This window comes from Dermacentor variabilis, chromosome 8 (genome assembly GCF_050947875.1).
Source record: "Dermacentor variabilis isolate Ectoservices chromosome 8, ASM5094787v1, whole genome shotgun sequence".
Classification (NCBI taxonomy): domain Eukaryota; kingdom Metazoa; phylum Arthropoda; class Arachnida; order Ixodida; family Ixodidae; genus Dermacentor; species Dermacentor variabilis.
The window spans coordinates 22,076,956-22,149,044 of record NC_134575.1 but is presented as its reverse complement, the minus strand read 5'-3'; the positions used below and the strand labels follow the sequence as shown (position 1 = coordinate 22,149,044).

General features: G+C 44.5%; 3 protein-coding genes across 3 annotated transcripts; 1 reads left to right on the top strand and 2 right to left on the bottom strand.

The window, feature by feature from the left end:
• Positions 1-29,631: 29,631 nt before the first annotated feature.
• Positions 29,632-38,226, bottom strand: LOC142589803 (4-pyridoxate dehydrogenase-like). Its single transcript, XM_075701382.1, has 2 exons — positions 38,015-38,226; positions 29,632-29,801 (listed from the first exon to the last, which is right to left on the bottom strand). Exons 1-2 carry the CDS (start codon positions 38,224-38,226, stop codon positions 29,645-29,647), a joined length of 369 nt encoding a protein of 122 aa, XP_075557497.1. The 3' UTR covers positions 29,632-29,644.
• Positions 38,227-41,779: 3,553 nt separating this feature from the next.
• Positions 41,780-44,885, bottom strand: LOC142591314 (uncharacterized). Its single transcript, XM_075703641.1, has 5 exons — positions 44,817-44,885; positions 42,952-43,096; positions 42,732-42,883; positions 41,835-42,012; positions 41,780-41,787 (listed from the first exon to the last, which is right to left on the bottom strand). The coding sequence occupies exons 1-5, from the start codon at positions 44,883-44,885 to the stop codon at positions 41,780-41,782; spliced, it is 552 nt and encodes a 183-aa protein (XP_075559756.1).
• Positions 44,886-66,831: 21,946 nt separating this feature from the next.
• Positions 66,832-67,389, top strand: LOC142591313 (putative nicotine oxidoreductase). Its single transcript, XM_075703640.1, has one exon. The coding sequence runs from the start codon at positions 66,832-66,834 to the stop codon at positions 67,387-67,389; it is 558 nt and encodes a 185-aa protein (XP_075559755.1).
• Positions 67,390-72,089: the final 4,700 nt, after the last annotated feature.

Genomic DNA, 72,089 nt, shown 5'->3' with positions numbered 1-72,089 from the left:
GAACCCAGCGGCGCGCGTGCTCTTAACACTTACAAAATAACACCTAGTCTGCAAAGTTGACCATAAACAGCTTTAAACATAAAACCGCATAGCGGAAAGCTGGGCAAAGAAAGCTAACGCTTGAAAAATTCCGTAACAGTCATTTTATAATCTTTCGATGTTGATCTAATTAGCATTGAAGAAATGTCTCTAAGGGACACACTATATCGATGCCGATCCCGTCATTAACAAGCTGTTGTGGTCATTCGGAGAATTTCGTTGCTTCAGGTGAGCATGATCCTCGACGCGCTACCAATAGCACATGTGAGGGTTCCGTCTTTCCGCCTCGGCAACTCATACGGCTTTCTAAGTTCTCTTGTTGCAACTGCAAAGGACTCTCTTTGACCCCTTCCTGCGAAGTCGTCAGTGACTTAATAGAAGGGGCAACATCCATCTATTGTTTGGGGTGTTGGTTGGCCACGCACCTTTAGACGCCAATAGGAAAGCTCCACTCAACTCCGGTTCCCACCCACGAACTGCGTCCTCCCGCACGCTCAGTAGAATTGGAGCCCAGCATCGCTAACTTCAATAAAGTATGACGCGATTGCATAGCGGGCTTTTTCATACCGAAAGGCGTGATTTTCTGTTGATAGATTAAACAGCGCGTATTGTCTCGTTTAGAAGCAAATTGTTTCAATGTCACACGACTCACGCTTCATCTGTCTCAGACTGGAGCAGCTAATGGGTTTATGCCGTATGTCTAGGCGTGCGTCTATGATTTGACGGGTTATAGGGAGAAAGTCATATGGTCTATTATAGTATATTGGGAATAAAACTGGATTGCTGTCCCGATAGAAGCGGGTTCGGAACTATAATAATCGTCACGTATTGTTTTCTTAAAAATCATGCTAAAGCCGCTAGTTAGCGGTTACCATACAATAGCACAGCTAAGGTAGGATAAGAGGGCTAGTCGTATCCAAAATTATATCTATATCGCAGCAAATCCATTCTTTGCTTACGTGCGTGACAGCTGTCATTTCTTTAAGAAGACAGGTGTGTATTTATTAGCATTAATATGTGCCCACTGCGCGAAGAGTGATCAATATGCGTTTTATCTTATCGCTGCATAGAAAATACTATATGTAGTTATTGCCTCCCCGTTACTCCTATTTGTAATACTTTTTCACCTATATTTGGAGGTGGCAAAATATGAGTAACAAAACAGTAGAGCTCTGAAACATCCCCAGCGTAATTTTCCTCACAAATGTTCAGCACATCGTTTCATAAATCGGTATACACAGAGCCCTACGAATATTAGAAATCAGTGGCAACGAATGTCTGCAACTGCGGAAAATATTCAGAATCGGTAACAGTGGTAGCAACTTTATGGTAAACTAACAGGCATCTTATTCGAAGGTAGCTCTGCCACCTTAAAGTTGTGATGCAGAATTTCATTGTAGAATAACCTGTCTTTTTTTCGTTCTCCACGGTTTATAAGGATAGGTGTGCATAGTGTGCGAAATATATGCATGCGTAGGCGGAAAGCAGCCGCTACAAGTTTTCCGATATGGTTCTTTCTTTGGGCAACCTCTGTACCAACATTTGTAGTTAGCTTAACTAACCAGTGAAAAGGGGACCAAGCGCCTTGCAAGGAATCTTACAGTGTTTTCTCACTCTAGATTAGAAAGTACATTGGGGGCGCGCCAACAGAAAACTTGTAACGTTTCACTTCGGGAACGCGGGTGACACAGAAGTTATAGCACACACGGTGGTATTGGCCCTTGGCGCGCCTAGGCGCATACCGTATCCACATTGCAGTCTGTATTGAACACGGTTCGTGCGGCCACGCCATACAAAGCAGCCACCGGAGTAGAACGCCCCCTTGTAGATATTCGCTCACTATCTAAATTACATAGCATGGTGTCAGCGCACACAGGCAAACATTAACCTATCAAACTCGATGACCGTGGACAGTCGCTGTCAAAGCGCTGGCGTGAGGAATCGCGCCAGCAGCAGCGGGCGAAGTTACCTTTGTGCTTGACCTTTGTGCTTCCAAAGCTATGAGCTATCGGAACACATAGACTGTGCCCCCAAACAGATCAATTTACGGACAAATCCCGTGCACACGCATCGTGGGACAGTAAGGTGGTACCGCTGGCAAGGCAGGACCATTCAGTACTGCATGGAGGCACGGCGGTAAGGGGAGCATTCTCGCATTCTTTCTTCGAGACAGCAAACTCTAGGAGACTCTGTCGTTGAGACGCTGCACGTCTGGTCGCAGCGTCTGCGACCAGAAGCCGTGGAAGGCACGGCGTTGGGTGGCGAACGCGTTTGCTGAGGAAGTGGCGCTGGAAGTACCGGTTGACTTCCGGGTAAAGGTAAGGCATGGTGCTCCCATAACAGACTGTAATATGCTGCCGGAAACAACCACTTCTCCATGCATCTTCAACGTATTGTTGAAGTGTAAGCGGTCTTTGATTAGTCATTAATTTTTTTCTGGATCCATTAAACGGAACATTTCAGCAGCGCGGTTTCAGGCATATGCGGGTCAGACTTTGTGTTCAGAGCGTTAGCTTAAAGAGTATGGAGGTTGCTTAACAATTTTTATCCTCAAATTTGGCCTTGTAATTGCCCTTATACTAATTAAGTCTGCAAACGAAATGGGCAGTCTAATTGGAGCCAGCCCTGAGGCCGAGGCGCCTTCTACGTTCGCTTGCCTTGCGGCTTCAAACACCGCCAATTTCACGACGCAGCAAGTTAGGCTAGCGCGTTAGATAAAGTTTAGAACTTCTTCGACGATGCGATCTGCCATGTGCTGCAATAACAATACTCGACCTTCTGAGAGATTATAAACAACGCCTCACGCAAACAAGTTTCACTGTGTGTTCCGGGCAGTACGCAGACAAACAGCAGTGGTGCACGCAAGGTAACGTTTAACGTCAACTTACTATTCTTGTAATGGATTAAACCTTGAAGATATTAAAGATTCGCCGTCAACATCATCACTAATTATTGCCAACCAAAACACACAAAGCTTCGCTTACATCTATTCTCACATCGTGTGGGATCCCCACAAATTTTTCTACATAAGCATTATGCAAGAAGTTTTCATAAGTATAGCAACTTTTTCGTGCAACAAAGCTCGTTTAATTCGGTCCAGTGGATGCGATACATTTTTTTCCCTGCTCACACATATTTGTTTCAGAAGCAACGCTTCTTGTTAAGGCATAAAATACCAAAAATTGACAGACGCTTAGGTATCATTACATGATTTGAATGCAAAAGCCTAATGACTTCTCTAATTAATTGGTTACGTCCATGATTCGCGACGGCATACACTGTCACTTGTCCTTCACAACTCTTTGATCCACCTTGCTCTAATCTGTACCAACTATAAACCGCCTTAATATACCTTAATCAATCTTAATCCACATAAATCATCCTATCTTCAACCTGTACAAACTATAACGTACCGCAATCCATTTTTATACACTTTAATCAATTTTATTCCACTCTAATTCGCTTTATTCCGCTTTAACCCACGTTATTTCACTTTACTTCCCCTCAATGCACATTATATACACCTAATCAATACTAATTAACGTTATTATAGCATTTACTATCTTCTGTATTGCTACTGATGTCGTAGAAGAAGCTTATGACGTCACGCTGATTTTTGGTACCCCGCGTTGCGGAGCGCGCAGACTTTTCTGTACCATGGGACATATAACGCTTTCGTAGAAAAATTCTGCTTCTTTCACCCTTGAGAAGCATATCATGAAAACAAAAAATACCTGGCAGGTTGATTGCCATATTGCGACGCAGAAACGATGATCACATTGTTAAAGAAACGTATGCTCTTCAGAAGTTTACAATGGGTCCGAAAACTAGCCATTCGTAAATGTATGGCGCAGCTTAAGCCTGCGTTCCAAGTTCATATTGCCCTCTAACAGGGTTCAACAGCATTACTGAATAAAAGTCTTGCGTCACTGCCTTCATTGTGGTGCTATACAATGAACTACACGTGTCTGAAGAGCAGGCTTCGCAGCCTTATTTTGCAGGGCCCATCCACCTTTAACGAAAAATTCTTTTTTCTGTATTGAGAAATAATTTATTTCACAGCATTTGCACATAATGACAGGCTCTTTGGCCGCACACGTCCAAACGCACATCCGTTTAATTTCGGGAGCTCAAATCTCTCGCTTTTCTAGGACCATACCTACTTTAGAGATTTTGAGCCACTGACATATATGCGTTAACTATGCCTCATGCATAAAGAAAGACGAAACTTGCATTGACACCGCCTTCAAAAGCAGCGGCGAAAACTTTTCTGCACTTCCAATCAGATGGAATCTACAACCATCTAAGCTTTGTTTGCGAACATAAAAAGTCGAAACACGAGTAATAATAAACGAAAACGAAAACACACACAAACACACACTACCGCGCCGGCTCATCAAATTATACCGAGCCTTTTGTTAAGTGGAGTTGCTGACTGCTAGTAATTACGACGGAACGCCTTCAACACAACCTGCTTTCCGAGGCAGTATGCGTGTACGTACGTAGCGCAGTTCGAATTCGCTCTTTCCGCAACAAGGGTTTACTTTCTAATTACTCTGCAGCCGCGGATTCGCTAAGGCAAGTTTTTTCACTGTTTATTTTTTCTCTGTCCCGCACGGCCAGCGCCCCGCTGCTGCGGATGGATGTTACAAGCGTCTCCTTTGGAACGAGTCGGTGAGTTGCGCCACCAAACTGGCATCTGCGATGGCGCGGATGAGAGCGATATCTGGTGGTGCTGTAAAAGAACCCAGCAGCTCGCGTGGCGTGCGTGCTCTTAACACTTACAACATAACACCTAGAGAGCAAGAGTAGCCATAAACAGCCAGAAACATGAAACAACGTAGTGGAAGGTTGGGGAAAAAACAGCTATCCAGGAAAAAATCTTGGGAAAGTCTTTTGCTAAACTGCCGACGTTGATCTGATTAGCGTACAAGAAATGTAGCGACATACCTCATTGTTGAAGATCCTTTCACTAAGAACCTGTTATTGTCATTCTGAAAATTTGGTTGCTTCATGTGACGGCGAACCTACATGCGCTACAAATAGCGCTTGTGAGGGCTCTGTCTTTCCGCCTCAGAGACTCTTAAGACCTCCTCAGTTTTCTTGTCCTAACTCCAGGAAAATCTCTGGGGTCGCTTTCATATGAAGTCGTGATTGACTTTATGGCAGGGCCAACTTGGAACTACTGTATGCGGTGTTGGTTGACCACGTACCGTTAGACTCCGAAAGGAAAGCTCCACTAAACTCCGGCTCCCACCCACGGTCTGTGTCCTGTCGCCTGCTCAGTAGAATTGGAGCTGAGCTTCGTCAACTTCGAATGAGCCATGGTGTGAAGGAAGAGCACTGTATTTCAGCCGGAAATGCGTTTTTTTTGCCAGATTAAAATTGCGTATTGTCGCTTTGTAAGTAAATTGTTTCATTCTGCCGCCACTCAAGTTTCATCGGTCTCATATAGTTCGCTTGCACTACTAAAGCAGCTGACCGGGTTATGCGGCATGTCTAGGCGTGCGTCTATGATTGTCATGAGTCACCGGCATGACCTGTATGATAACATGAAGAAGACGAAGACGCCGGTTGATGAAACGGAGAAGGGACCCGCAGGTGAGAAGCACGTGATACGCGTGAAACCAAGAGAAAGGAAGAAATGATGGAAAAGGAGACGCAGGTGTAGATGAGCGGGCATGGCTGACGTGTTCGAGAAGCAAGACAGTGGCATCCCCAGCTGTGCTCTGGAGACGGGAGGCAGCAGCTTCGAGCATCACGGACCGGAGAGGGGACATTCGTGAGTTGGCCAGCGACAACTCCAGCTCCTGAGCATCGACTGCGTCGCCATGGCTGTGTTCCGAAGCCCCGGTTTGACGCCACGCAGCAGTAACCGGTTGCTGTCCAGTGCGACGAAGGCAATTGCCTGGCCACGTCAGTGGCACAATGGTCGACTGGCCCAGACCATGTCCTGTGCCACTCGGGTCTCTGCGGAAGACCACAACCTCACCGCTCTCTTCGGAAGTACGCCCATGCTGCGTCAGGAACCTCGCAGGCCGACGTCCTTGCACGCTGGGCCGGAGTCCGACACCACTGGCAACGGTCACAACGTTCGTTTGCTCATGACGTCGCACTGGTTAGTAGATCGGAAGAACAATATGTAGTTGAGGGCTTGTTTTTTTTTTCATGTGTATAGCTAGTCTTTGGAGTGTCTCGTGTGTGTATAGTGTGTCAGGGTAATTTGATGTTTTTTTATTTATTTATTTTTTGATTAATCTTCTCGAACCTATTTGAATTGTGTCTCTAACATTTTATGGAGCGCTGAAATTCGTGGCAATGATTTATTGGGTAATAAGGGAGAAAGTAATATAGTCTATTTCGTAGAAAACTGGACTGCTGCCTTAAGGGAAGCGGGCTCGAAACTGAACTAACCTTCAGCATTCTTTTTTTAAGATTCATGCGAAAGTTTCCAGGTAGCGGTTTCCATACAACCGTGGCGTTACGTAGCGTAATAACGCTAATTGTATAAAAAATCAAATCTGTATCTCAGGAAAGCGATTCGTTCCTTACTTGCGTGAAAGCCATAATTCGCTTTAGAACTGGCACGCATTTATCAGTAATATTACCGTTGCATAGAATATACTATACTTAGTTACAGTCTGCCGTTACTCCTATTTGTTAAAATATTTTTCAACTATATTTGCAGCTGTCAACCTATAAATAGCAACATAGTAGAGTTCTGCAACATCGCCAACGTAATTTTTATCAGAAATGTTCTACACATCGTGTCGTAAGTCTCTATAAAGACAGCCCTACGAGGTTTATAAATAATGTCCACAACTGCAACGTGCTAAATATTCAGAGTCGGAAACAATCGTAGCAACTTAATGGGAAACTAACAAGCATTCATGTTCTAGGGTACCACTGTCGCCTTTAAGTTGTGATGCAGAATTGCATTGTAGATTGTGTTTTTCTTTTGTTTACATGGTCTATATTGATAGGTGGGCACAGTGTGCAAAATTTATGCGTAGGCGAAAAGCATGCCTTTCATGTTTTCCGATATGGTTCGTTCTTCGGGCAACCTCTGTACGGACATTTTTAGCTAAACAGACCGGTAATAATGTTACCAAGCTCCTTGCAAGGAACCTTTCAGTATTTTCTTACCTTAGGCTGGCAAGTAAATTGGGGGCACGCTAACGCAAAAACTCACAGTAACGTTTCACTGCGTTAACGCGGATGACACACAGGCGTATGGGTGCTTCTGCGCACACGACACTATCGACTCTCGATGGGCGTGGACGCTTACACGGTCCACATTTAAGATCGTGTTGAAGGCGGTTCGCGTGGTCCCCGCCATACATAGCAGCCGCCGGAGGAGAACGCCCGTTGTAGATATTTGCTCGCTATCTAAATTACCTAGCATGGTGTCAGCGCGAACAGGCAAACAAGAACACATCCCGCTCGGTTACTGCGGACAGTCTCTGTCAAAACGCTGGTGATAGATATCGCGGCAGCAGCGGCGGGCGAAGTGACCTTCGCGCTGTCTGTCGCTTCAACGCAAAGTGAGTGGTCAGAACACAGCGTGGCGCAAAATTAATAAGCTGTCGGTCCATCTAGACTGTGCGCCCAAAGCAGACCACTTTGCAGACAATGCCCGTGCAAACGCGCCGTGGGACAGAAGGGTGGTACCGCCGGCAAGGCAGTACCATTCAGTACTGCATGTTGGCATGGTGTTAAGGGGAGCGTTTTCGTAATTCTTCCCTCGTAACAGCTAGCTCTCGGAGTCGCTGTCGTCGAGACGCTGTGCGTCTGGTCGCAGCGTCTGCGATCAGAAGCCGTGGAAGGCACTGCACGGTGTGTCGAACGCGTTTCTTGAGGAAGTTGTGCTGGAAGTATCGGTTGGCTTCTGCGTATAGGTAAGGTAGAGTGCTAAGAGGGAGCACCTCCTATAACAGACTGCAATATGCTCTCGGAAATAACCACTTACCAATGCATTGTCAGCGTATTCTTGAAGAGTAAGCGTGGTTTGATTCTTTATTAATCTTTTCGTGATCCTATAATAGCAACATTTCAGCAGCGCTGTATCAGGCATATGTGAGTCAGACTTTGTGTTCAAAGTGTTAGTTTAAAGAGTGTGAAAGTTACTTAACAACTCCTATCGTCAAATTTCTACGCTGTCGTTGCCCTTAGTCCTCAATAAATCTGCAGACGAAATGTGGAAAAAAATTACAACCAGCCCGGAGTCCCAGGCGCCTTCTACGTTCGCTTGCTTGGCGGCTTCAAACAAACGCTACCCATTGCAAGACCTAGCAAGTTAGACTCGTGCGTAAAATGAAGTTTAAAACTGCTTCAATGTAACGTGCAGCATCAACTTCCGGTTTTCATAATAGACTAAACATTGAGAAATCGAACTTTCACCGTGAACATCACCAGTAAATATTGTCGATCAAATCCAACAGCATCGAAAGCTTCGCTTACATCTGTTGTGATAGTGTGTGGGATCTGCATATTTTTTTCGACATACGCGTTATGCAACAAATCTTCCTGAGATAGACTCGCATCTTCAACAAAAATCTGTGCTCCGGTAGGTAGAGGGTAACTATATTCATGCAACAAAGCTCTCTAAATTCGGTGCAGTGGATGCAAATGTATTTTCCCCATGTTCATAGACATTTAATTTAAAGGTAGGGCTGCTTCTTAATGCATAAAATAAAACATGACAGAAAACTAGGTATCCTTACGTGATTTAAAGGCAAAAGCGTAACGACTTCTCTAAATAATTGGCTACAGCCAATATACGTGACATCATACACTGTTATGTGTCCTTCACAACTCTAGCTTAACTAACCTTAATCTACTTTGCTTTAATTTGTACCTACTGTAAACCACCTTTATATACTTTTAGTAATCTTTATCCACGTTAATCCACCTAGCTACAATTTGTACCAACCTTAATGCACAGCAATCCACTTTAATACACCTTAAAATATTAGGTCACCCTAATCCGCTTTAACACATCTTAATTCATTTTACTTCACCTTAATGCACATTATTTACAAGTTATCACAATTAATTTCTGTTATTATAGGATTTACTACCTTCTTTATTACTGCTAACGTCATACAAGACGCTTACGACGTCACATTGATTTTTGGCGCCCCTCGTTGCGAACAACGCCGGATTTTCTGTACCATGCGTCATATAACGCTTTCGTATTAAAATTCTGCTTCTTTCACCCTTGAGAAGCTTATGAAAACCACAAAGACATGGCAGGTTCATTGCCATATCGCGACGCAGAAACAATGATCTCATTGTTAAAGAAACGTACGCACTTCTCAAATTTACAGTGTGTCCGAAAACTAGCCGTTCGTAAGTGTATGGCGCAGCTTAAGTCTGCGTTCCAAGTTCATAGAGCACTGACATTGAATTCAAAACCATTACGGAATAAAAGCCTTGCGTCACTGCCTTCGCTGTGGTGCTATACAATTAAGTTCACATGTCTCAAGGCTAGGCTTCGTATCATTATTCTGAAGGGTCAGTCCAGCTTTAACGAAAAAATTTCTTTGCTTTGTGTCGAGAAATAATGTATTGTGTCGAGAAATAATGGGCACACATGTCCACTCGCCCGTTCGAATAACTTGGGAAACCCAAATCTGTCGCTTTACTAGGACCATACATATTCTGGAGCTGTTGAACCGCTGACACTTATGCGTATTTTTGGCATCATGCATAAAAAAAGGCGGAACTTGCATTGGCACCGCCTTCGAAATTAGTGGCAAACTATTTGCAGCACATCCAACGAATTGGAATCTACATGCAGTAAAGCTTTGTGTGAGACCACACAAAGTCGGAACACCAATACACACGAACAAAAACAAACACACACAAACACACACTATTCGCCCCGGCGCGCACAAATTATACCGAGCCTCTTGTTAAGCGGAGTTGCTGACTACTAGCGATGAGCAAAACGTGAACAACGTGAATGCAGGAGCCAACGTCTCAACGAGTGCACTTGTCTTCTTCAAGGCGACGTACGCTTTCCTCGCCACAGTATATATAAGTGGGGTTCTTCTAAAAGGGAGAGGGTGTGAGGCGGCAGGGTGCGGAAACTGTTTCCGCTTATGTTCTGCTGAGTTTGCAAGGCTGCCTCCACAGGCGGCTACAAATGTCCTCCTGACGCCCTGTCCTCCCATACCGGAGGCGAGTGTTGTGTCGCCACTTACTGACGTGGTTATGTCGCGCAATATTGCCCTGCCCAGCACCTTAATCCAGATCCGCGAAAACTGCACTCGCGTGCCCACCTCAATTTCGGATTTTCGTCGCATGTGCTGCCACACGGTATCGCCATAGCACATGTCACTCCTTTGGAAGAATTTGAGGTTTCTTCTTTGACCTCTCAGTCCTTCCTCAGTACCAACGGACCCTTGTCACCCACTCCACCGTACTCGATGCCTGCTGTTATATATATATATATGTATATATATATATATATATATATATATATATATATATATATATATATATATATATATATATATATATATATGACGCCACTGCGCTAACAGTACTCTTTATGCGTGCTGTATATTTCATTGCGTAGCAAAGGCTCTATATACGGCTGTGCTACGTAATTTGAACCAAAGCTTCATGATATGCAAATGCCACGTAGCTTGACAGAGCAAACTTAATTTAGTTTGGTGTCGCTTAGAGATACTCAGACCGTTCTTTTTTCATTCCGCCTAATTTGATTCGTAGTTTTGGTTAATTATTCAACTTCTCAAATATTATAACTAAATAGAAAGCCTCAATGACAAAATTGCAGGCACATGAAAAACTTCAGATACAGGTTTCAGTTGCTCAATACGTGCTTCATAAAAGCGTTTTTCCGAACGTGAAAGAAGCCCGCAAATGTACGCGAAATTGTCTCGTGACTTGCAGCTGGAGGCACTTTGAGTGTATTTGCGTAGTTTCAGGTTGCGATGCGGAGGTGCATTGTAGAATTTCCTTTTTTGTTGTGTTTACATAGTATTTATTGATACGGTGTTTATACGCAATATATATGCGCTGGCGAAAAGCATGTGCTACAACTTTTAAGAAATGTTGTCTTTCTTTGTGCAAATCTGTGCCGATAATTGTAGTTAGCTTAACTGACGTTACCGGTATTAACGTTGCGAAGCACTTTGCTAGGAATCGTACAGTATTTTCTAGCATTAGGTTAGAACGTAGATTGGGGGCACGCAACCGCAAAATCTTAGTTTAGTCAATAATCCGCCTTTTGCGATGCATAGTGGCGCCATCGTGCGGTAACAACGAGAAACACTTTAGCAGGCGCCGCTGCGCGTCTCGACAGCCGCCCCCAAGCAAGTGGTCATCAATAAATCAACAGAATTCCCCGTGGTCATCATTAAATAACTCCTAACACAGCAGCTAACATTGAGAGTACGAACACGCGATAAAAAATTCTGTACTTCTAGGCACAGGTTGAAAAGTGAAGGGTACCTCGGTCGTAGTGCATGTTTCTTGAACTTCTTGTAATTCAAAACGCAAATGGGGACTGCTACGTAAATGATTTTTTTCTATGCTGCCGTATTCACGAGCATATAACGGTGGTAATGTCACAACAACAACAACAACAAAAAAGAAAACTTGTCCATGGTATGCTCTCCATCGTAACCAGTTTGTGCAGCGAGCATTAAAATACCTTCGGAAAATATGAATTGAAAATTTTTACTCGCCGAAAAAAATGAAGAGCAACCGCTAAATATACCGAAGCGAAATTTACGTGTGCATGTCACCTAGCATCAATCAGCTGATGAGCAACTGTCAGCAACTTGCCTTCAGTTGCTTACAGCACCGCAGAAAAATGCGCCGCGCAGAAGCGAAAAGATATTCACTAGACAGCAACCGCGGCAAATATTTCGTTTTATCTTGTAGCTGTTTTGATAAGGATAACGCTTGTTTCTTCATAACGACTCCAGAAGAAGTGTACTTACCTGTCGTCCTCTGGAAAACGGAAAAATGTCGCCCTCATTTTCGTCCTCGAGTTGCCACACCACCCAGCCGTGAAGCACGCCTTGTATCCTTTCCTAAGTTTTTCCGACGTTGCCAGAACGCTCGCGCGCACAGAAAAAAAAATTAAACTGCAGAGCACATGAAAGAAAGTACACGTGCATAGAAAGTGGCCGGAGCAGACAAACAGAATGACAGCCGAAGTGATAAGAGCGAAAGCGCCACCTGTGGTGCAACAAAAGTATCGTAGAAATAAGCATAAAGGGCGACGACAAAGCAAAGAGTCGTAAACACAGTTTACTTCTACACATAATTGCATCATTTTATTACTTTGTAGATTGAAAAGATAAAACGACATATGCAAAAGTTAGTGTTTTTTTTTTGTTTGGCTGCCAGGGTCATGGCGAAGCTTTTTTTTGCCAATACCGAAAATAGCCCCACTGTATACCAACGGGTTTACCCGAATGACCAGCTACGTCAGGCACTTACGGCTGGCGGCTTTGGGTCGAACATCAGCACTGCGCTGTGGCGTGTTTCGGTGCGTAAGCTCGGCTGCTCCCCTGACGCCACTGATAGCACGCCGATTTTATTCAAGCTGATGCCCCCTATTCAACAATGCTCCTCCGCTTCAGGTCGACTAAGGAAAGTTGATGTAGGCGCCGCCCCTCGACATTATAAGTTACTGCGCTCTATTGGCACTCTGTTGCACTAGAACATGGGAAGCGTAGCTTCTTCAATTGAGAAGAAGGAAGAAAGTATTTTTAGTCGAGGATTATTGGAGCATTTGGTGGTAACAGCTTGAAAGCACCAAAAGATAACACTTCGCACAAAGTAAAACACGTGAATGCATTGTCTAATGTGCACCCAATGTCGGATTTGCTCACAATCACTATGTGATCCGACTTGTGCAATGGGTTCAAATAAGCAGCCAGATGTCTAGGAAAACAGTACTACTTGCCACAAAAAGTACTGAACACTCTCCATGAAATTTGCCGTTGGTGCGATTAATAGAACACTGTACGGGCTGGGGTCCGGCCCGGGCTGTGGTTAGGCCAGTTAAGCAATTGCTGAATCGGGATCGGGCCGGGCTCGGCTGAGTAGGTTCGCTCTCATGGCGGGCGCAGTCCTCTGTCGGCACTGCATTAGGATTGGACATGTCATTTGCTACTCTGCAGAACTGAAAACTCTAGAACTTACAGCGCTATGAAAATTTTACGCCAGTGCTGTCTGCCGGTTACCGGTAAAGACCGTCAGGCAGGCCGCTACGCCACAGCAATAAGCTGTACAACTTAGTTTATATTAACGGCGCTCTTCAGTCACTGAGAGAATGTACCAGTGCTCACTCACAGCCACTATACGCTACACGTTTCAGTGCTTCTGGTGATATTTGTATAGCTTGGACACACTTAAATCAATAACCATTCTTTGCCAACTTTGCGCGTTTTCAACCTGTCTGTCTATCCTATGTATCTATCTATCCTATGTATCTATCTGGTGGCCCAAGTTGTCTACGAACTCGGCCCACTAGCAATGCACACGTCGTCATAGTGCAGTCGTTGTTGTAGTATCGTCGGCCTCACGGCTTCGTCGTTCTGTTCTCATCATGCCGTCGTCGTAAACTTTTTTCGGCCGACGCAGTTGCCTAAACTATCGAGTAACTTCTGCCGCGAGGTATGGGTTCGTGGCCATTTTTGACATTCCAGCTGGGTAATCCGACTCTCGTCTTGTCATCACCGTCACGTTATTGTCGTCATCAGTCATCATGCATTCGTTTTCATGCATACCATCGTCATGATGCCGTTGTAGTCATTCCATGGTCGAATTCCTGCTTTGTCATCTTATTTTGTCCATGTCGTCGTCGTCATGCCTTTTAGGCCGACCAGTAGGCCAAGTTGTCTAACAGCTCGGACCACATGCTATGTGTTCGTGGTCATGCAGCATTCCCAGTCATAGCATCGTCGTCATTTCTGTTTCATCATCAAGGTCTCGTCAGGCCGTCATCATCATGCCATTGTTATTATACAACCGTTACGAATTCGTTTTGATGGCTTCATCGTGATACAGTCGTAGACATTTTGTTGTCCTCCCTCCAGCTTCGTGATACGATTCTCGCGATGCCATCGCCGCCGTACCTTCGTCACACAGTCGTCGCACACCATCGTCATTATACTGCTTTCTTACCGTTGGCACGGCATCGTCATCCCTGCATTGTCGTCACATCGTGGTCGTAATGCATTCACTGCCAACTGGGCATAACTTTTAATGTCGTCGTAGTCCTTGCAACATTGCAATTTTTATTTCGACAGCCAGTTGTAGTCGTAACGTAGTCGTCGCGGCTTCATCGTCGTAGGGCTTTCAAGATTGAGTCGTCATATAGCTTTAGTGATACAGCCATCGTCATAATGTCGTCATAAACCAATTGAACTCGTAACGTGATCATTACCCTGTGCTTGTATCATCGTCATCATCCCAACATCATCATCTGATTTTCGTTATAATGCATCGTCATAGCGCCTGATATGATATGGGTAAAATTAATGCTTCACGGGGACTCTCCACATTGTTGTGATGTTTGTTCCACATGACCTGGCAATCCCTCGCGATCGTGCTTAACTCTTTGCTGTAAAATACACTAGCATGATTTTTCCGAACTCTTTGCTTGCGACATATGGTTTCGTGGTACATCTTGACATTATTCATCCGGTTGCCGCAAAATTTCTGAACAAGCGTATAAACCATGTGCGTGTCCAGGAATGTGCTGGTCTGGATAATGGGAGGGGTAATATTGCCCCATCAGACGAATATTTCTGGTATTAGTTAAAGAAGTGATAACTATGTAAATTTTTAGAGTGGAACTCTTTGGCGCCCGTCCCTAGGTTGAACGTCGGCGACTTGCGCGTGCCACACTGCCCGCGCATTCGTCGTCGTGCTCTTCCACAGCTGGCTCCGATGCCGTTCATCATGCAAACCTATCCTCATTTGGCGTGGTCCAAATGTGGATAGGTTTTTCTCACGCACATCACGAAATGCTGGAAACTAGCCTCAGAAAGCTCCGCTGTAAAAAAAAAAAGATTACGTGAATCCTGTGCACTAAGCACGCATAGCTTTCCGTGAGCTTCCACTGGTGGGCGGAGTTCGCTGTCATGGTAACTAACACTTAGGGTATACCGATGTGGTCGGCATTCAGTAGCTGACATAGATAACGATGTCCTATTGGTAGTGCTAAGACAGCAACTTCGGCCACAGTTCTGAGAACTGCGGCCGAATCTTTGGCACTTGTAGCAGCGGAGAAGTTTAAAGATGTACGGCCATACTTGGATTTTATTGTGACCTGCCGCAATTGTTTCTGGCAGCACACTGGAACCGAATTTGAAAATTAGGTGGTTAGTGTCAATTTCTTTCTCATCGAGCCTCATTTTGATTCGTTTAACGTTGATAACATTTTGTTCTTTCCATTCTTCTAGAAGTTCAGTCCCACAGAGCTCCATAAAATCATCATCAGAAATCACACCGCGGATGGTGTTCATGGTGCGATGTGGCGTCGCTAAAACAGGTATCATCCGGAAAGGCACTAGGTTGAGTAGCTTTTCATACTGTTTTTTCTCATAAAGTTCTAATAGATGGTCACCACTTGCCAGTCCAGTTGCTTCATAGCTGGGACCATTAGTTGGGATTAAACATTTAGAGACGAGTGAAGGCAATATCATTCTTGTTGCATTTCCTGGTATCTCAGAGTGGACTACTTGACGGCGGGGAAAGTTCTCTGTGTTTCGACGAAAACTTTAAACACTTCTTTGGTGCGCCCTCTTTTCTGAGGGCGATCAGGTAGTGGAGGGAAGGAAGCAGCCACAGGGAGATGTACAGTTTTCGGCAGCCACGCCAGCCACCCACCATGGAGCCCTACAAGGGTAATCTGCATGGCCTATCAAGAGAAGGACTGCAAACGCCAGTGGTACGTTACGACTATAACAAAATATGGCGTAACTTAGGTTGGCTACATACACTAGGTTAACCCTCGCTGTCTGTGAGATCGGAAGTAATACTGAAATGAGTAGGAGACAGGAAGGTAGGAAAGAGAGAGACAGGCAGAAGCAACTACCGATTTCCCCCGCATGGGTCAGTCTGTGGGTGCCCTCTTCATGAAGCCGAGGCCAAAGGAGTGTGTTGCCTCAACCGAGGGGCCTTAAAGGTCCTAACACTCGGCATCGGCTCAACCCCCAGGATCTGCTTTTACCCGGGCAAGGCTAAGCGACGCACGGAAAAACGCGGGTGGGTCCAACGCTCATTTGCTCAGGTATGTGTTGTCGCAACACACCAAGCGCTTGTTCACGCAGACGCCCCTGCGGGGCAGACTCACTCTCTGACGGAACAGTGACTGTGCTTTGCGATGGAGCCGTAGGAAGCACCTCGATCGAACTTGACGCATGGCCCAAATTAAAAATATACTCGCTTAAAAGAAATATCTAAATGAGATAAAAACGGAAATAGAACGCCAACAGGTAGGCTGGTCTAATGAGATCTCGTATATTTACAAAGAGTACCTCATCGCGAAACTACAGAGTGAAGATAGACCAGAAGCAAGTTTTTGTATTTTAGCATGTTATGCCAGAAAACTGTATTTGCACTTAAATAATTATAATTTCTTATACAAGCCCAGGAGAATCTGTTAAAGTTTTGACAATCAACAAAGCAATAGGACTTTTTAAAAGAAAGAGTGATTTGGAATATTTTTCAGTATCCACCACTTCCTAGGAGCTTTATCTGGCCGATGTTGTCGTTAGGCGCCATCACATACTGAATAAGAATTTTTATATGGTGAGTCGCCGAAGGTCTAAGGCATTCGGAACTTAAGCAAATTCTACATTCATTTTTTTTTGCAGAATCATGCTTCGCGTACTTGAGCGAACTTTGAAATCATGTGACATTACTGAAAAAAATTGGAAAAAGCATTTTGGGCATTCACGAATTCAATTAGAGCAATGTAGTCAAAAGCCATAACTTTTCAAAGCAAAATTCGAGGTGATTGAGCGACACGCCTTGGACACTTGGTGTGGAATAACCCTGTAGTGACGGTAAACAACCACCACTGGCGCAACAGAAGTCACAAGACTAACTGCTTATTGAGTTAACCAATGGTCAGAATGACAAGTAACACACAGCGTAATGATGTCGGCTTGCACGCGCGTTGAAAAGTTAAATCTGATCTACGGCTCAACGGTGTTGACTATTTATACATTACTCGTCAGATTCTGATGTTTAGCGCTGGTGGTCACATGCCCTCCAAAATGTTTCTCATTACTGTCTCATGCATGTACTCTAAATATAGAAAGTTGAATTACAACAAAGACAAACAATTGAATTTGTTGGAATGATTGAGAATGTTCTGATATTCGCAGCCGCGTGATGCGTTTAACGATACCTTACCATTTTTTAGCAGGTGAAACGCGCATTCCGAAAAAAGAAAAAGAGAAACAACTATGCATGTCAGGGCCATCCTCTTAAAAACCATCGCCCTGATGCTTTGAACACAACACGTGAGCGAATAACAAAAGCAGACGTAAAGAAAAATAACAAGCCACAAAGTCCCAAAGTTCATTAGCGCTGGCAAAATGGCCTAAGGCACGCAACCGGGACTATTTCACGGCGTAAGCGGCGTCGCTGTGATTGCATAATGCCGTCCGGCACGGCCTCATAGTCGAGTGCGCCAATACTCTGGAGGATCCTGTAGAGTTCTAAATAATGTCGTCGAGGCCCATAAGAAAACACAGTCGCCAGGCTGGTATCTCACATAGTGTCGTCGAAGGATGTAGCGTCATCAGTTCATACTCTGCTTGTTTTTGATGAGGAGGCGGCCGAGTAGTCAGGCTTGCTCCGAGCGACGAGCGCTCGAGCTGTCACACGACCTCTCCTTTGACGCCGGTCCATGATCAGTAATCACTGGAGATAGCACATGTTCGCTGTCTGAAGCGCTATTGATGCTATAGCGTTATGGAGCCCGTGTCGCCGAAAATCCCTCGTCGGCATCGACGTCCCACGCATGGCGCCGGACGTGGTTTCTGCGGAAATATTTTTGGACCACCTATATACAGGCCCTCCATGTGACGCAAGGAATTTACTGAACTAATTGAATTTCTCAACGTAAAATACGTGGAACCGCTGTAAACTGCAACTTACACAAACCCGACATGACACATCTCGGATTGTAATTTGACCACACGAGAAAACATAAATCTTTTAGGCGAAAACTGAAAGAAATCCCTTTTCCAGGGTTTCTACTATTCACATGCCGGCCGCGACGTCCGCCATTTGCGCGCACCGGCGCTTGGGTGTCTTGGGGGCCAAGGAGCGGCGCACCCGGTTCCTTGCAGTACCTCCAGCTGGCGTTAGCCTCCGTTCTATCGCGGCATATGCAGGAGACCGCGTTTCTACCACTAAGCCCGCCCTTCGTGCATAGCGTTCGCGGTCATCGTTTCTCGTTAAACATTACGGTTACATATGTTCCAGTTGCCGGGAAGCTTGAGAAGCAGTACAGGATCTTTTAATGCTATCGTGTTCCACTCTTATAGGCAAAGCTTAACCCCCTCCAAATTTTTTCACAACGAGGTTCCGTGGTCATCGAATGAGATGTGTTCATGTTTGCTTGTGTGCACGTGAAACCATACTTGCTAATTTTGTCAGCATGCCACGTTTACAAGTTTATACGGCCGATAAAACTACTATCCTTACTTCGTGTAGCTGCCCACTAATTTCAATAATAAATAATAAATCAATGCTTCACCCTTCAGGAGAAACTGTGATATTTTTCTGCCGCCTGTATTTTGTTCGCGCTGTTGCTTGTTTCTCCTTCTTGTGTTTGTGTTACAGTCGTTCAGTGCATCTTCCAACGCAAGTACGCCGTTATACGCTCATCAGAAGCAGCTACATCTGACATCACAACAACTAGCGTCTTAGCAGGCGTTCGAGCGTGCCGTATTAAGTGAAATGTCATCTGCTCTGACGCGACCACTTTCTGCCTCGTCCGGCCACGACCCAGATGGTTCCTGGAAAGCGAAACCCAAGCTGGCAGTAGAAAAGGTATAACAGTAAATTACTTAGGACACTCTGAGTTTTGCTGGAATATTTAATATATCTTAGATGTCCTGGACCTGCATATACAAAACAGATAAAAAGGCGAATATAGGATGGGAGTACTCATTTAGGAAACATTAGGAGATGACCCGTGGAGCCCCACACAAAAGTAACTCAGACACTAAACACCTCGTAGTTAAGTCTTGACTTTAACTTGGAAAAAAATTTCATTTTCCAAGTAGAGCAAGTCAGTCATCCCATTTACAATTCTGTCATGCAGAGTTTTCAAGATGTGTTTACTATGCTAATGCTGGCGCGAATGATGCCGCAAGTATTTCTTCGTGGGCCGAAAGGCCACAGTAGCAATGGTTCCTCATCACTGGCCGCATGACTGCGTCTAACTCGAGTGCAACGATAAAGCAGCAAGAACAATACTGACGTAATGACGTCGCCAGCGCCAGTAGATATCCCGTCTGAACGAAGTGAACTTTCCTAATTTCATTGATGCCGTGTACCTTTTTCACGCTTATATGCTATAAATGCAACGTTCAACCCTACATATATTCATGCTTCATACCCTGACGCGTCATTTTCAGTCAAGAGTATAACGATCGGATAGTTCAGCTGATTCTCAAAAGCTTTCATGTCAGCAGATATGCAATAAAAGGATACGTAGCATGAATCTCACGAGCAATGTATCAAAGAGAGCTTCTCTGTGTTCCTTAAAGAATTGTTCTTGGAGGAGCAATATACTCCAATAAATGAATGCATCAATATAGAAAAGTTTATTCGCTGCAAAAATGAATGTACATGTAGTATCATGTATAGAAAAGGGTGTTAAATGAGAGATTCCATTGCAAACCTCTTGATATAAGAAAAACACTAATACCAACAATTACTCGATTACAAGCAGCATACCTATCACAGGTAATACTGAAAATACCTGAAAAAAGTTTCCGAAAACATAGATGGTAGTTTTGTAGCCAAAATACAAACGGCAAAAGTTCACATATAACAGTACAATTACTACGCTTAAAATATTATCCAGCACAATTGTAGAAATAAAAATAGCGCTGACTTTATTGCGAAAAGAATGTTTTAAAGAATGTTTGGCGAGATGCTAATGATGCTAAAATTAAAAAGAGCGAAATTAATTCGTTGTTTTTCACTGTTACACCGAGGACATTTGAGCATACTTAGTATGAGCTCGGGGGGGGGGGGGGGTTGGGGTGGGGGGGGAGAAAAAGAATATAGCGAATCTCATAAAATTATTGCATTTTTTTCATGTTGCGATCAATAGAGCTATATTACAGCTGACACTTTATTACCTTAAAAAAGGAGAAGCTGGTATAAATAGAATTGCTACACTGAAACAACCTTGCTATCACGGCGTAAGTAGTCTGTGGTTCGTGCACTCAGAAGTCCTAGTCGTGATGCGGATGGTATGATTTTGAATGTGCTGAATGGGTAAAAAGTTACACTTGTATTGTTTCGCAAACAACAGTCGCATAGGTGATACGACGATGAATAAGGACAAAGAAAAATAATGAAAAAGAAGGGTATATTGGGAAGAAAAAGGCCATTTCTAATGAGTGCTCCGAGGCCAAATATATTCTTGCTTCGCAATTCATTTCTGTGGCTGTGAAACGTAACGCTGCTCTCTAATCGCACACCACGAATTTTCAATGATACCGTGATAGTATTCTAATGTGGCTCAAAAATCATAGATGCAGTGTAAGGTACATGTTTCTCTCATGGCCTGAAAACCTAAAATTAGCTTTAGCTGTGTTAATGATAAATTGATCAGTAGAACACCAGCGAACTCATTTAAAGCTCTATGTAGTTTCGTGGTTATGGAAGAAATGCAGGTATCCGATGCGCAAAAAGTCCTCTCAGTTAGAACTTAAACGTTGTAACTGCTTATATTTGTTTCGTTTCTCATTTGAAGTAACCCCCTCTCTTCTTTAATGCCTTTGGTCCTGAGGGGGAAATAAATAAATAAATAAATAAATAAATCAGCGTGTAAAATGTTTTGAGTGTCCATTTGCTGCTCAGGCCGGTCAAAAACATAGATTATGAAAAGGGGTGGACCTAATATGAAGCCCTGAGGCAGGCCACAAGTAATTGTTATTATGCCTAAAAGCAGTCCCAAAGCTAAGAATATGTTGCCGTATAATCAAATTATATTTACAATTTTTTTGTGGGATGGCCAGTAAAGCCTTGGCCTTCAAGTTTTTAAAGAAGGATAATGTTGTTAAGATTATGAAAAGCCAGACTATAAATAAAAAAATACAGAACCGAGAATCCCTACCTTCGTAGAAAAAAATCTGTCCATGAAAAATCGCCACGTTTATAGATCACCCAGAACGGAATCCGAATTGATAGTTGGTTAATACTTAAGCTTATCTTGAGAATCGTTTCAATGAACCATAAAAACTGATTTATATCTCTAGTAGTGAAGAAGTAACGCGGATGACATGGTAATTATATATAACGAAACTCTTACTCTTGTTAAGCAAATGCATTATTTTGGTTTCCTTGTAAACGCTAGAAAAAAATCGAAAATGATGCCTATAATATAGCTGAGTGTATCGCAGTTAACACGATACAATTATTTCAGATGCGCATTAGATAAATTATCAAATCGAACACCAGTCTTCTTAAGGTCACGCACTACATTGAGAACCCGACGTGGTGTCACAGGGAACCACTGAAAAGAGAAATGAACATGTTTTAATAAAGTACAAGGATACAATTTCATCAATTTCACCTCATGAAAAATATTACTACGAGTATTTGAATTATAAATCACATTAGTGCAGGTTTCTCCATTAAAATTATTTTAGAACAGGAACGTTGTGCGCATCACTGTTTAAAGAGAATCGAAGAACGCACTTTGTTCCCATGGTTGCTTGTAAACTTTTCAGATCTACGTTCGTAATTGTGCTGTTTTTTGCATTCTATAGCTGATACATTCCGAACATTGAAATAATTTTTGTACTGCAAAATTAGGGGAGTCTTAAAGGGCCGGCCTCTTGTTTCTTGTACATATTTCTCTATTTTTTCATGCTTCTTAATCATTCCTTTGTAACTGAAGTACTATAGCGCCAAACAGACGACACAAGAAGAAGAGACACGGACGAGCGCTTGTGTCGTCTGTTTGGCGCTATAGTACTTCAGTAATATGCACCAACTAGCCCAACAAAAAGTTCTGCTGGAATTCCTTTGTAATTGAAGAATATAGGGAGATTTGCATGGTTCTGCCCTTTGCGTGTCTTGTGATAACCAACACGGCATTTATATTCAATGTATAAATATGTCAACAGCTATTTCAGCATCACACAGAAATGTCGTGTCCGAGTGGTGTGTTTCTAAAGTACCTTCAACAAACTTTTCTATGGCAAAAATGCTTGTGGCGAAATATGTTTTATCAACTGGCGGCGAAGCATTGAAGGAAAGAAAGATATGACAATGGTCACTTGTAGTATTATCAATGACGCATTAGTCATTGATGATATGTTACATATGGCATGATCTATGAGTGTGTTCGCTCAGTAAGTTTTTGATGGTGTTAGTGACTGAATAAGCCAATGAAATCCGCATGCGCTAAACACCCAGTATACTTCGCAGTGAAATTATTGTATCTATGAATGAAATTGATAGTATCTTCGATTATTTAAATTCTCTTATTGGTAAAAATTTGCTTATATAGAGAACGAGGTCGGAGATTGCGGATGGATGCGAAGCACTATGATTATAGTGGCCGGTATATGCAACCACTAAATATGTTTGCTGTTTTATCACAAAAGCAACATCAATCAGATTCAAACCAAACGGCTTAACAAATAGGAACATCACGGCGGGTCTTATATTTACAGGATCAGGAAATGTATGAAGTAATGGCGCAATCTCCATGACGATCATATGAGACGTGACAGTACTCATCTTGATAACTTGCAAAAGCAAACATATTTCTATTTCCCTCATTCTGCCAAGTCTCAAAAACACATAAGCAAGAAAGTCGATGGCGCAATGCAAGATTGTTTGATTTATGTCCGCTGTTTAATGGCGCACAGTCAGTTATGGCCGGAGTGCCATGACATATGGTAATCAATTGTCATTCTTTTCTGTATAAAATGATTAAATTAGTTGCAAATGGCAGTTTTATAGTGACTGTAAAGACGCCTAAAAATGGGTCGCTGTGAAATGCATAAAAAATATGAACTTTAAGCTAATGTCACTGACCTATGCTGTGAGATATGAGCATAAAGGTTTGAGTATGAGCAAGTGACATAATAAAATGTAAACAAGCAATACAAGCTGCGCAGGGCTCTTGAAGTTAAGGGTTGAGGCACGTGCTGTAAAAATTTGTCACTGTTGCTGCAGCCTAGAAGGCGAGACTGCCACACATGCCCTAGCGAAATTACTTCTAGTAAGCAAACTTCTAAAAGCTAAAAACTGTTCTTAGCTTAAAAAGAGGTTTGCTACTAAGAAGCCATGCTGGATAGAGCGAAATATGCTGAAGATACGCAAAGTTAAAGTGCTTTGCGGTGAATTACGTATTTCCGCAGAAAGTTTGCGTGTTCAATTGAGGTGTGTCTCTTGCACAAACAGCACTACTAGATCAAATTTGTGTAGGAGTTCATTTAGGTCATACAGATTGTGGAGTAGACTTCTGGCGTTCCACCGTATAATTTGTGTAGCATTGTTTGAAGTGTTTTGTGTTGTGTGTTGAGAAAGGTAGATCAAGTTACCTCACGCCGTGATACAGGATTTTTCTTTATTCCCTGCGCGCTTTACGGAGCTGCGCCGTTCCTTCGGCGTTTGGGGGACAGGAGGAGTGCTGTTTGCATCCATCACCTCTTCAGAGGCGATGCATGTCTGCATGGGCAGTGGCCCTAGGACCGGTAGGCTCGGAGATCTCCTGGCCTTTCTTGGCTTGAGGCGGAGCAATGCCTGCCGCTCCAGCCTGTGTGCGGGAAGACGTGACCGCTATCACACTCCGGGTGACTCGGGCGGCCACCGAATGATGTGGCGCTGCCCCCCTGCGCGTCAAGTCAGAGTAGGATGGATTTGACGGATTGTAGGCAGAAGAATGCTTGCGCGCTTCTGGAAAGGAAATGTTTAGTTTCACCTTGAGTTCTATTATTTCTTTTTCACTTTTACAAGACTCGTATGATAGGGAATAGGCGAGGTGGTCTCCGTCACAGTTGGCATCGTGGGTTGCGGAAGTGCTGGTTTATGACGAATGGTGTATGTCGTTACATGCACATTTCGCACAAGTAGAGTGCCCTCGGCAGCTTTGCAACCCATGCCCAAAACGCTGGCACTTGAACCATCGAAAGAGATTTAGGATATACGGTCCTACTCGGAGCTCACATTATCCGACATGAATGGACTTAGGGAGGTTGCTTGTACGAAAGGTAATAATTACATTTTAGTTGGAATTTCCCTATCGTCGCGCTTTATCTTATTTCTTCGAACGTTTGCCACGCTCTGGCCTTTCCATCCATCCAACAGCTCGCTTTCACTAAGTTCAAGCAGGTCGTCATCATAGATGACACCACGCACAATGTTCATTGATCTATATGGGCCTACTGAGACAGAGATGTCCCCGAACGCCACGAGTTTCAACAGGTTGTTGTACTGAAGCTTGTCAGGTCCTTCCAGGAGAAGGTCACTACTTCCCGTCTACGTTACCTTGTAACCTGAGCCGATTGAATTTGTCAGGTATTTTGAAACAACAAATGGATATATTGTACGGACAGTCCTCGTTTCATGATGGCTACATATCACGTGGTACGTGGTAACTGTTTCTACGGGTTTCATTAAGTAGTTGAACGTTTTACTGGTGCACCCCCTGTTCAGGGAGCGATCTGGTAGTTGGTAAAAAGAACTTGCCATAGATATATGTGTAATTTTCGGCAGCAGCGCCAGCCAGCCACCACAAACCCAGCTGGGGGCCGCTGCAGTACCGTGAAAAGACGGGTCCTGCATGCGCCAGCTGTACGAACCTTCTGTAACCAAATCTCTTATAAGCAAGTTTGGCGATCCCACACCCTTGCTGCCTAGAAAAAGTGGAAGTAAAGGAAGCCAAGAGAAGGCATAAAAGATCGAAAGTAAAAGAAAGTGAAGATTAGAGAGGAGGTAGGAAAGGGCAACTACCGATTTCCCCCGGGTGGGCGAATCTGGGGGTGCCATCTACAGGAAGCGGAGGCCATAGAAATGTGTTGCCTCCGCCAAGGGGCCGTAAAGCTCCAAGCTACTGGCCGCTCAACCCTCGGGATCCCCTTTTCCCCGGACACGGCTAAGCCACGTACAGCTAAATGCAGGAGAGGTGAACACCCAAGTGTTCTGCTGCATGGTGTTGCAACACATCAAACGCCTGCTGACACAGACGCCCGGGGTGGAATGCAAGAAAACCATGAATTTCATCATAATTTTCCCGTAGACTACCTGCTTAGATTGAATAATGCAATTTTTACTTGAGAAAAATTATGAAATTATTTTCTGTATTGCAGCGTCATGTTGAATGGTCAGGATTCTGTTGATGGTGAAAATAATGATACAGGGAGTGTAGGGGGAGAGCTACATAGTGACTTCCACATCTGCATCAAAGTTTATGCGAAACAGTCTTGTATCAGTAGTCTTTCTAGCCTAAGTAACATAGTTTTCGGTGCCCAAGCACTGCTATTTCTTTTGTTTCTTCTGACAACAAGCACTAGAAATGACCCTTTTCTTCTCAATGGTCATATGTTATTGACGCACGTCGAGTGATTACTGTTGCAAAATATACCCCTCTCTGATATTCGAGGCTTTGCCTTACGTGTTTCCCAGACAAATTTATGCTTCAAGCTGCAGTTGTAAAACCGAGAAATCGTGCGCTTGTTGCCTGATTTAGTTACCATGGGGGAAACTATGTCTATATAGCTAGTAATAACAGAAAAATCAATTCCCTGTTCTACTAGTTTCCATACTTGAGAAGTCTACATCTTGTGTCAATGGAATTCCCTTTATTGCGACATTATTATGTCTGTAATATTGGTCCATTCTTTGGACCTTTCTGGTGAAGGCTTCATTTTGAATCATAAAATCTTCGTTTGATTGACCTTTTCCATCCAGTGGAGCCTTCACCAAATCGTGTACTCACTACTTAAGAACTCAATGCTCTCATTTATTGAAGCATGCTTTTGTTTTTACCTTGGAAATCACTATGAACCACAAAGTTTCACTTCCCGTGAGCAAGAGTTCGAGTGCTTTGCGAGACATCTGATATTAAGCAGCATTTGCCGTAGTTACAAAAATACAAAACAACAGCTAGAGGACACACTAGAAAACGCAACTGCAGAATACAGTACTTTCTATTCGCTTGTTTACTCGCGCTATTCTCCTTCAGTATAAAACACACTAAACTGCATTTGCAAGCAGAAGGTCAGCAAGAGCTCTTTTTGCTCCAACTGCTGCTTCAAAACAGATGCCACAGCAAAGTTGGCTACGTTCTACAGCTTTCCAGCCCTTCACTGAATGTTACGTATTGATGCTACGCCGATTTTGTCCGATGAGGTCCGCTACGTAGGGTCCAGACAAGGTGAAGCTCTCAGTTGTGCACGACCAGGCGAGAACGATGATATGCAATCAGAGCACTACGCAGTAGGCAGCTAGCTACAGGTACAATAAGAAAATCAGCAAAAGCTTTTTTTACCGCGACTGGTGCTTCAAAATATCAAAAGGATATTAGAAGAAACACACTGTTTCCACTAATAAAGTATTCTTTCAAATCTATTTGCAACTCTTTTGCGGTGTAGGTTGACACCACAAAAATAATAAAATTTGTTATATTATTATATTTATAGTACTTCTATAAAATATTCTTCAGTATGATACTGCAAAATATAAAGAAGTTCAAAATATTTCTTTTAATTGAAAGACGAAACCCCCGGCTTTGTACGTAAGTGTGACGTGAGTTACTGGAGATATCCTTCACCTTTCTCGCCGCTTTGCAGACTAAGGAAACAGAGATACGCTGGCAAATCTCTTGTACCCACCCGGTTTCAGGCTGTTAGGAATGAAGTTCGACTAAAACTAAAGCAGATCGAGATTTCTTCTACACCATCACGAGGTGATTGTTTGCTAAAATTGAATGTTAAAACAATTTGGGGTGTGATTTCATCTGGAAAACAACATCTCAATCCTTCGTAATAAATAATGTCTGCATTAATGATACCCATGTCATAACAACTGCTTTCAAATCGTATTTTCAGTCAGACTTATCAATAGACAACTTTGTAATCCTCATTTTCCGTTCACACTCATATAACTTACAATTATTCACTTAAGTGCATACTTGCCAGGTCGCTCAAACATGGTTTTAGATTTAGATTCTAAAAAACCTTGCGGTTCTGATAACACTCATGATTCCTGTCTCATACGTATGCGTTATTGTGTAACAGGTCTCTTACAGGGATATTTGACATATGCTGACAAGCAAGAACCATTCCTTCAGTATGGAAAGTTGCGGAAGTCATTCCTTTGCAGAAGTCTGGGAGTTGACAAGGCGTATCCAACTACAGACCGATTTCCTTGGCCTCTACTTACATAAGCTTTTAGAAAATCTCATCTACAAACACACAATTAATTTTCTTGAGGCCAACATTATTTTCGCATTTCTGCAGTGGCCTCAGCATCAATACGCAAAAATCTGAATTTGCTTACATTTGCCATGCCCTAGTCCAAGGCCGTCAAATTGATGCCTGATTTGTAGAATTTTCCTAAGCCTTTGATACAGTTTTGCATTCCAAGTTTTGCGTAATATAAATAATAGTTTAAATAACCCTAGCTCATTGACGTAGATCTTTTCGTTTCTCTCAGATTGGTCGCAACACGGCTCTTTGAATTCCGCCGAATCATCTACGGCGGCCGTTTCCTCTGGTGTTCCGCAGGATTGCGTTATTGGCTCTCTTCTCTTCCTCCTGTATGGAAGTGATGTGCCTGGTAATGTGCTATCCACTAAAATACGTCTTTACTCCGATGACTGCGTTATCTATCACATCATTACCAGACAATAATATCTCATTGTTCTGAACAGAGTATTTTCCAACATTTTTACCTGGTGCAGCAAGTGGCAGATGAATATTATTTCCGCAAATCTGTCTGTATGTCCTTCTTTACTCGTGCTACACAAGTGTGCCAAGTTTATTTTATCAGTGGATTTCCAGCGAAAAAAATGTCTGAATAGAAGTATCTTCGTATCCTCTGCACAAATAATAAATCATGGCCGAAACAAGCCGAAGCAACCTGTCCTAAGGCAGTACGACGTCTAGGTTACCTAAAGCGCTGACTACACTTGTTAAATATAAAACTATTGCCGGCCATCTTGGAATACGGCTTTGCCATTTCTAATCCACATTTGAAATCCGACACCTAAAAAACTGGAATCTGTAAAAAAAACCACTTGATTTATATACCAGCGTTACAAGGAGTTCCCCCTTCTTCTATAATTCTCTCTTTGAACCTGTTTTCCCTAATGGAGCGACGTCACGTAGAAAGCCTTACACCCTTTTACATGACTATTAACTCTTATATTGCTCATTTTCGGAATGCATTAGGTTGGTTAAGCGTCTATTACTACGAATTTTCATCTAAAAATTGCACCTGTGTACGCCGGGACTGTCAAATTAAAATGCAGTTTTTTAGCCGAGTCATCGAAATGTATAATCAGGTACCTCCTAACACCCACCATTAGAAATTTGACATTTACCAAGTTCGTTATGGCAATGAGTGGTTGAATACCTTGTGATTCTTACGACCATGTGCTGTGTAGAGTGTATGCGCGTGTGTGCATGTGTGTGTGTGTGCGTGTGTGCGTGTGTGTGTGTGTGTGTGTGTGTGTGTGTGTGTGCGCGTGCATATATGTATGTATGTATGTATGTATGTATGTATGTATGTATGTATGTATGTATGTATGTATGTATGTATGTATGTATGTATGTATGTATGTATGTATGTATGTATGTATGTATGTATGTATTAGGGTTCTGCTTTTTCCTTTTTCAAATTGCACTTGTCTTTTCCTTTTTCCAAGGTGTGTTTGATTTGCTTGTACTCCACTCCTGCGATAACCCTCTTCCGATTTCAGTATGTACAAATCAATAAACATTAGATAAATATACAGAAATTTAGTTTCTTTCACCACACCCCAGGGGTGGTCCAGGGCCCTTTTGAGATTGTAGTGGTACAGCATGAGGTTCAAGTGCTCTTTTTTGCGCACCTGATAAACTAAGTGCGAATTGCCGGGCAGTTAAAAGATGACCTTGTTAAAGGCCTGTGAATCGCGGCATATTTTGGGAGGTGAAACGTCTTGATACGTTTGCTTCCAATAAAATGATTGTCGTGTAAGAGTTGCATTGGTCTTAGCAGCGCCATTCTCCATTCTCACGAAAATAAAAAAAGTATATATTTTAGAAGTAGCAGAAAAATTCGTAGAAAAACATTTATTTCCCTGGAAAGATATGCGCCTGTGCGATGTAATCATTGAGTAGGCGCGTTAACATCTTGTGTCCTCGGCTTGACTCTTTGCGTCCTGCAATATCATAGCCGACGCTTTAGCGGCGATCATCATGACGGCGGCATTCGTATTTCCAGTGACGATGGAAGGCATCACGGATGCGTCTACGACTCGTACTCCACTGACCTGTTTCACTCTGAAAAACACGCAAACGCAACTAGTATGAATATGTCATGCACAAATCACCTGCAACGCGATTCACATTGTTTGATATATGACAATCAGGACTAGCTGCTGTGTTAGATTACTGAATGGAATAAGATGCACGCCATCACCTTCATTTGGTACAAAATTTGTGGTCTATTAAAAGGACACTAGTCAAACATTTGCTGTTGTTCCTTTCTATTTTAATCACCTTTGCATTCTTTGTCCTAAGTGTTTCAAACGTCATCGGTGAGTAAATTTTATTTAGTTCTTTTCCCTCTACCTGTACATGCGAGTGGTGAAAATAAATAATAAAGAAAACGCAGGGAGATAAAGCAGACACAAATCTGGGTTCCTACTCTGCAATGGCGCAAGGAAAAAGAAAGTGAACGCAAATGAGCGGGAAATCGAGGAAGAATTCGAGCAAGTCATGGCGTCGTTCTGCTGTATCACGACAAGACATTAAAGTGATACTCATGTGTCGTATCCGAGAGGGGATCGGCCACATTTGAAGTGCTCGTAGTGCTTTCTTTCGGCTCACTTTTATGAATGAAGAGGCGTTAAACACGTTATTGATAAAGGGTCAGCTAAATATGCCTAAAACGGCAATACTTGGTCATCGTCATCCTCATTATCATTATCTGCATGGTTTATGTCCACTACAGGACGAAGGCCTCTCTTTGATATCTCCAATTACCCCGGTCACGCGTCAGCCAATTCCAAGTAGCGCCCGCGAATTTCCTAATTTCATCGCTCCACCTACACTTCTGCCCTACTCGACTGTGTTTCCCTTCTCTTGGCAATCATTCCATCACCCTAATGGTCCAACGGTTACCCAACCGGCACTTTAGATAATCTGCCCAGCTCCATTCTTTTTCTCTTGATGTCAATTAAAATATCGTCTATACCCGTTTCTTTTCTGATCCAAACCGCTCTCTTTCTGTCCCTTAACGTTATGCCCAGAAATATTCGTTCCATCGCTCTTTGCGTGGTCCATAATTTGTTCTCAAGCTTCTTCGTCATCCTCCATCTCTCTGCCCCATATGTCAGCACTGGTAAAATGCAGTGATTGTACACCTTCCTTTTCAATGATAATGGTAAGCTTGCAGTCTGGAGCTGACAATGTCGGCCGTACGCAATCCAACCCATTTTTATTATTGGTACCCCTTGGTCATTGTAAACGCCAAAATAAACAAAAATCGCACGAAAGCAGTCTAATTATGTGGAAGATCACAATTATTACCAAAAATACTGCAGTGGACCAAGTTATGGGTTTAGCTTGAACGGCTGAGAGGGAGAACTGCTAACTGCTATTTATTTGTCGTGTTTTCTTCATTTATATATTAGTGCTTGTCAGCTGGTGAGTTATAGCTTGTCGGGAGTGACAAAAACCTTGTTCACCAATTTTGTCTGGCAAGATTAGAGCAAGCAGTGCGTTCTCACAGCTGCCAAAGAGCCGCATCCTTACAACGTTCAGGTTATGCGTTTAAGTACATTTATTCTTCTGTTTGCTGTTTTTACGCTTGTTATCTTGTTGGTGGGAAGCTGTGCGTGTATAATGAACAGTTCTGAAGAATGATCATTTCATTGGTGATCTCAACAATTAGCAGTGCTTTATTACGGTAAAGATGGTTGTGCATCCTTAGTGTAGCTTTTAATTCGGCAACACCATCATTGCTAGAACTTACTGTTGCTTATCGCACTGAGAACGACCGGTCTTAGCTGTATTATTAAGATTTTTAGTGGCCCCACAAGTGAGCGTAACCAAGTATGTGGTGCAGCATTCTGGGGGGACTATAATTTTTTCAATCCTTAAGTAACGCTCCAATTTGTGTGATGGTGCAGGGCGAAAATCTTTATCCTCATTGATTGGATGTATGTCTACTAAGATCAACTGAAAAAGTACGTCGGACATACTCCCAAGAAAGTATATAAAAGGAGCCCGTTGAAGTACACTTCATGTTGGCGATATCGTCTTGCGTACCTTCAGACACTTCGTTGGGAATAAAGCTTAGCACATGGGTAGAACTGCGCTACAGCAGAGTCACCGTAAGTATTTTTTTGTGGAATACCGTGCCAACATACTGTTATTGAGTCAGTATCGCCATTCGCTTTCGGATAAGCATTACTGCTTGCGACTTGTGCCATCATTTAGTCCTCTCTTCATCACTTTCAAAGGCCACACGAGGGGCGTGTGTGCAGCGGTTCTCGAAACCGTCTTTGCCGGTAAATTTTACAGATTTTATGCGCCTTGCTTAGTCTAGCTGCAAGAATATTCTTATAAAAACATGAAACGTCGTCAAGCGTAAGTAAGCACTAGCCCTAGAGATGCATAACTAATTGCAGGATTGCACCGTAGTTCGGCACAGTGAGCTTCTGTAGAAGACAGTTCCCATTAATAGTGCCGATGTTTGCTCTCTGCCGCTGACGAACATCGTAGGCACTCTCAGCCTTATATATATATATATATATATATATATATATATATATATATATATATATATATATATATATGTATATATATGTCTTTTAGTTCCCAGGCTAGCAGTTCTCAAGAAATTTTTGCAGTTCACAAGGCCATAAAAGCCTCAGCAGAAGAGCACGCGGAAAGCCGTGACGATCGCGTCGTCTGCCAAGAGTCAAGACAAGTTTCACAGCTTTACCGCAGTGGCGCTGTTCGCAAGCGCGATGGTGGCGCCGTACAACGGCCGCCCCGTGCCAATACAATTGATCATTTCTTTTCTGCGTCCTCTGCGTAAAGGAAACTGGTGCTCGTGCATGTGCTCTGGACGCACCCTTGCTACATAATGTGAAAACTATTGTATTGGCTGGTGTTCAGTTTTTCCTATTTATTTGGTATTGTCGGCTGTTTCTTGACCGATCAACCGCTGTAGGTATGCACCATACCATGAAAATCATAATCACCGTTAACACGCTGTGTTTATCTGAAAGAGTCTATTAGCGTCGGCAAACTATGCACCACTTGCTTTTTCGCCAAGCTCCAATGCTAATCATCATCATAACTATTGCGCGGGAACGATCTTAAAATGTTAGATGGCTGTGGCACGATAGAGTTACCCCTGCAATTGTGGCCTAATGGAATACAAGTAAATATTTCTAATATGACAGCTCTAAAATGTTTCAAGGGGACAAGTTCATCCACCAACCTTACCCACGTGCCCTCTGTGGCTTTGGACTGTGTCCTGTGTACATCAAGCAAAGACGGGAGACCTTCAATGAACAGTTCTCGCAGAGTATGTGTGCTCATATCGGCGTAGCGCACTTGCAGTCTCGTCTTCCACATACTGTGAGGGCTGAGAACCATAATGAAATCCCACGGCATATGTCTATGTTAAAAAGTAAGAGGATACTTCCATATGGAATTATGAAGGTCCCCCTTGTTTTCCTTTTTTCCCGCTCCTAGCCAAACTCTGGATCCAAACAATCTATAGTAATGTGTTCCAGCATTTTGAGCGTTTTTTGCCGAGAATGCAGTAGGTTGTACATCGGACAAAGAAACGCTTTTTCTTTAACAACGTTATGACTGGTCATTTGCTGCCGTGCAATAAAACAGGAAAGACTTGACAGCTGATTTTACTAAAATACTTCTAACACTTTTAAAAACGTATTTTTCCTATACCTTCAGAGTATATATTCCTGCACATTGCGATTCACATAATAATACCTATCAGGTATTTATAACATCTCTTCCCAGCTACATCACTGAAGTAGTTCAAACGAAAACAAACTTCTGATATGCGGAAAGCAGATACTTGATAGGTCCCCACTTCCGATGACTTGAAGATACGACAAATTGTTGCAAAATACGCCCTATGCGCGCTTGTAATATAGTGTGCAAAAGATGAATCCCTGGATTCCTGAGAAATAGAAGAGTTGACAGCAGCTGTCGTAATACTAGGTTCGCTAATCGAAACTATTCACATTTTACTGGTATAAAGACATTTCTACGACCGCTACGTTCCTATTCTGAATCGTAAATAATTACTCGATGACCCAAAGAATTTCTTCTACATTTGTTCGCAGCATACACAAAGGCTTGAAGAGTGTAATAGAACGTTTACATACCAATTACAATCAGCCTCTCCTTATCCCTTTCATAGTTTACGAAAAGGCATTCGATTCAGCAAAGATACCTGCAGTCATTGATGCATTGCGAAGTCAAGGAGTGATACGGCGTACTTAAATACCTTAAAAATATCTACAGAGGTTCCACAACCACCTAAACTCTACACAAGAAAAGTTGGAAGATACCTATAAAGAAAGGGGTCATACAAAAAGACAATCTCTTCAATGCTATTCACTGCATGCTTGGAAGAAGTATTCAGGCTATTAAACTGGGAAGGGTTAGGAGTAAGGTTCGACGGCGAGTAGCTCAGGAACCTTCGGTTTGACTATGACATTGTTCTATTCAGAAACACTGCAGACGAGTTACGCCAAATGATTGAGGACCTTAACAGGGAGAGTGTAAGAGTGGGGTAGAAATTTATTATGCAGAAGACAAACATAATGATGAATAACCGGGCAAGGGAACAAGAGTTCAAGATCGCCAGTCAGCATTTAGAGCCTGTGAAGGAGTACGTTTAACTAGGTCAAATAATCATACACAACTCTGACCACGAGAAGGAAATTACCAAAAAAATAAAAATGGGTGGGATCGCATACGGCAGACATCGTGAGCTCCTCACTGGTAGCTTACCGTTACTATTGAAATAGAAGGTATACAATAAATGCGTTTTACCGAGGCTAGCATACCAGGCAGACACTTGGAGACTGACGAAGAAGCTTGCGAACAAGTTAAGGACCGCGCAAAAAGCAATAGAACGAAGAATGTTTGGCATAACTTTAAGACATAGAAAAAGGGCGGTTTGCATCACAGAGCAAGCAGGTATAAACAATATTCTAATTGACAATAAGAGAGAAAAATGGCGCGGGGCCGGCCATGTAATGCGCAGATTAGATAACCGTTGGACCATTAGGGTGACCGAATAGATACAAAGAGAAGGGAAGTGCAGTTGAGGACGGCAGAAGACGAGGTGGTGAGACGAAATTATGGGATTTGCGGGTGGTAGCTGGAATCGGTTGGCGCAGGACAGGGGTAATTGGAGATGCCAGGGAGAGGCCTTCGTCGTACAGTTGACATGAAATAGGATGATGAAAAAGAAGAAGAAGAAGAAGATGATGATGATGATGATGATGATGATGATGTGATTGTAGATGTGAGAAATAAAACAAAATTAGCACCGACGCGTAAGCGTATGGGGGCTATAGCTCACACGATGCTGTCGGCTCTCGGTGCGCCTGAACTCCTACACTGTTCTCTTCGCAGATCGTATTCAAGAGAGGGATCGCGAAGCCGTGCCATACGCAGCAGCCGTCGGAGTAGAACTCCCCCTTGCAAACATGTGCTTACTAAGTAAATTACCTAGCATGGTGTCAGCGCGCCGCACCGGCAAACATGAACACTTCACACTCGATGACCACCGACACGCGCTTTCAAAATGATGGCGTGAGGTTTCGCGGCAGCAGCAGCGAGTGAAACGACCTTCGTGCTGTCTTTCGCTTCAACGCAAACTGAGTGGAGAGAACACAGCGCCCGCAAAGCTACGAGCTGTCGGCCCACCCAGGCTGTGACCCCAAAGCAGATCGCTTTCAAGATAAAGCCCGCACGACCGCGCGCGTCCGAAGTATGACAACTCCGTCCTTCCTATCGCCCTTTACCATGCACGCGACGGAATACGGTGCGCGTCAACCCTTGCGCATGCGAGAATGAGCCGCCATCGCCGGGTGGAAGTCGCACGCTTTCCCTCGCACACACAGCGTAGGCTGCGCGAGGATGATCTTATCTCGAGCCAAACCCAATACGTCTATATCGCATACAAAGCGTGTAGCAACTGACAGAGTCGGTCAACCCGGAACGCCTCTGCCTCCCTTAGTTCTGCGCGATGATTCGCCTGGTTTCTGCTTACCGCTTCCCTAAACGTTACCTACAATTTCCTCTCGGTCGCGTAACCTTTTCGCATGCTCGCACACCTTCGTAATTAGCCCGGCGCGCAATTTTATCATCTCCAGACGCCTTACTAATTCGCTTCCATCGTGGCTTCAGACAGACGCCGTCGATTGCGCTAGCTGGCAAGTTACGCTCGCGCGTTAAGGAAAGGCGCAGCCCGATTCACAAATGGACCTTTCATTTGTTTTTCACCTAAGACACACCGACCAGGTAATGTTACAGTTTTTAGCCTTGTTCTATCATTACAGAATATCACTATTAAGCCTCTAAAAGCACGGCAGACGTTATTGCCGATATATTGTGAGATGCTATATGTGATATACTGCGACAGGACTCGCAGTGTAGAGTTGCCCATGAAGATCGAAAACAGTGAAGTATTCTACCTGCAGCGGTAGATCAACACCGCGAACATGTCCTTGAACTTTCGGGAGGCTGACTACGCGCCAACACTTCCTTTTTTTCCTCTGGCTATCTTGAAAGGCTCTTTCTGTGTAAAAAATTGCGATGTGGCTCACTGGGCCGTCCGCGCATCTGCATGCACAGCGCAACAATTTCCTTGATTTCGTTACGGAAATCCTTGAGACCGAATAAAATAAAGGGATCGGCAGCAAGGAGTCTCTCCGATTCCACGAAACACCTCAATCTGGCGCCACAAAAGAGAATCGTAAGCAGAGCACCAACCGCAAGAGCCGCCGTGAACCAGGATGACGTAGCCATCTTTGTTTATTTGGACACTGTTTCCCACAAAAGTAACGGATTCTGTAGTGGCCAATGAGCCAAGATTTCGAACACACTGCATCACTGTGAAGGCATGCAGGCTGGCCGTGCCAGCGAATACCATGCAGGATTACAAGGGCCAGCCTCATCATACGAAATGCAGTGACTTGTTTAATGCTCAATTATTTTCAATGTGTTAATAAACATTTAACATACATGTAAGAATTTTGATACTTGGATATGTGTCGCTTAATGTTTTCAGTATGTTTAATTTTGGACACTGCACGAAGAATACACATTTTCGCTTCAATTTTGAATGCAATACTAAAAAGGTCATGTGGATCTCACATCCTTTAGAAATCAATGCAAGCGAATCTTTCTGCGAAATTTGCGTTGATTTACTATAATTAGCAGTGATGTTGAAGGCGTCCGAGCATCGTGAGGGGATCTCGGATGTTACGTTGCGCGCCGCTTGTATGGCGTGTGTATGATACAACGAGACGTGTGGGATCGAGGCGTTTTTGCGTGCCATTATCCGCAACGTGCCAGAAATTTGGGCTGTCATTTTGCCTCACACTGCACATCGCATTGCATCGAAACGTCAAGTTGCTCAACTACCGCTTCCGTATTGTCGTCTTGACCCTGCGGTGCTTCAATGCAGCTTTACGTCTGCACGCCCTGCAGTTGTATGCGCAGACAGACCCCTCCCCCCCTTCGTGACTTCTATTTTTCATAAATAGCACAAACGTACCGTACGGTGCCTTGAATTCACATTTATACAGTTTATTCGCTACTGTCATTACTTCTACAAGTAGACTTTCCTTTATTGAAGAATACCTCAAACGATGGATGCTCTATAGCTGCGCCTTTCCCTTTTCTTCCGCAGTTCTCTCATTTATGCATGCTGCCCCATGCAAAGAGTGGCACGAAGCAGCTGGTTCCGTGACTGCATTTGCTTTGCCTACTCTCTCCCTGCTTTCTCTACTGTTGCAGGTACCTCGTATCAAGACTGTTGCCCGTGAACACAAAGGTAAGCCCTGCGGCTTCTGATATACTTTTGCGATAAAGAAGGGGAGTGCTTCCGAAATTACAGCCTTCTGGAGGTCATTGCATGACGTTAGGGGTCTGCAGAGGAGGATGCTCATAAAGCCCGCGTAATAGGCATGTTTATTGACGGCACCTCAACTCTATATCTACTCCATCCATCTACATACATCCGTTCTCAATCACTTACCAACTCAGCGTGCAAGACAGCAACAGCAGTAGTGAACAAGTCGAAGGACGAGGCAAAGAAACCTTAAGTTAAAAACTTTTCTTGGGATACACCGGCATGCTACTGGCTACTAATAAATAGCTAGTACATTTCGACCAGGTTACCCTTTACTTCACGGTTGCTATTATTTGTGACTGCTGGATTTGAAAGATGGCTATTAAAATAAGAAAACAAAACGTCCACTCACCTCAGCCTCTCATCAACGACTGAGCGTTCATGGTTGCCCATAGGGCACGTGCAGCAGACATGCTGGCCAGGAAACGCAGCTTCTTGGATGAAACACTTCACATATTCTTCGGTCCAAGGTGTGAACTTCTTACATTTTGGGAACACTCCCGGCCACAATTCCGCGCCGATGTTGTTCATGGCATCAGTCTCGAAAAGTTTCTTCACCTTCATGGTACCTGGGAACATGAATTTAAAATATTATATATATATATATATATATATATATATATATATATATATATATATATATATATATATATATATATGGTAGAGAAGCGCTGACAGTGTCCACTGCAGCGGCCCGCTACTGACGATGGCAATTCTTGCAGCATGGCGTATAGCGTCGTGCAAGTAACCTCAGAAGGAGTAGCCACACAGTTATTTTATCCTCAGACTTTCTCTTGCGCAACTCTGCTACAAAACAAAAAAAATCTACCCCACCACGGAGACATACATCAATTCCATCTGAGAAACGTATTTTCACACAAAAAGCCCTTTTTCCCATATGTCATATCATGTTATTGTATGTGGAAATTATGAGGAATACCGCATTTTTTCTGTACGCAATTTAATTGTCAACACACTTTTAGGATTGTTAAGGACGACAGAGCAGGTACAACACAAAAATATGCAGAAGTGGCTGCCTCGAACGTGCGTTTGCACTGCCCAAGAAAATTAACGGACAATATCTTCCCCCATTTATCGCTTTGTTTACTGTTTCTGCGGGAAAAATATACAAAAATATAGTAGGAACCATCAGTAACATTTATAATTTCCAATTCATCATTATATTTGGTCTATTGGCAGTATGTATCAATTGCAGTCATTAGGTTCCGCTTGTGTTAATAGGTGGAACCGATCAGGGAGCATAACCCTCGTTGACCGGACGTATGCTGATAACGAGGCAGCAAGCCGATATTTGCTAAATTTGCAAGGAGAGCCCGCCGCCGCGGTGCCGGCGGCGGGCTCTCCTTGCCCCCTAGCGCGTGATCCACGACTCTCCGCTCCTCCATGTCCGCGTCGCGTGGATGTACGGCTATCAGCCATGCATCTAGCTTCCCTGTTTGCGAGGGGTGTTCATCAGCGGCATTTGCATCATCCGGCAGTGCTTGCGCCTCGCTGTCCTTCTCCTGTCTCCACTCTTGCCCTATACCTCCCCTTACCTGGTGCAGTGCCGCTGCAGTGACTCGAAAGGCCATTACAGTGTTTCGTTCCCTTAGTCCACTACCCACCCCAACCTTGTGCGGCCACATTGAGGCATGTGTGTGAGTTAATGAGTGTGACCTCTACTCAATACCCATGTTCACCCGTTTCCTCATCCCACCTCACAAGAAACATTAAACAATAATTGCTAATCTCCCCCCTCTCCGCGGCGGTGACCCACTATAAGATGGCGCGATGGCGCGTCAGCGGAGTGCCGGCTTGATAGTGGGGGATCGCGGTGTGTGCTGCCCAATCCGAAACGCAGAACCACCTCCGTTGGACACTGCGTGTTCTGTATGCGGTTGCCCGTTGTTGAAATAAGGCAGCAGCTGTGCTCAAAGATCGCATTACCAAGAAGCAAAATCGTAAGCCATTTTTATGCAGATGATATCACGTTACGGAAAAGGGTCTCAAGCACCGGACCGCAAAAAACACGCCTACAGGTAGCAGTAGACAACATCAAGAGCTACTTGCAAAAATGCGACCTCCGCTCTGTTCCCGAGAAGTCAGAACACCTCGTCGTTAAATAAAGAACGAGAGACACACTACCCGGCTACGATGAACCCAATCTCAACGCCAACCTCAATAGAATGCCCATACCAAAACTGAAAACCTTACGATTTCTAGGGCTACACATCCATAAAGAGGGGTCCGGGGTGGCTCCCCTCCAGCAACTACAGCGAACGCTATCACTGCTCACACGTCTCGTCAGAAGACTTGCAAGCCATAGAAGTGGACTTGAAGAACAAGACACGCTGCGCGTGATGCAAGCACTCCTTACCAGTCGAATAATGCTCGGCACGCCCTATCTTGGGCTGAAAATTCAGAGGTAGAAATACGTAAGATTCAAATGAGCAAAGCCATCGAAATTGCCTTGGAGCTACCATTCACGCCTTCGACTACGATACTTCTCAAGATGGGCGTACACAACACCTGTCGAGAACTAGCTGAAGCTCATAAAGCCAGACAACTAGAACGACTGAAGCTCACGCCCACTGGAAGAACAGTGCTGCCACGGCTCAGCCATGGTGAAAGCTTTATAGCCACCACAGACCGAAAAGAAAGGATTCCTTGAAATATCCGTGAATCCTTGAGCATAGCACTAATTACACGCAACATGCACCCCATGTACCACAAGAAAAGAACACAAGCCCGAGTGGATGCCCTACGGCGAAGACACAGGCGAGATCCAGACGCCAGAAACACCGACGCAGCCTAATACCCGCAGAGGCGCTTACGCCCCGAACGTCGTAGATACTCACGGTAGACCTAGTGTCTGCCACAATCCACGCAGAATACCCTGAGACTGAAGGACAGATGGCGATCGTCCTAGCAACTACCACGTGCATGGACGAAGCTGTCGTATTTTCGGATTCTGAAGCACCTGTCAGGAACTACGCTAAGGGCCGCGTGTCTTCAGAAGCACTAAATATATTGAAGCATCGCAGCACTGTGATCCCCTCCGCCTGCGTGGCATGGCTTCCTGGGCACGAGGGGCTGGAGGGGAACGAAGCGGCACATGCCGCGGCCCGAGGTCTCACCTGCTGGGCTAACCCTTCCTACTCTCGAGATGCCCGGTCTGCGTCAGCAGGGACAGAGACCGTAGCCAAAACCTATTCAGCGATCGTTCAACGTCGCAGGGAACGCAGGGTGTGCCCACCACCTGACACGAAGCTCAACAAAGAAAGTACCACATTCAAATAACTACAGAGTAACACTTACACCCACGGCATACTCATGCATAGACTCTACATAACGCTACAAAGTTACCACTGCCCAATGTGCGGCGTACCGGCCACTTGGCACACCTGATCCTCGAGTGTCCATATAATCTACGAACAGATGCATCGCCTTCACCGAAAGACTAACGCCAGATAAGAAAGCGAAGACTTCATTGAAGCGTGAGTCGTCTCCGAAGCTCGTCTCCGAAGAAATGGAACAGCAACGACGCCTCGACTCGAGGGCAAAGGAGGCAGTGAAGGCCAGAGGGTTCCTGCAATGAGGTGTCCTCCCACCTAGAGTAGATATGGGGCTTACCCTGGGTTGTTTTTGAAAAATAAACGTTTGTTAGTCCTTCTCCTCCCCCTACTATACAGCATGCTATAACTGCTTCGCAGCCAGGGGGGGGGGGGGGGGCATGTCCAGGTAAGGCATTTCCTCAGCCTTCAGCCGTGTCTCACAAGGCAATTTTGCACGAATTTGTCTTGAATAAACCAAAGAAAGAAAGGTTGATACGATCTTAAGATGGATACATCCCTAAAGACAGCTATCTCGTGTGTTAACACTATGCGTCATCCCGCAACAAGCTAGGAAGAAATCGCGAAGTCAACCCGTTATTCCTTTCCACCTTGTACGTTTGTGTTAAGTCGTTCTTCGGCAAAGTTGCTCTCTTAGCATTGTGCGATGAAAGAAGTGTTTCACAAGAACGCCACCAAAAGAGCTCGTCCCTATTCCTTTGCCTGTATCTGTAGCCAGTGAAATAAAAACAATAAATTGGATGTTTAACATTACGGTCTGCGTGCTAGAGACCTGCGCATGTGGTATGGCAAAATCTCATTAATTACCAGCCATCTCACCTTTAACTAAGCGATTCAGATCGGGGTTTGTCCTGAAGATGTTCGGGTTAATTGATGGCGGACCATTCGGGTCTTTTTCGTTGAGATAGACGGCACCTCGAGACTCTGGTTGTACCATGGTCAATGCGCACATAAAGCCAGAGTGGCCAATCATCGGACCGTAATATTCTTTATAGATCTGGAAAAGAAACATATTAAATGAAGTGGCACAGTCCACCAGTCACGTACTGGGTTGTACTACTGAACTGTTCCTATAGAGTACATATTTATTACAACTCAAAAATAGAATTTAATAAAAAATTCTGGGGTGTAAATTGGTTATCATGCACACCATAGTGACGCACTGCAGAATAATTTTACCCACGTGCAGTTCTTTCACTTGCGGCCAATGCATGGTGCAAGAGGTTTTCAGCCTTCCATTGCCATCTTAGTGTAGCCTCTGTGGCCAGTACTGCTTCTAAGACATCGTTTTCAGAAGCGCGACGCCTGTTCACCGATCTAGCGCTACAGTTGTTAAACTCCTTGGCTCAAGTATATTGCATATTTCTTGGGGAAAGAGCCGAAGATTTGATAAAAATTTGTCCCGAGTACACAGATGATAAGATAAAAATAGATAACTTGCCTCTCGAGCAAGCGACCGAGCGTTTCTGTTATTGAAAAGAAATAGCCAATAGGACAACCTCTGTCCTGTAGAATAGCTACCAAAGTCGCAAATTGCCAGTTATTGTACGAAACGCTGTGAGCTGAAGAAGTACGTAGAAACATCAATTGATATGTGACAGAAATCTTTTTTATGAGAAATCATTCAAAAAGTACAGAGCATTCGAGTAATCTGGTAAATTCTGAAGGAATTTCATGATTCGAAGAAAGAGGTACGTCTAAGAAAATTGTACTTACGTCTGGAGACACGTACGGAGACTTCGAAACTTGCTCGCTAGGAAAGAGTGCCGCAAGCTGCAGTACTAAGTCAGGGTAGTCTGGTTTTATTTCTCCGACGCCACTGTGAGTGAAAAGTAGAGCTTCAGAAGCTCCAGGTATGGTAAAAAGTCCTGCGGCGTAAGGAAATATTTAGCCTCGCATAAGTCTAGTGTTATCTTAAGAATGCGGTTTTACTTACCACTCTGGTTTGTAATGTACTCTTTAAAGCTTTGTTCAATGTTCTTTAGACCAATCAAATCATCCTTTGTTTTTACGACGAGACCCGCAAACACCACGTAGTCTTGGAGGCTTTGCCCCACGTATAGATTCGCCAGAACCTCAATCTGCAAGCCAAAGATATGCATATCATGTAGAGATTATAAGGGTTACAGGTGGGCATATTACTATATATCACGCCAAAGGCAAGATAACATTGTAAAAAGCGAACAGTTTACACTTTTACGTCCGTAAACCTGCCATAAAGCAGAGATTAACTCGAAGCTTTCTCGTGTGTAGGACACGGCTCTGATTGCTTCCTCTATACTGGTTATAATGTTCCGACATATTACCTTCATCCACTGGTGCCGATTTACTGGTCCTGCAGAATTGTACTACGACAGCACATAGCCTAAAGTGGGCTTCGTGTGTGTTCATCTATCCTTTCCATTTAGCCGTCTTGATCATGAGTCCCCCCCCTTCCCCCTCCGATAATCGTACTTCAGTTATCCTCGGTTTCACCATCGTTATAGGGCGATAAAAGAGTATATGAGGAATCGTGTTTAAGCGAATTATTTTTCGTGTATCTGGTGGTCGAGCATCGTTTTGGAGGTTCTTAGAAAAATTTTCAGACAAATCAACGTCTCTGCGTAAACCAAGAAATTGTTTCTGTTCATCATCATCATCAGCCTGGTTACGCCCACTGCAGAGCAAAGGCCTCTCCCATACTTCTCGGACTACCCCGGTCATGTACTAGTTGTGGCCCTGTTGTCCCTTTAAACTTCTCAATGTCATCCGCCCACCTAACTTTCTGCCGCCCCTGCTACGCTTCCCTTCCCTTGGAAGCCAGTCCGTAGCCCTTAATGACCATCAGTTATCTGCCCTCCTCATTACATGTCCTTGTTATGCCGAATACTCAAGTGTTATATGCACTATAGACGTGCTCTGTTGACTTGATCGCGCAGATCTCTGGGTATTATATGCGCTATAGGCGTGCTCTGTTGACTAGGTCGCGCAGATCTGCGGGTATTTAAGTAGGTGGTTCTTCAAAAATAAAACCAGCAGTTAGAAAGCACTCTTCCTTGTGTTGTTCCTATTCTTCGTCCCTGTTTGTTTGCACACAAAAAGTTTAAGATGACTTACACACAGGTTCGAAGTGCAGCGAGACGGGTACCGACTTACTGCAAAGTTCCTGGAATGAGGTTAAGAATGCTTCGCATCAGAAAGGGACCGTGGCCCGATAGAGGACAGCGCTGCTGCACTGTGGTCGATTCGGCGGGACCTAATAACAATGAGTCATGTGGCGACGAACTGCATATCAGGAAAGAGGCCTCAAGCAATTGTCGGTCTCGTCTGCCAGGCTAAAACAGCGCGTAATTCCACCACCACCGCCGCAACCACCACTGTCGGCGCTTCGATCCCATCATAGGACACATTCTTTTTTTGTTGTGGAGGCCTTGAATGAGGTGAGACAGGAATCTAGCTACCACACAGTGGCCCGGATTAGCCAAAGGATGATGATTAGAAATAAAACATTGGCAGCCGCCGACATTGGAATTCGCGCTCAATGCAGTGCGGCAATGCGTAACCATAGCGTTCTTGTGCACCTTCGGCGCTCTGGGATTTTTGTGGGATTCTGTCTCCTGCATAGACTCTGACCTGCACGCGTCTTCTTTGGGCCGAGAGCGGCCGTTACATTGGCCGACGAGGACAATACTATGTCTAATGCAAAATAATACAGAATAAAACCACATGTTGGGATTTTTAAAGCGAACCTTTCGTGAAGCACTTAAAGAAATGTCGTACAATTATTATATTCTGCACAGCTCTTTGCATCATAGCAATTACCTGCCTATCGACGAAGAGGGCGAGATGCAGAGACTCCCCTGCCGCGTGACCCACAGGACCGCGCATCATGATGTCTCCATGATTGGTTTTTTTTATTATTATGACGCTGTAACCAGAGTAGGCACGCCGGCTACGGATGCTGGAATCGAGACGCTGGGAATGCTGAAAATGGTGCCCTAGTAAACTATACTTTTACGATGAAAAAATAACAAAGCAGATACGCGAAATCGCAAAGCCCTCGAAAGAAGACATAGAAAGGTTTGCCTAATAAAAAAACGTTTGCACTCGGTTACGTGCATTTGTTGCGACGAATATGTTCAGGTATAATTTTTTACCAGTGCGTAATCGCGTAGAACACAATGTCAGCAGCCAGAGAACACATAAATGTGGTAAAGATGTTAACGCTATCCTCACTGTAAGCTAATCCGCCATACAGCATCACCCAGCAGCCATGGTAAAAAAGTATGGGAGGGTTCGCGAACAAAGCTTCGCTTTAAAATAGATTGTTCTTGTGCTCATAGCAAAGATCACTAAGCTTACCATTCGCTGTAGCAGAAGCAAGTTGAGAGTAGGAGAAAACCTTGAAGTCTGCTTATTGGTATTACGGTTCTCGTGCAGTGCCTTCTCAAAACCGTGTTATAAGAAAGAAGCCAGTCAAAAAGAATTAGGCGCTTTTTTCTTATCTCGCCACTAAACAAGTTCCCTAATTTTTCCTCTACGTGATTGATCTTCTATATTTCTTTCTGTAATAAAGTAGTGCTCGCAGGTGAATACTAACGTCTTTTACGAATATAATCTGCGACTTCATCCTTCTTAATTAAATAGGTATTAACTATTGCGAACTATTTTTCTTTGATGTATTGAACATGTCAAATCAAGTGCTTGGGATGAAATTATGAAAATGCCCTTTGCACTTGAGAAAGCTCAGAATGCTAACGGTGTCATTTGCCCCTCACCATTATACAACCTTATCTGCGAAAACTAGTTGTTATTTTGTCTATATTTGATAGCTTTCAGATTTCACTATTCCCGATCAGGTGCATGCTCTATATGGAGGATAACCTCACACGGTAAGCTCACAATCTACAAATGTAGAAAGTATTACTGTGACACACAGAACAATGAACTTACGCCAAGTTTTTTCAAATGCCACTCAAGACCTATTCCCGACAGCATGAGCAGCTTCGGTGAACCGATGGCACCAGAACATAAAATCACTTCATGCTTGACCTTCACTTCATATTCGGCGCCTTCTCTTGTAAACTTGACACCAGTTGCTCTCTTGTTTTTGAACAAGATCTAAAAACAATGAAAACTACAAATGAAGCACATGATACTCTTTTGCATAATAATTCACCAATTTTTAACTAAGTTTACCTTGACGCCGTTTGATTGTTGTTCTTAAACATGTCAAACCAACGATAACTACAAAAGAAAAAGGCGTGTAAGTCATGACTACGAAAACATATTCACGAAGATATTGTTTGGCTTAAAATAAAATTTTTGGGCCCATTTGACATAAGTGCCATAATAAACACATATAAAGCAGTTTCTCATGCAGCCTACGCTGCAAGATATACTGCGGATGCATCATGAGTCATCAGCACTGCACTGCAGATGAGTCACTGAGAGGCAATTTAACTGCTTCACAAATATTTGAACAAGTACATTTGAAAGATTTGGTTATCTCATTTCCAACATTTTATTTTGTGAGAATTATGCGCAATCTGGTGATACACTGTGAACACACATTCCCGCACAAGCCTCATGCTGTAAACGTCAAACCGTCCAAGAAAAAACATTCCTTTGGTTTTTTATACGCTAACTATTCAACTGTATTTCGAAGAAGAAAGCGGGATAGGGACTCATTGCCAGGGAGGGAGATGTCGGTTGGAGAAATGAACTGTACTATACTCCTCTAAAAAAGTCAAAGAAAACGTGGCGTAATCAAATGCCGCAATGAGAAAAGTTAGATATGTGTGTGCCGCTGCGTTAGCCGCTGCGATGGCTTAGCGGCTATGGTGTTGCGCTGCAAGCCCGACGTCGTCGGATCTAGTCCCGGCCACGGCGGCCGCGTTTTGACGAGGGCACAATGCAAAAATATCTGTGTCCTGCGCATTGTAGGCAAGTTAAAGATCCTCTCCTGGTGAAAATTAATCCGGAGTCCCACACCACAGCCTCATAATCAAATCGTGGTTTTCCACGCAAAACCACAGAATTCAATTCAATTCAAACTAAATTTATACCACTGCATTATTTTTCAAGGCAATCAACATAATTTGTTCGTGGGCTAAGTGGTTAACAACTAACAAAAGCATTGTAACCTAGTCAGGAAAAGGACAACAAATAGAGAACCAGTCATCACGGAGAAGGAGCAAAACGAAGAAGGAACAGAAGAAGAAAAAAATTAAAAGGGCCCACTGTACGAGAAAGGTAACTGAGTATAACTTCTTCTTGGGTCACTCGGTTAACATATTACGCAGCACTTGTAGTGCGAGAAGGACCCGGACAGAGAAGAGGGAACGAGACACCACGGGCATTACACTAATAGGTACCGACAGATAAATTAGGGATGAAAGGGGGTTAACCGAGGGACCCGATTTTTATTAATCATATCATGAGAAGGTCGACAAATGAGGGCGCCAAGGAAAACATAGGAAAAATTTATTTATTCATTTATTTCAACCTTCCTTACAGGCGCCAAGGGAAGCATTGAGGGAGGAGGGTGTCGTTGAACAAATGACTACAGAAAACCGATACATGAGGGCTAAAAATATGAGGGCTAAAAATGTTTGCAATGATAACGTGCTTGCAGAACAGTGTTACAAATAAACACGCCAAATCAATACAAAGATTTGTCAGGAAAGGAATGAAAAGGGCAGTTAACGGTAACATAAAAAAAGGCCTATCCCTCGCTCAAAATAACGCACATAGCGCGAACACATAAAACAAAAAAAATTGAAACAACAAATTAAAAGGAAAGAGAGACATGGCGCATATGTGACACGTACTATATGACATGACATATGTACAGATGTATCTCTTTGTTATTCAAACAGTGGGTTTAGTAGTTGTCTGAATTTGTCATTGCTTATTTGCACGAGAGTGCTGTTAGGAATCCCATCCCATAACCGAATTTCTCGTGGTAGAGCCGAGAATTTAAATGCGTTAGTGTTCCCTCAAATGCGAGTGAGGCTTAAATAATTATTAAGTCGTCGTGTTGTGCAAGACGCGCGTTGCAGTGGCAAGTTTGATGGCTGGATTTGGGGAACATATCTATGGAGCAAGGACAGGAGCGCTATGTCACGTCGGCCACTTACTGATTGAAGGGAAAGGTCGAGTTTTATTTGACGAATGCATGACTGGTAATCATAATTGGGGGAAGTGGATCGACCAGCTTGGTTTTGGCTGGCTTCTAACATGCAGATTAAGTTTTCTTGGTAAGGACACCATATAGGGGACGCGAACTCTGTCTGGGGGCGTAAAAATGATAGGAATGCTAACTTGCGCTTGTTAGAGGGGCAGTTACGCAAGTTGCGATGAATATGTCCAAGATATTTGGAAGCGTTTCCGCATATGGTCGTAATGTCAAAGGCCCAGGGAAGGCTCGTTGTAAGATTAACGCCTAGATATTTATATACTGATGCCTGAGATTATATATTTGTATTTATGTAATAGGAAAATCTATGATTTGAAGGCTTCGCGCGAAGGTCATCACTTTGCATTTAGATGAGATAAGTTTCATTTGCCAGTCTTGACCCCATTTGGTAACGAGTTGAAGGTCCTCTTGAAGAATGCGATGATCATCAAGGCTGCGAATTGGTCGATATATTACGCAATCATCGACGAAAATACGAATGTAGGATGAGCTGTTATTGAAAAATTATTGATGTAAATAAGAAAAAAAAGCAAGGGTTCTAGTACGCTGCCCTGCGATACACCGGAACTGACATATGTAAGGGGTGACGTAAAATTAATAACGACTGTAAATTCCTGACGATTTCTTAATAAGTTAAAAATCCAGGAGAGGGTTAAGTAGTCTAATTAGGCCGGCCTCCAAACAAAGACACAAAGTCTTTGTTTGGTGGCTTCTCATGATACGACAGATAAAATAGACACTTACAGATATAATAAGACATACAAATATAACACTCAACGATTTCTGTGGGCGAAAAAGGCTATAAGTAACCAAAATAGCACAACATTTTGCACTCTATGCGTGAAATATGATTCACTATCTACATAAAGGTAAGGGTGCAGCGGCGTGACCATTGCCTCCAGAGCTGATGATTAAGAAGACGGCTCATGTGCAGGTAGTAAAACTAGAACCCGCTTGTGTTCGACCTGAGTGGCCGCGGTATCGGCCGCTCCATATATCCGGTGCACCATGGCTGATCTGCCTAAATAAAGCGTGGCTATGGTGGCTACGTTTTCGTGCCCCCTCCCGCAAATTGGTGACACCGGATGACCGAGCCCAGACACGCCAGCGTCAAGGCAGTGACTCTACCAAGAAGAGAGTGACATGGACTCACGCTGCCCGGCAGGCGTCCCGTGGTTGTAGGGTGGCGGGGAATTCTAAATCAACATGCCGAACATCTGGGGCCGAATTGACAAAGATTTTCGTTCGTATTTGCTATTTTTCAGTGGCTGATCGCCTTGGCTCATAATGGTTCCTACATCACTATTGGCTGGCATGAACGCTTTTAGCGAAAGAATGTTTTGTTTTACGGGCTATGGGCCTTCCAACCGGACAGTTACTTTCGTATCTACAGGTTTCAAGGCTGCGACTGCGTTCCAGGATAAGAGTGCTGCCCCCCGCCGCACTTCTACGAGCACTTGCAAGTAGCCATCCTTGCTCACTATGCACCCTCTAGCGTTAATTCACAAGAGCTCTCGCAATTTGAACCGTCGCGGCATTTCGCGTATCTTCTTTCCACAGCGCCTGTCACCACCCGTGCCGATCGTCAGCGCGCGCCGCCCCCAGCATCAACCCTCTACTCGCTCCGTGAGTGTCCTCCCCAACTCAGAGGCAGCTGCGCGACGATTCTTTCCAAAGAATTCAATTGGCCAAACTCAAGCCCAAGAGCTTGCGCTAATGAGCCAAACACAGCCTTCGCGATGCCTTCGGGGTCACCGCAACCCTGAAACTATCACTAGGGTTCAGGATTGGGCGAATTGGTATTGAATTCTAAAACTAGTACAGCGCAACATAAAAATGAAGAAACGAGCCGAGCCGGCCAGATAAAGGAACAGAGCGTTGAATTCCAACTGGTTTATTGTCAAGTTGCACGAAATATATACCTACAAGAAAGCATCAAGGCATGTTGTCACAACACTTCACAAAAACGTCACACCGATAGACGGCTACACCATCATGAGTCACAGAACGCGCAATTTTGTAATGCAAGATTAAACTGATCAAGAAATCTTGCCTCCTGTGGAGATATGCACAAAGATGGCGCACTAACGCAGGTGCTGCCAGCCCTTGCTGTAAGATCAACTTCCAATAAACCACTTGGAAATCAGAGCTCTGTTCCTTTATCTGGCCGGCTCGGCTCGTTTCTTTCTTTATATGTTGCGCTGTGCCAGTTTTAGACTAAAACGATCGGCATTTTAGACTTCGCTGCAAGCATCAACAGGCGAGCCTTCCGATGTTCTGTGCTGGCAACTTCCGCATACGCATGGCCTACCGAAGTTTTGCAGGAGCAGCTCTGCTATTTGGTTTCTTCAGCTCGAGAATCACATCTAACGACGTGAGTGACCAACACTTGTGCTATCTCCAGGCAAGTCGGGAGCTGTCGAACTGTCTTCTTTCGGAGCTTTCGATGGCATCGTATTCTGCGTTGCTCCCCTCCAACGGCCTGAACTCTGGACACGCGCCAAGAACCGGCCAATTCGCCTCCACTCTGCTTGCCGAGTTGCACCGCACTGTGCGTGAAGATGTCGCCGCCAACGCAAGACGACGTCCTCAACCCACAAGAGAATGCGACCTGTTTCCAGACACTGCCAGCCACGATCGAGTGAGCTATTTGGGTCATTCGCCGCAACACGGACTTCATAATCATTATCGTCAACTTATATTTATCTCCACTGGAGGAGGAAGGCCTCTTCTTGCGATCACAAATTAACCCTGTCGTGCGTCAAAGATTCCACCTTGCGCCTGCCAATTGCCGCACAGACTTTACCAGGGCTTATGAATGGACGCTACGAAGTTCTACACATGTTTACATATGATTACAGTCTCGCTTCCTTCTATACGCGCCTTTTGCATATATTTCAGTCGTGCTTCGCACTAGTAGGGGGCCCTGTAGTGGAGCCACCATGGTTCCAGAGCCGGTAAAGAAGATGGCTCACATGCAGGTAGCTCAACAACAGAACATGCTGACGCTCGACTTGAGCGGCCGTGGTATAGGCCGCTTCCGAAATCTTATGACCCCATCGCGTATCGGCGTAAATAAACCGTGACTACGGCGGCTACCGCTTCGCGCCGCCTCCAACAAGAGCATGTTGTTGAATAACGCTTTGCACGGATACTTGCTTACTTAACTCTACAATTACTTTTAACTGTTTATCGTATACATGAAATTTGTATTAATGGAGGCACCAAAAAGCAGTGCAACTGGCAGAATGAACAGATCATCATGCTTTTCAGGTAGATGAAACTTGCAGTAATGAGTTTATACTAGGGGTGTGCGAATATTCGAAATTTCAAATACGAATCGAATATTTTCCTTATTCGGAGCGTATTCGATTCGAGAAATGCATATGCATAATTTCGCGAATATTCGAGGACGGCCGAATAATGGTCGAAACGGCGAATATTCGGACCGACTGAATAATTTAGCAATTAACGGATTATATGCTCGCTCCACATTCTCCTAAGAACATGTTTATTCACTGAGAGCTTTACATGATCCGCTCATTATCTGTATGCTCTGCATCAAGACGGCAAGTTGGGCCAGTTGGTTGGGATTCATAATAAGGTTAATTACAGCGCAACACAAAACGCGGACAAAAGAAGGTACAAAACGACGACACAGCGTTACAGCACTGTGATCTTAAGTGCTGTAACGAACCTTACTATAAATGTGTACGCTCTGTTCCAGCCTATCTGCGTCAGGCCCGTGAGACGTGATCAGTTTCGATTTTTTTACCAAGCTTTATTCCAGGGCTCTTTCATAACAATATATGATGTACTTTCAGGCTCTGTAAGTATGCGCAATAAAATATGCACCTAGAAAATGCTACCTGGACAAATGTTGTCACAGTGCATAGAAAGCCCTTACTTTCTGAATATGTTCAGCAGTCAATTTTCCTTCGCGATAATCTGTAACAAGCGTTTACCTGAGAGAGCATTACCTGACTTTACCTGAGTGCATTACCTATAATGAGTGCCTCTCTAACCTGAAGCAGTCTCGTAAAATGCTATATTATTGTTAAAAGGGTAATAAAGCTATTGTTACCTCGCTTTGCAATTTTTTAATGCTACACATATATTCGATATTCGAAGACAGTTTTTCGCCTTGTTCGTGTTCGATTCGTATTCTAAAATTTCAACATTCACACACCCCTAGTTTATACGGGTTTTTAGGCAGTTTCCACAGGTACGCACTGATGAGCGTGAGTTTGCGTTTCGACAAAACGTGTCGTGCTCGAAAACCACAGATGATGTCGTAAACCTGTCGTTTGAATCCGCTGTCTTCTATACTATCCCTCCATACCATTGTCGCAATTATTTCTCTGCATTTTAACACTGTATTGACAGTCATTACCGCAGCATGAACCCTGCTACTCAAAGTGTCTAATGCTTACCTTCGTGGCGGTACTCTTGGTAAAAATGTGCAGATTTTTGTGACTCGTACGGAATTGTTCAGAAAGAAAGCAAGTGCTAGCACTCATTCGCATTCCGCCCGCTGTATTCGACTGTACCCTTGAGTAGCCTGCAACAAAAAGAGCACTCAGCTTGAATTTGGTCTTCAACAAAAAGGACTTATAGGTTACCGTATCCCCTTCAATGCTCCTCCACGTACTAACATGGCCGATGCTATTGATTCTGAAGCAGTAGAAGTCCCTATAGGCGAATATTTAAATTCATGTTAATGCTCTCATTCGTGGCTGCCCACGCTGAAATAAGAAACTGCAATTTTTATTTGAAGTACACTTCGGCTACTGGATAAAATGCCGCGAGTTCAATGCTCTGCGGAGGCAACCACGTCCTTGCATCAAATTCAAACATACTAACAAGTGGAACATGGGATGAAACACAAAATAAGCACATGCGTTTAAATACCTTAACTACGGCATCTGATATGTTGATGCTTTGGCCGCCAAGGCTTCATAAGTCTCAACGTATGTGCTTGCTGAAAAGCCCCTTTTTAAAGTACACGGCCTTTTGTAGCGTTAGTGGCAGAGCCGTTGTTGGGAAATAATTTTTCTCTGAAGTATCTTTGTCAGAAATACTTGTGCTTCGGGGCCAGTAGAAATAGCACAGCAAAAATAAAATATAAAGCCCATTCAACGCCCAATTTGTACTCTGCCATACGAAGTGCCTATACTATTGCATTTTAATTCCTACTTATGTAAGTGTTTTGACCTGTACCTGATTGCCAAAACAAGTTTCTTAAGTTTCCGGTTCAGGTGCTTCGGGTGTCTGCAGCAATTAAATGGAACCACGGTCATAGGTAAGCTTGGTAAGAAGGTAAGGATGTAAGAAGACGCGGTTATCAAACAAAATGTGTAATAATTCCAATCTAGGAATGGAAGTCTATTGTATGGAAACGTCAAATATTGAGAAAAAGCTACGGAGCAGGCAATGAAGAAAACTTCCATTAGAGTAAACGCTCTATGGCCGGTTACGTCAATACAAGTTCATTTGAATAGAGATGCCAGAAAACTTCATTGCAATTTGTGTGAGTATATACGGATTTATTTCATAGTTGTTGATTTAGATTGTTTCCGTTATATTATCGATTTATTGCCCATGAGAGATAGAAAAGGACTAGATATCGCAAAATGTGTACCTGGTAAATTAAAGCTTTTGTATGTCGCTCGGAAAGGCACGCCCACTTACGTCCCTACTTACGTCCCTCAAATCTTACTGCAGCCAACAAGGACCTATGAGGTTTCCAAGTACTCAATACGCATAGGTGGAGCCATGTGCATGGTACGTAGGGAGCACGCAAAAATTTCAAGAAACACAATATTTTGCTTCTTGGTATGTGTGGCTATGATACATGTACTGGCTTACAGAGCAGTAATTGTTGTTAAAAGTGCTATGAGATTTCAGACAAAATTACGGAAAATCAGAGACGCAGATTATGGTCAACGATAAATCACTGACTCTCGACAAATAGATGTGCCTCGCGAATTCGACAAGTTCCAGGTGTCCTCCGTTAAACTCTTACCTGTGTGATTTTCACCGTTGTAGTCTATATACGTATAACCAGACTCCCGGCAGGCTTGAAGAAAGACATAGCTTAGATTTGTGTAATACTTGGGATAGTTGATTGGTGTTTCTCCACTTTTGCCGTGATACTTTTCCACTGCATGGTGCACAAAGAAACCAAGTTAACATCGTCGTCGCTGTACCAGACGCGACAAAATGGGAAGCAGGCCTACATGAATACACTACCCAAAATTGTAATGACACAGAAGAATTCAAGCATTTGAACAAGCATACACAAAAAATTGGCGAACTCGTTAGCGCTACCTAAAGTCCTGGCTCTCTTTCCGGCATAATGTAGTGCTGCAGCTGTATTCTTTTGCATATTGACACAATGATGTGGGGCTCCCGCATCGCAGGACGGCGCGCGCGAAGGCCGGCGCCACGAAAGAAGATGAAACGCGTAAGCGGCACGCTCTTCTTCTGGCCCGCCATTAAAGAGAAGCGTCTGTTTTCCAAGACTCCGTCTTCAATCTACGTTACATTATTGGCCCTCATGCGAAAAGCGACCATCTCGGTCGCGTCAAGAAGTTCTTTCAGCGACATAAGAAATGGAGCTCCTGAGGTACATCTCGGCGTTCACGTACGCGCGTAGTATGGTTTCATGCTCACTACATTAGCAACGTCAGCGTGAGGACGGCGACGGAGCGAACCGGGGTCAAAACTGCAGGGGACGACTTCGTAGGCCACGTCACTGAGGCGGCGTGTAACCTTGTAGGGAACAAAATACCGGCGAAGAAACTTTTCTGGGCTACCTATGGGCGCCCAGACCCACACGCAGGCGCCGGTATTCTAATGGACGTCGCGGTGACCCTGGTTGTATCGACGGGTGTCGGTATATGGTTGGCTCCGGATACGATGCCGAGAAAGCTAGCGTGCCTCTTCGGCTCTTTGTACGAACTCTTCAACGTGTTCGCTGGTCGGGCTATTATCAGCCATAGCTAGCACGGCGTCAAGTGTCGACTTGACGTGGCGCCCGCATGCAAGTTCGAACGGCGTAGACTGTGTAGTGTCCTGTGCAGCAGTGTTAGACGCGAAGGTCACATAGGGTAATGTCTAGTCCCACATGTGCTCTACCTCTGCATACATGGAGAGCACATCAGCCAACGTTCTGCTCAGACGTTCCGTTAATCCATTGGTTTGAGGGTAATACGCAGTGGTCTTGCGGTGAGAGCTATACATCAGCTGGAGAACGCCCCGCATAAGTTTCGCTGTAAATGCTGTACCGCGGTCCGTGATGAGAACTGACGGTGCACCATGTATTAGGGCGATGTGGTGTACAAAGAACTTGGCCACTTCATACGAATTTTTTGCTGAGACAATGCGGCGTCCAATGTGGCAATGTAAGTAACATATACGATTTCGCGAAGAAGCGCGATTGCCCTTCCTCGCGGTACATGCCGATACTCGTTGTTAAAGTTTGGTAGCAAAACGACTGAACCTTTGTTTCGCACTTGAAGAAGCCCCCTCGCTATGCAAATTCGGCGCTCAAGAAGCAGGGGCCTGTTTGCCTCCGCAATCCCTTCGGAGTCGTCCTCCATGTCACATTGGACAAGGGTAAGCACGCTGCTCTTGGGTGGCAACGTGACGTGATCGTCAGTTACCCGAAGCGCGATGTCGCGGTCGTTATTATTACTGTTCGCTATGGCTTGCGTAGTAGCGAATCTCACTCTTGACTCTTGCAGGTCGATGATGGCACCGTTCGGCTGAAGGAAATCCACGCGAACTATAAGATCAATTTAACATTCAGGAACAATGACGACGTCGCCGAGGTATGTGAAGCCCCGAATGCTGACTCGTGCCGTGCACCGGCCCGTTAGAATGATGAGGTGCCCTCTTGGAGTGCGAATCTGAGTTCCAGTCCATTGCTTCGAAACTTTGTTCAGTATACGCGCGAGATTCTGGCTCATAACAGACGTGTCCCCACCAGTGTCAATTAACACCGTGACTTCATGGTCATCTATGGTAACTGGTACATCGCAGGATACTGACACGGAACTAAACTGCTTTCTCTGCGTTTCAATTACGTCATATCGCGGTCGTCGTAGTGGAGGATCTTCAGAGTTCACACCGTCAGCGACCTCACTTCCGCAGGTCGCTGGACGCAGTTTTTCCGCGAGGAAGGACTGGATGAGGGACGCCTTGTTGCTCTCGGCGTGAAGAGGTGGCTGGAAGATCTGTTTCGGGCGGGTGACGGTGACCGAGGTTTACGGAATCGTGGGGCGAACGAGGTCCTGGCGTCCGCGAGGTACCCTTCAATCTTCAGAGGGCGTTCACCATTGCGCGGACACGGCGGATTCAATGAAAATCCACGGAGCCCAGCTCGGTGGTAAGGAAACGCCCTGTTTACGTGATCGGCTTCACCACAAAGAAAACACACGGCCTCCGGTCTGCAGTGTGCCATGCGTCGCTCTTGTAGAGTGGGCGTGTTTCAGCCATGAATGGCTTGCGGCGTGGCATGAAATCGCCAGTTGCTTGTTCAACGGCACGCACACCATGAAAGTCCGGGACGTAGCTCACATCGCGAAAAATCGGCTACAACGAGCTTCGCGCAGCTTTCGCATATGACATGCGAGGTTGTGGCTGCCGCACCTCGTGCTGTGGTGTCTCGCTTTGATCTGGGACTTGGACTGCGTGCCTTATTTCCTCCCGGACGACCTCAGCCAGAGCGAGTCGCTGTACAGATGCCGGAGCCACCTGTACCTTTTGGAGCTCTTCTCGAACAACAGGCCTAATGAGTTCCCGCAACGCGTCGGTATTTCCAGGGCTATAGCGAGAGGGTCACGCGATAGGGTATTCACGTCGCGGTTGTACTGCCTTGTTCGCTGCTGCAGTGCCTTTTCCATTGATATGGCTTCTGCGAGAAACTCTGCAACGGTGTTTGGTGGGTTGCGTATTTGGGCACCGAGTAACTCTTGCTTGACACCACGCATCAAGTTCCTTAGCTTCTTTTCTTCCGGCATGGACGGAAGCGCGCGACGGAAAAGTCGGCACATATCTTCGTCAAACATTGCGACACTTTCATTCGGCCTCTGTAATGTCGCCTGAATTGCAGATTCAGCTCGCTCCTTGTGATCGAGGCTGGCGTATGTGCTGATTAGCTGCCGTCGGAATTCGTCCCATGTCGATAGGGCCCCGCCTCACGGTTCTCAAACCATGTGCGTGCATAGTCCTCGAGGGCAAAGTAGGCTTTGCGTAGCTTGCACTCTGCAGTCCAGACCTTGAACTCTGCGACACGCTCAAAGTGATCGAGCCAGTCCTCTATATCCTCGAAGGTGTCCTTACGAAGAATGTGGGGATTCGCGGCTGGTTGAGGACGACCTCGGTCGGCGCGGTTGAGGAAGAAGACGGAACGTATGTATTCATCCTTCTGACTTGATTGGGTAGAGGCTCGTGACCAGGTGGCAGTCCTTGAAGTCGACGGCTTGTCCGTACGTGAACATGAGTCAGCTGGACCGGACTTCGTACTGGGCTTGTAGATGGTGTTCGATCTGGGAGTGATAGCATGTACCCCGCACCTCCAACAGAAAAATGTAACGTAGATTGAAGACGCAGTCTTGCGAAAGAGGTGCTTCTCTTTAATGGAAGGCGCGAAGCAGAGCGTGCAGCTTACGCGGTTCATCGTCTTTCATGGCGCCGACGTTTGCGCGCGCCGTCCAGCGGTGCGGGAGTCCCACATCATTGTTTCAATATAGAAAGCATGCATACATTTGTGGTGTCAACCACTAAATTGCAGCCTATGATGCGTTATACTTATTTATTTATTTCACTTCGGGGACATTTTTGTAAACAAGCTAGGCCAACCGAACTTACTTGAATCAGGTCAACATAGAGGAAATATGTGTCCAGGCGGACATCGTTTGCAGGAAACATTTAACGAACCATTTAGTAATTCAACTGATTTCATTGAATAAATTACCTGCCGTGGTGGCGTAGTGGCTCTGATATCGCGGTGCTAAGCCTGCGACACCATTTTATTCCGACTGGAGCTTGTGCGCTATCCGGATAGGATGTATGGTCACCGCACCAGCCGGGGCGAGATGGGCCACTTTATCGCATCGTTAGCGCAGCTTAACTTTACGCCACGCTTCTACGTCACGGGAGGTCCCACCACGAGCCGCGCTTCACAGTACGGAGTGCGTAATCAGGTACAGGCAGCAAACGAATCGAGGTCAATTATTTTGGTTAACGTGAACGTTTTTAAATGTTGAAAAACGAAAGGAAACTTTTACAACTATTTCCTTCAACCTACAACATATAGATGTGTGACCCAAAATTTCAAGGAAGGTATTTATTGTAATTAGTTTAATGAAATAATTGATTGATTTGGTTGTTCTTGCAAATGATGTAGCCTTATGCGTGTACATATGGCGTAAGGACGTAATTCAACTAACCTTTTTGCACATTTTTGATTGATAATTATCCTTCGAAGTAAAAAAAACACCCTGTATTAGCATCTTATGTGTGGTTTTTTGCCAACCTTGACGTAGTAAGGGTGAAAGCAGACCATTTCAGGTTGGCACTTGCTAACAAAAGGGCAGCCTTAGAACAGAGAGATGAAGATCACATAGAGGCAATGAATGAAACCGTTACTAGGCTGGCTTCAGAAGCAGCAACTGAAGCGGGAGGAAAGGCACCAAGGCAACCAGTAGGTAAGCTCTCCCAAGTAACAAAGGACCTAATAGAGAAACGACAAAGAATGAAATTGTCCTACTCAGGAGATCAGGTAGAATTCGCGGAACTGTCAAAACGAATCAACAAGGAGAATATAAGGAATGTTTGAAATTATAACGTGTGAAAGACTAAGAAAGCAGCAAAAATGGATGCAGCCTGAAATCAGTCAAAAGAGAACCTGGCAACAAACAAACCAAGATGTATTCACCCAAAGATAAGCAGGGTGATATGATCGGCAATCTCGAATACATAGCAGAAGCAGCGGAAGAATTCTATACTGACCAGCACAGTACCCGAAGCAGCCACGATACCTCAATTTGAAGTAGTAATGAACAGATTGCAGAAACTCCTTCTATAACTAGCGATGAAGTTAGAAAGGTCTTGCAATACATGAAACGGGGATAACCGGCAGGAGAAGATGAATACAAGTCGATTTAACCAAGAATGGAGGAGATGTAATGTTTGAAAAACTAGCGGCCCTTTGAACGAATAGTCTACTGCCTTCAAGAGTCCCAGAGAACTGGAAGAGTGCCAAAGTTATAGTTAACCACAAATAGGGAGTAACTGAAGAATTAAAAAAATTATGAGCCCAATGGCTTACTTCCAGTATTATATAACATATTCACCAAGGTAATCTCCAATGAATAAGGAAAACACTGCAGTTTATTGAACCGAGGTAATAGACAGGTTTCAGGAAGAGATAGTCTACAATAGATCATATCTATGTCATCAGTGAGGTAATGCTGAGATCCGCAGACTACAAACAGCCCCTCTATATGGCTTTCATAGATTACTAAAATGCATTTGATTCAATAGAGATACGATTAGTCATAGAGGAATTATATAATCAAGGAGTACAGGATGCTTATTTAGATATCTTGGAAAGTATCTACAGAGATTCCACCACTACCTCAATTCTCCACAAGAAAAGTAAAAAAGATACCGATAAATAAAGGGGTCAGGCAAGGGGACAAAATTTCTCCCATGCTATTCATTGCGGCCATAGAACAAGTGATCAAGGCGTTAAACTGGGAAGACTTAAGAGTATGGGTCAACGATGAATATCTCTAACCTGCGGTTTGCAGATGACATTGTCCCGTTCAGCAACACTAGAGACGAGTTACAACAAAAGATTGAGCATGTTAACAGAGAGAGTGTACTAGTGGGGTAGAAAACTGATATGCAGAAAACAAAGATAATGATCAATTGCCTGACAAGGGAACAAGAGTTCAGCATCACCAGTCAGCCTCTAGATTCTGTGAAGGAGTACGTTTACCTAGGTCAACGATACACAGCGTGCCCTGACCGTGAGGAGGAAATTATTAGAAGAATAAAAATGGGTTGGAGCGCATACGGCAGACACTGTCAGCTCCTCACTGGAAGCTTACCATTATCATTGAAAAGTAAGGAGAACACTCAGTGCATTAGACCGGTGCTGACATATGGAGTAGAAACTTGGAGCTGACAAAGAAGCTTGAAACCAGGTTAAGGACAGCGCAAACACCGACGGAACGAAGAATCTTAGGCGCAACGAGACGGGACAGGAAGAGTGCGGTGTGTACCAGAGAGCAAACAAGCGCAGCTGATATTCTAATTGACATCAAGAGAAAGAAATGAAGCTGGGCAGGTGTCGTAATTCCGAAGTAAGATAAATGGTGGACTATTACGGTTACGGAATGGGCGCCAAGAGAAGGGAAGTGCAGTCGATGACGGCAAAAGACTATTTGGGACGATAAAATTAAGAAGTTTGCAGGCGCTAACTGGAATCGGTTGGCTAAGGACAGGGCTAATTAGTTATCGCAGAGAGAGGCCTTCGTCCTGCAGTCGACATAAAATAGGCCGATAATGATGCGTTATTTGACGATATCGTTTAATACGTGAATTATGTGCACGTTGCAATATTCGTAGCAGTTTCAGGTGACAAAGTAATAAAACACATTCTTGCTGTAGAAAAGATACACAACGATATGGTATTGCTGTTACCATGTTTTTCTAGTGAAGACACGACATGATATCTATAGGTACATTATCGGAAAGTTCCTCTGATGACAACTCGAAGAGTGCTCAAAGTACTTGCTCCAAAGCAGCGGCGATTATGGAACTCATTTGATTCTACATATAAACTTTCAATGGGACTTGTTCTGAAAGCGCCAGTGGCCAGTCGGATTCCTAGATGGTAGACCGGATCTAGCATCCTTAGCACGCTCGGGGCGGCAGAGTGATATATCACGGCACCGTAGTCCAACCGGAATCGAATGAGGCTCTTGTAAAGATTCATTAAACATTTCCTGTCGCTACCCCTTGTTGTGTGGGATAAAACTTTTAGTAAGTTCATTGTTTTTAAGCATTTGACCTTGCGATACTTTATTTGTGGGATAAAAGTTAGTTTAGAATCAAGTATGATGCCTAAGAACTTCTGTTCTTTGCTCACAGGTATTCGCTGTCCGTACATTTCGATACTGGGATCTGCAATGAGCCGTTTGTTTCTCGTGAAAACACGCAAGAACTCTTGTTGGGATTCACTTTAAATCCGTTTTCGTCTGCCCGTTTGAACACTTTGTTCAAGCCCTGTTGTACTTGCCTCTCACATACTGTAAGGTTGCAGGATTTGAAACCTATCTGTATGTCGTCTACGTCAACAGAATAAAAATTGGCTGGTGGTAGTGAAGCATGAAGGGTGTTCATTTTCACGTTGAAGAGCGTGCAGCTAAGCACACCTCCTTGAGGTACACCATTTCCTTGTATAAAAGGTCGCGACAATACATTGCAGATTTTAACGCGGAAGGTACGTTTGGATAAATAGCTTTCTAGTATTTTTAACATATTTCCACAAATTCCCATTTCCGATAAGTCTCGCAAGATCCCGTACGCTACGTTGTGTCATACACCATTTCCATATCGAGAAATATCGATAAGAAGAACTGTTTATATATAAATACGTCGCGGATATTTCCTTCAATACATACCAGATGATCAGTTGTGGAGCGTCCTTCTCTGAAGCCACACTGATAGGGATCAAGTATTTTGTTCTGTTCAAGGAAATGAATCAGTCGCCGATTAGTCATTTCTTCAAGTACCTTACAAAGGCAACTTGTAAGGTGTCCATGCGGTTGGAAGGTACCCAGCATCCCAGATAGTGTTGAAAAGTGTAAGTAGTGCAACTTGCGTATCGTTGTGTAAGTTTTTGAGCATTTCGTACATTATTCTATTAGATCCCGGTGCAGAGCTCTTTTACGCGCTCAAAGCTGCTCTCAACTCTGCAATACTAAAAGTACGGTTGAACGGTTCATTCTGCTGACACTTTCTTATGAGTGATTTACATTCTTCGATTCGTTTATATTTGAGAAAGGGTTTTGAATAATTGGTGGAACTTGACACGCTCTCAAAGTGTTCCCCCAGTGAGTCTGCCTGATCAAGCAGGGTATTGCCTTTTGTGTTGACCAGAGGGAGTGAATATGTTGGTCGTTCTTTTATCCTAATAACCCTGTTCCAGACTTTCACCTCATCTGTATAAGAGTTGATACCCGATAAAAACTTCTGCCAACTCTCTCTTCTGGCCTGTCGGTGCGTTCTCCTGCCTTGGGACTTTCTTGAAGTTAATAACATTCTCTGCAGTGGGAGAGGCGCGTAACGATCCCCACGCTTTGTTCGGTTTCCTACGGGCGATCCCACATACGTTGTTCCAGCATGGTGCAGGTCGTTTGCATGCCAAACCACTTACTTCGGATATGCATATTGATGCGGCATCTATTATGAATGCCGTAAAATACTCCACAGCAGAATCAATTTCTAAAGAAGACATAGCAGCCCATGAGATGCTAGTGAGAATTCGAAATTTCTCCCAGTCGGCTGTATCTAACTTGCACCTAGGAGCTTGTGGAGGATATTCATTTTCCTTAGATGTTCTGAGCTCTATGGCGAAGTGGTCGCTCCCGTAAGGATTGTTCGTAACTTCCCGTTCGAGTTCAGGCAGTTCGGGATAGATACTGAGGTCTATTGAAGGAAAGGTTCTGTTTGCAACATAGTAATATGTGGGTTCCTTCTTATTCAGCTGGCACGCATCAGAAGAAAAAAGGAACTGTTCAACAAGACGACCTTGCGCAAATATACGATAAGCGCCCCACAGGCGGCTGTGCGGATTTAAATCGCCAAGAATATTATAAGGTTCTGGCAATTCATCTATAAAAGCACTGAAATTCATGATTGTTTAATCTGTAATGTGGGGGTATGTAAAGCGAGGAAATGGTAATGAGTTTGTTTAGGAGAACAGTTCAAACCGCTACTGCTTCAAGAGGCGTTTGTAGCTGTAAACACTGACACGCAATGCTTTTCTGAATAACAATGGAAACACTGCCCGATGATGCGAGAGCATCATCGCGATCTTTGCTAAACGTAACATACTGTCAGAGAAAGTTTGTGTGTTGTGATTTTAGGTGTGTTTCCTGTAAACACAGCACTTTTGAATTGCGTTCGTGGATGAGTTCTTTCACATCATCATGGTTTCTAAGAAGACCTCTGACGTTCCATTAAATGACTTGTGTATCCATATTACAAGTAAATTGGTGCTGTGTGTAGGGAAACAGAAGTAGTGATTACGCAGATTGCAGAGATTAAATCACAGAGCTCTTTGGAGGCCCTGTAATGTGGGGTTTGTCCTTCTGGAGCGTTCGAGGGAGCCTCGCCGCCCCTAAGGCACTTGGTGCGCCATGAAGGTAGGTGTAGTGTCCATTGCCTCCTGTGAGGCGCTGGACACGCGCTCTTGCGAGCGAGTTTTCCGAGAGAGTCCTGCCTTTCACTTCGCAGTGAAATGATTCTATTGTTGTATAATAAATTGCTAATGTCTTCGACTAATGCAATTTTCTTATCGTGAAAAATATGTTTATAAGGAGTACGAGGTCAAGGTTACGGATGGATGCGAGAAATTATGATGATAGTGAGCGGTATACATATGCAACACCAAATACATTTACGGTTTTATCACAAAAGCAAGAACGATCATATTCAATCCAAATGGCTTAACAAACAGGAACGTGAAGTTAGGTCTTATATTTACAGGAGTAGGAAATATATGAATTGCACAATCGCCTTGACGATCAGATAAGATGTGACAATACTCCGCTTGATAACTTGCAAAAGCAAACATGGGCGCTATAACGTAAAACAATTCCAAACTTTTCTATTCCAATTCGGCAATCAGCCCTCCACGGTTGGTCAAAAAATTTTTGGACCACCCCAACTTCACCTGTCTTTCACGCGACGTCATTAAACCGCGATAGCTCCGCATCTGATGCTGCGTGTACACACTGGTTATGCATGATTTGACCGAACAAAAGAAACATATTTATTTCGGATTCGACGCCTTTACGCTAGTAGCCCTCGGCTATTGGTCAAGAGTTTTCGGGCTGCATCTACTTCACCTGCCTGTCACGCGACGTGACAAAATCACAAGAACTCACCGCGTCAAAGTGCCATCTAGCCGCAGGCTGCCCCATTCCGAAAGGAATAAAAGATGGCTGCCGCCGATCGCTGAGGCACTGACTACTCGCATCTAACGGAAAGCTTGGGTTTATATGCGTATAATAAAACATTTTGTGTGGCTGTGTAACATTTTCGGGGACTTTCAGCACGTTTAAGACCTCGCTGTGCCAATTCTTCTTTGCTGAGGACCCGTTTTAGCGTCATAATTAACCTTCCGTCGCATGCCGCTGCGATATTCAACCAGCCACCGCAAGCTAAGTACGGGAAAGCTTACCAATCGCCGACACCGGCACCACCGTCTTCATCCGGTTGTCTATTTTGAGTGCAGTGGCTCGGCCCCACCGAATCCCTCTCCACGTGAGCGTGCTCCTCGCCTCTTTTCAGCCAATTAGATAAGACAAGCTGCTCAGTGTCGGCAATGTTATTCGTTTTTCAAGCAACCAAAGTTAACTCCTATGAAGGAGGAGAGCATTTGGTTGGTCGGTTCATACAACCCTGCGGGGGACTGCCCGATGCTTGCGTCGGCAGTCGCGCAAATTTGACATCAGGAAATTGGAATAAAAACATATTGGAATAGTTTTACGTAATATGGCCCCATATTTCTACTTCGCTCATTCAGCCAAGTATCAAAAACACATGTGCACGAAAATCGATGGCGCAATGCAAGATTGATTGATTGATCTCTGCTGTTTAATGGCGCATGGGCCAGTTATGGCCAAAGAGCGCCATGACGTATGGTAATAAATTGTATTCGTTTTCTGTATGAAATTATTAAATTATATTAAATCGTAGTAGTAATGGGACTGTAAATACGCCTAAAAATGTGTCGCTGTGAAATGCATAAAACTTATAAGCATTAAAATAATGCCACTGACTCATACTGTGAGCTATGAGCATAAAGGCTTGGTTATGAGCAAGTGACACAATAAAATGTAAACAAGCACTACTGCCTGCGCAGGGCTCTTGAAGTTAAGGGTTGAGACATGTGCTGTAAAAAAAAAAACAGCCTCGAAGGCGGGACTGCAACACATGACCTAGCGAAATTACTTCTCATAAGTAAAATTCTAAAAATCTAAGTACTGTTGTCAGCTTAAAAAGAGGTTTGTTATTAGGAAACCTTTTTGGATAGAGCGAAATATGCTGAAGATACGCAGAATTACAGTACGTTGCCGTGAATGGCGTATTGCCGCAGTAAGTTTGTGTGTACAATTGACGTGTGTCTCTTGCACAAACAGCACTCCTGGATTAAATTTGTGTATGAGTTTAATTATGTCATCCAGATTGTGGAATAGATTTCTGGCGTTCCAAGGTTTAATTTGCGTAGCCATGTTTTAAGTGTTTTGCACTCTGCGTCGAGAGATGTAGATCAAAGCTCACGAGGCCTTTCCAAGCCCCGTCATACAGTATTTTTCTTTTTCCCCTGTGCGCTCCACAGAGGTACTGCCGTTCCTTCGAGTTTTGGGACACAGGTTGTTGGTTGCATCTATCGCTTCTTCAGAGGCGATGCATGTCTGCATGGGCATTGGCCCTAGGACCGGCAGGCTCGGAGGTCTCTTGGCCCTTCTTGGTTTGAGACGCAGCAATGCTTGCCGCTCCAGCCTCGGGGGGGGGGGGGGACGGCAAGCGTCACCGCTATCACCCTCCGGGTGACTCACGTGGCCACCGAATGATATGGCGCTACCCCTCGGCACGTGACATCAGAGTAGGACGGATTTGACTTATTGTATGCGAAACATGCTTGGGGGTGCTTCTGGAAAGGAAATATTTAGTTTCCACCTTGAGTTATTTCTTTTTCACTTTTCCAAGACGGGATATTGAATAGGTGGTGTGGTCTCCGTCACAGTTGGCATTATGGGTAGCGCAAGTGCAGGTGTCTGACGAATGGTCATTAGATGCACATTTTCAACACGTTCAGTGCCCACGGCCGCTTTGTGGCCCATGCTAAAAACGCTGGTACTTGAAGCATTGGCGCGGATTTAGGAGATACGGTCGTACTCGTAGCTTACATTATACGACATCAACGGACTTATGGAGGTTGCTTGTACCAAAGGAAATAATTTGATTTTAGTTGGAATTTCCTTATCGTCGCGCCTTATCTTAAATGCTTGGACCTTTACCACGCTGTGGTCTTGCCATACATCCAACAGCTCACTTTCACTAAGCTGAAATAGGTCGTCATCATAGATGACACCGCGTACAATGTTCATTTATCTATATGGGTGTACTGAGACAGCAATGTCCCCAAACGCCACGAGTTTTAACAGGTTGCTGTACTACAATCTTGTCATGCCCTTCCAGGAGGTCACCACTTCCCGTCTTCTTGAGCTTGTAACCTGAACCGATTGAATTTGTCAAGTATTTTGCAACAACAAATGAAGATATCGTACGGACAGTCTTGGTTTCATGTTGGCTATCTATCACATGATCCAACATCACGTGGATGACAAGGAGCTATACCCGCACAGCATGTTTGGCTTCCGGGTGAACCTTTTAACGCAGGACGTCCTCCTGCAGATAAACGAAGAAATCATAAACACGTCACTTAGAGCAGGCAAAAACGTTATCATGGCCCTAGATATCAAAGGGGTCTTCCACAACGTTAGTCACGAAGGCATCATGGAAGGACTGAACAAGGCCAACTGCGACAAGAGAATCCACGACTACGTGAAGGCCTTTCTGACCAAATGCACGGCAGCGGTGGGATTGGGGGATCTGCGAAGTGACGTCTTCACCACCCCACGCAAAGGCACGCCGCCGGGCTCCGTGATATCGCCAACACTCTTCAACATCGCAATGATTGGACTGGCTCGAAGACTAAGGAAGATTGATGGCATCCAGCATGCAATACATGCTGACGACATTACGGTCTGGGTCAATCGAGGCTCCCTAGGACAGAAGCAAGAAAAAGTGCAGGAAGCGGCCAAGTGCGTGGAAGAATATGTCAGAGAAAGGGGCCTGGCATGCTCCACCGAAAAATAAAAAATCCTGAGAGTGGGAGGAAACCCCACCAAGGAAGAACTAATAGCAGAACTAGAGGGACAAAACATACCTGAAAGGAGCATGATACACAACCTAGGCATGTGGATTCAAGGAAGCGAGAAATGCAGCCACACAGTCAGCTAACTCAGAAAATCGACAGAACAAGTAAACCGAATAGTAACGAGGGTATCTCAAAGAAGAAGAGGAATGAGAGAAAGAGACACAATCAAGCTGATCAGAAGCCTGGTGGTCAGCAGAGTCACGTACTCGCTCCCGTATCACAACATGACCAAGGGCGAAAAAGAACAGACGGAAACGCTACTAAGGAAAGCGTATAAGATGGCGCTACATCTGCGAAGAAACACGCCCAATCATAAACTGTTACAGAAAGGCCTAAGCAACACCTTCGAAGAACTCGCAGAAGCGCAGCTCAATGCAAAGATCGCCAGGCTCCTGGAGACTGCCACCGGCCGCAAGCTCCTAAAAAAAAATAGGGCATAACACAGACAGAATAGAGGATCGGGCAGCTAGCATCACAGACAGCGTTCGCCAGACACTGGAGATTAGCCCCCTACCGAGAAACGTGGACCCGAATCTCCACGCCGCCAGAAGGCAGGCACGAGCAGATTATGTAGAAGGAAACCTACCCACACTAGAAAACACAGTATACACAGACACGGCCGTATACCCATGGGACCGCAATACAAGAATGTTTAGAGTCGCGACAGCAGTGGTAGACCACACGGCAGAACCAGTTAGCTGCGCGACGCTGAGAAACTGCACGGTAACGGAGGGGGAAGAAGTCGCCGTAGCTCTAGCGCCAGCTGAAGGTTACCGCAGGAAGAAATCTCTGATAATTGTAACAGACTCCAAAGCAACACGCAGGAACTGCATACAAGGCAGAGTTATTAAGGGAGCACTGAGAATCCTCCTCGAAACAGAGCATCCTAACAACAACATAGAACATAAGGATCGTTTGTATACCGGCACACACCGGGATAGAGGGCAACTGAAAGGTGGGCAGCCTAGTTTGCGATCTCACGCACCGAGCAAGGCAGTCGGAAACCCTAGAGTCCCCTTTAATGGTGGAGCCGACGTATGCAGAAATAATTACCCACTACAGAGGAAGGATACTTAAATACCACCCCCCCCCATACATCGCTCACACAACAGGAGGCAGTCAGCTGGCAAAGACTGTAAGCAAGTACGTTTTTCAACCTGCACACAGTACACAAAATGTTCCCTACGCAGTACAGAGATACATGTCCGTGGTGCGGCGTAACCCCCACGTTATACCACATCACGTGGGAATGCAAGCGTAATTTCGCATTCCATAAAGTAAATAACGAAAGTGCGGAACAATGGGAAGGTCTGCTCACTAGCAGCAAGCTCGCCACCCAACGGTCAATTGTGCAGCACGCCTGTGAGGCAGCAAGATTCAGCGGTGCCCTGGACTGGGGCGCCGACCTTGTGAAGCGGCCATGACTCAAGACATGAAGACACCGGCCCACCGCCAATCTATCTGAGATATAGAGCAATAACGTTTTTCCATTCCATTATATTCCTTGTATTCCCCTGCTGCGATAACCCTCTCAGGATTTCAATATGTAAAAATAAATAAAAATTAGATAAATATACGGAAATTTTGTTTTTTTTCACCAAGCCACAGGGGTGGCCCAAAGCCCCTTGGAGAATGTAGAGGTAGAACATGAGGTTGAAGTGTTCTTATTTCGCGCTCCTGGTAAACTAAGTGCGAATTGCTGGGCAGTTGAAAGGTGACCGTGTGAAATGCCTGAGAATTTCGGCATATTTTGGGAGGTGAAACAGCTTGATACGTTTGCTTCCTATAAGACTAATAATAATAATATTTGGGGTTTTACGTGCCAAAACCACTTTCTGATTATGAGGCACGCCGTAGTGGAGGACTCCGGAAATTTTGACCACCCGGGGTGCACCTAAATCTAAGCACACGGGTGTTTTCGCATTTCGCCCCCATCGAAATGCGGCCGCCGTGGCCGGGATTCGATCCCGCGACCTCGTGCTCAGCAGCCCAACACCATAGCCACTGAGCAACCACGGCGGGTTTCCTATAAGACGATTGTCATATAAGAGCTGCATTGGGGTTAGCAGCACCATTCTCCATTCTCACGATCATGAAAAATATTTTATTTGTAGATACCATGTGGAGGCACAACATTCAATATCTACTTTGGTAGGAATGCAAAGCGCGATCGGTAGAAGGCGCTTGTAACTCGTAACTAATGACGAGACGAACATATAAGTAAAATCACGATTTACTGCTAATAGTTAGTCCAAGATGCATGTTAACATAATCACCTTTGTTAAAAGGATTTAATGCCTGATTTTTTTTCTTTTTACTGTTGCAAGAGCTCATAGCAATGTAATCACTGAGTTATGCAGCTATATCATGGAGGAAATGTTCTCTTGGTAACATGTTATGATAAGATCTAATGCACTGGAAGAATGTTTAGTGACACGTGTAGGCTTGCTGACAAGTTGCTAAAGTTCGAATGTTAAAGTGGTGTTTGCTAAGTCAGTCGCAGTGTTATTTTGTAAAAAGAGACAGCCGTACTACACACCGGTTAATGGACAGAAAGTTCAAGTCTCCGATGAACAGATACTTACGCAACACTAACAAGCCCCACCAACAATTAACAAGCACGGCTAGCCGCTGTTCTTATGGACAGGAAGGGGTTGTTCGGAGAGGACGTTGCTAGTTCAAATAGAGTATCGTGATGTACTGACGTGAAAAAATGTCAAGTTCTTGGTTGGAGTATTGAAGTGAAAGAAATATGTATGCTTGCCACATGGAACGTAGAGAAACAGGACGGGAGATCTCGGAAACTTATGTTTGTGAGGAGACACACACACACACACACACACACACACACACACACACACACATATATATATATATATATATATATATATATATATATATATATATATATATATATATATATATATATATATATATATATATATATTGCTACGGCATGAGCCGGGCGAGCAGAAGAGGAAGAAGACGTTAGCGTGTGCAGCCTCGGGACGCCATCTTGACTTCACCATCAATCTCGTCCCTTAAATAAAGCCAGTTTCACATTAACCGTAACAGTTTTGTGGTGGAGGTGCGGGGTACTTCGACCAAGACGACGGAGCTGCTGCAGCAAGCACCACGCCGGAGCCGACGCCTCGCTCGACTGCCCCCAACACCACTTGAGATCCCGATGTCCCACAGCGGTGACCAACAGCCTTCTCTGGCAGCTCCAGTTCGAACAACCGGCGCCTGGATGCATCAGATGGAGCCCCGCCCTTTCTCAGGAAACTTCGGCGAGGACGTGGAGGCATGGCTCACCCACTACAAGCGTGTGAGCAAGTACAACGGCTGGAACGCCACGGCTCAGCTCGACAATGTGGTTCTGTTCCTCACGGACACTGCGCTTGTGTGGTTCGAGAACCATGAAGATATCTGCACAACGTGGGACAGCTTCGTTACTCACCTTACTGAGTGCTTCGGCGATTCCACCACGAAAAGGAAGCGGGCAGAGCAGACATTGCTTCAGCGCGCTCAAGTCCCAGGTGAGACCTGTACTACGTACATTGAGGCAATCCTGAAGCTTTGCAGAACGGTCAATCCTCGAATGTCCGAAGAGGACAAGGTTGGACACCTGCTTAAAGGCATAGCCGAGGATGTGTACAATTATTTAATCGGAAAGGAGAGTCTCGCCTCGGTCGCCGACCTCATCAAGCATTGCCGCACATTTGAGGCCTTGAAGCTGCGCCGTATCACGCCTAAGTTCGGCAGGTTAGCAAATGTGACAACGGTGGCAAGCGTTGAAGACAATGACAACTACAGTTTTCAACTAGACCTTGCGGTAACTATTAGGCAAATTGTTCGCGAAGAACTTGAAAGACACACCAAGGGGGCGGATGTCGACCAGCTTGGGTGGGCTCCCAACCAACCTCAAGAACATGCATCTGCTGTGTCCGCATTGTCTGCCATGCCAGGCGTTGCAGAGTGTCGAGTAGATCAGCTGCGACAGCTCCGACGTACCTTTCCCGACGACGTGACGCACGATCAACGAACTCGTCGAGCTACCACCACGAATCGGAATTCGGAAGATCGCATTTATTATTCGCAGCGTCCCAGGATTGACCCCGAGGTTTACAACGTCGGTCGCGCATCGCCTGTGTGTTACAGCTGTGGCGCCTCGGGACACATTGCTCGTTTTTGTCGCCGACGCCGACAGACAAGATATGGCCCACCACCAACTTGGCCTACTTTTGAACGTGACAGTTATGACGACCGTTGGCTGACAGACCCTGATAGTGCAAACACCACAGGCGCGCCACCCCGGAATACCTTCCGTCAATATAGTAGAAGGAGTGGCTCGCCAGCTTCAGACCGTAGCCTGACGCCCCCAACCAGTCGCCAACGCCGTTCACCGTCACCACGGCGACGTGCTGCGTCACCACCACCGTCGGACAACTAGCCGGCGCGACCGATGGAGGTAAGGTCGCCGGACAGTCTGCGTCTCTGCGAAATACTCCTCTGCCTATTATGATGGTGAAGAACAAAGTGCGTGTGTTAATTGATAGTATACCTGCAACAGCATTAGTGGATACTGGTGCTACCGTTTCCGTCATGAGTGTGACATTCAAAGAGAGGCTGGGTCGGA

Bases quoted from the DNA above. Each gene is read 5' to 3' on its own strand.
- LOC142591314 (XM_075703641.1), bottom strand. From the start codon at position 44,885: ATGATGCGCGGTCCTGTGGGTCACGCGGCAGGGGAGTCTCTGCATCTC. The intron at 43,097-44,816 runs GTAATTGCTATG...TTTGGCTTGCAG, and splicing joins CCCTCTTCGTCGATAGGCAG to ATTGAGGTTCTGGCGAATCT. The intron at 42,884-42,951 runs GTAAGTAAAACC...CTTACGCCGCAG, and splicing joins GTACATTACAAACCAGAGTG to GACTTTTTACCATACCTGGA.
- LOC142589803 (XM_075701382.1), bottom strand. From the start codon at position 38,226: ATGAAGGTGAAGAAACTTTTCGAGACTGATGCCATGAACAACATCGGC. The intron at 29,802-38,014 runs GTGAGTGGACGT...CGTGTTTTTCAG, and splicing joins GTCGTTGATGAGAGGCTGAG to AGTGAAACAGGTCAGTGGAG.
- LOC142591313 (XM_075703640.1), top strand. From the start codon at position 66,832: ATGATCCAACATCACGTGGATGACAAGGAGCTATACCCGCACAGCATG.